Raw genomic sequence first — 72089 nt, 5'->3', positions numbered from 1 at the left:
AGAATTTCTGCCCATAACTAAACCAATTTGTGTATTATTGAAGGGAAAATATATTTCAATATGTCTGCTAATATTTTAGTCAATATCTTGTAGTCAATATTGAGTAAAGAGATAGGGTGATACGAGCCTGTTTGGGATAAATTACTACCCGGTTTTGGAAGAACATTGAGTGTAGCAGAATTAAAATAAGTTGGAATTTTTCTTTTTTCTAATATCAAATTAAATACTTATGTTAGTATAGGTGTAACTCTAGGTGATAATAATTTATAAAATTCTGCAGTGAGACCATCTGGTGCTGGGGCTTTTCCAGAATTCAGCACGAGAGACTTCCAATTCGGAACAGGGGTTAATAGGGATTCACTATGAGAGTCAGAAATTTGTTGTATTGGTAGTCTCTCCCAAAAAAAAGAACTGAAGAACTGCTGGAAATATTAGAAGTCAAGTCAGAGTAGTGGTCAGCATAACATTTATGCATCACTTCTGCTATTTGAGCGTTTGAGGTTGTATTGCTTCCATTTGGCAAACTAAGAGGGTGAACTACCATAGGAGGTCCCCGTCCTAAATTAGTAAGTAATCTTCCCGATTTGTTACCAAATCTATAAAATCAGTAATCTTTATGAAATGAGTAGTTAAATTCTATTTTAAGAAAAAATACCATCAAAATAAGACTTGGCTTCTAAATATTTTGTTTTAGCTGCAGCAGTAGAACATGACTGATAATTTTGGAAAGATCTCTGACGAAGCCCCACAGGGGAGAAACTAGTTGGAGGAACTCTCTACTCTGCTATCTCTGTTACCCCGAGATACTGGAAGGACGTACACGCAGTAACTGGAAGTGCGGCTGTGCGCTCCAAACTGCGTTCCAAACAACAGGGGAGTCTGTGACAACTTCAGCCAGGGAGAAAAACAGCGGCTATTCCGACTCCCCACTACAACTATAAAACGGACCAGTAAAGGCTGGGAAAACGGGACATTGGCGCTACGAATACACCAGAGAGGGTGAGTGCCATATACAGAGTGAAGATTATTACCACCTTTGGGTCACGTATGTAACCATCCTACCCAGCAGTAATATACTGAACAGCTGGCATCCTACCCACATCCATTTTCGGCCATACACAGCTATTGTAAAATAACAGTGTGGCATTTCAAACTGGGAGACTATACTTGGTTACAACTGTGGATCCTAATACAGCCAATGTGACTGGAGGAACAGATCTCTGGACTAGACTGTATGCACTGATTAAGAAGTGCAATATATATTTAGCTTATTGTGTTTTTTGGCCAATTTGCAGCGAGCTTTGTCTCAATTATATGTTGCCTCTCCGCAGGCTATACCTTTGTTGTATGTTTTAAATTGTTGGATATAGTCCTCCGTATCTAGACTATTAGATGTGATTTATTAAGTGTATATTTTAATACCAGATTTTATGTAAAGGCATATCTCGTCTTTTTTTATTGTCTATATACATATTAAATATATTGTACTACACCAAGTGGATTACTTTCTTTCTATTTCTCCTTATTACTTTTCCTTATTACCTTTTTTCCCCATTTTTATTTCCCTATGCCTTGCTTATTTCTTTATAAGTATGCGCCAGTAATACATTCCATTTTGGACTAATTTTGGAAAGTGTCTGTCAGTATTTGTTTAGCCTTTTAAATATTCCTCTGTTTTTTTTTAAAGAAGAAGTATAGGAAATTATATCACCCTGGATGACAGCCTTGGAGGCTTGCCAAAATAATATCGGTTCATCTGTAGCAGTGGGCAAATTATTAATTTTATATTCTTCCCAGGCTGCTTCAACTTTACGTCAGAATTTAAGGGATTGTGCTAACGAGGAAGGAAAACGCCAGGATCTGTATGGGCCTTTTTCTATAATTTTACCTAGATCCAGCCAGAAAAGTGCATGATCAGACATGCAAATCGGTTCCATTTCAACACGTGATACCTTAGAAAGCAATGTGTCAGATAAAAGCATGTAATCAATTGTGGATATAGGGCCTGATTCAGACCCGTACGCTATGCTGCGCTCGCTCACATTGAGCGATTTTTCACAATCTGCGCATGCGTATGAGTTGCAATGCGTGTGCACGAACCAGTCATTGCGATGGGAAAGTGCTCGCCTGTAGCCCGCAGTCGGGCCACTATTTTGAGTGACAGTGCCGTTTGTGGGTGGAAACAGGGGAAGTTGCTTGAAAACAGGGGGGTGGATGTGCGAACGCAGGCGTGCCCGACCGTCAGAACAGCGTTTAATGAGTGTGCATAATTAGCAAAATAGCGTCATTACACACGTGTCTAGGTTGTATTTTAGCCAGAACTGCTCGCAATGTTGTAGTGGGAAAAGGCTACCACAAGCACTGCGAGCAGCTCCGATGGCTCTCGATGTTCCCGATTTAATCCTACAACTGCCGGAGATGACGTGTGTTGCGAGTGGCAAAGGGGCATCTTTATACAGGTGCGAGCGCATAGTGCGGCTGCTCGCTATTACTTAGTGGGCGGCTTGACTCGACGCAGCACATGATTTAAATAGCCGGCCCCTTTTAGCCAGTGAGCGGACGCAAATAGCATCCGGGTCTGAATCAGGCCCATAGTCCCGTGAGCCGCTGACAAGCATGCAAAATCATGTTCAATGGGATGAAATACACGCCACATATCCAATTATTGTAATCTCTTACAATACAGGCACACTCAGTTTAGGAGGTCTACCTCCTCCTACTGATGGAAATTGTTTATCAAGTTGGGATGATGATTAGGTTAAAGTCTCCACATACAATAATTGGCATATTAAGATATGAGCTAAGAGTTGTTATTAATTTTTGGGAAAAGGGCTTAGAATACTGATTTGGAACATAGATGTTACAGAAGAGATATTTCTGACGGTTTATAATCACATTACATAATAGATAGCGACCCTCAGGGTCTGATACAATAGAAGAAGCCTCCACAGAGATATGTTGTTTTGCAAGAAAACTCCTCTTGCCTTGGAGGTGAAAGGGGCTGAGGCAAGTACTTTCCACTTTAACATGTTTAATTTAACCATCTCTGCAAGTATCAAGTGTGTTTCTTGCAGATATGCTATATCCAAGTGTAATTTGTTAAGATACAGTAAAAAAAATTATGTTTCTGTGGGGAATTAGTACCCCCCACATTCCAAGACGCAATCTTCAAATTAGACATAAGAGGTCTAGATATAGGTTTAAAATTCCTACACACATTATAAACCTTGCGAACTGAAATGATTTTTGTAGATCAGGTCGGTGTATACTTCCAAATAGAAAATAAAAAACTAAAAGGGAAAAGGGGTGACATCCCCGAGAAAATAGAAAAAGAAAAGAAAACATATCTAAACAGCAAAAGACATATAATATCAAATAGTAACAGCATCCAATGCTAATTATAATATAGTATTGCGGACTTCCTAGCAAATACTGTAAAAAATCTATAAACAGTGTAATAAGAGCAAGTGATTCCTAACTGCCACCACCTATCAAATACAATATAATATTTTAGAAAACAGGAACCAGTAAGAGCTATAATTCTCTGTATGAATAATACAAAGACAACCTTCATTTTAAGCATCAAACCAAACCATATTCGACGACTGCTACTGATTAAGCAGATAAGATGCCCAAAAAAGGTATTCAGGTCCGAGTGGAATTATGGGAATCAGTACGTTTTTTTCTAATTCTATCAGATAGGCTTCTGCGTCTGCCACCATAATGAAATCTACAAAGTTGGATCCATCATAAATCCTAAAACATGCTGGATAGAGAAGTGCCAATTTTTTGCCATCTTGAATCAAACGAGCACACAGGGGTGAAAACTCCTTCTGAGCTTTAGTAAATTCAGCAGAATAGTCCTGAAAAATTCAAAGTTTATTTCCTTCCCAGATCAGGTTACAATGTTTATGTGAGGCCACCCGCATGACTTCTTTGTGTTGAGACTCACCTTGAAAACTCACCTCTTTAGACAAGATTATTAGATTCCAGAGCCGCCCACATAACCTTCATTCCTGTAGCTTCCCTATCTAATTACATCCCTTCTTACAGTATACACATATTTTTTCTTTCTTTCTTTCTTTCTTTCTTTCTTTCTTTCTTTCTTTCTTTCTATTTTTCTATGCTCCTGTCCCTGGGTCAACTTTCCTGTTGACTGGATCATACAGCCCACCATAACCTCTGCAATCTGACTGGACCAATTTGCAATATGTAGCACCTATCCTCGTGTATCAACACCTATTTCCCTATAGATTGTAAGCTTGCGAGCAGAGCCCTCTTACCTTTATGTCTGTCTGTTACTACCCAGTTTGGTTCTGTTGATGTTATTTTTATTTGTAAAGCGCAACGGAATATGCTGCGCTATACAAGAAATTGTAGGTGGTAAAATTAGCTGAGGTTCATCCCAGCATTTAGATACCTTAAACCATTGTTAGTAGGGTGAGAAGATAACCACACATCCATACAAAGATATTACCAACATGGCTCAATTTATTTATCAGTCTTTTTTCTGTGACAAATATTGCAATTTCTGAGAAATATCACATTGCAACATATAAGGGCACTACATGAGTAGGCCACAGCAGGCAATGGATGCAGAAGTTTTTTGGAATAAGCCGTTTTGTTGTGGGACACTGCAATGTACTGTAGATAGCTATAAGCTAGCATGAGAGATGGTGTCATGTGGGGCAAAAAGACACTTTCTTGTCCTGCCTGCCCCCCTCTTCTTATTTCTACATATCAGGGCTAACTTGAAACAACTAAGTGTTGCGAGGCCAATAACAATAATCACAGATAATATATCCATACGTAGCTCCAGAATAGGAAATAGGCATGAATTATGTTCCTGTCACGAATAGGGGTCTGAGCATCTCATACAGATTGAAACACTAATTAATTTCTGTGTTCAAAACACCTCAGAGATGTTCCCTGTAATAGCCTGATGCCCCTGTCTGCTCACCTGAACAGCCATGAAAATTCACCACTCCCTATTTAATCTAGCCCGTGGATTCAACCGATTGCCTGAACAATGTGTTCCTTCCCGGGATAGTTCTAGGCTCCAGGTCTCACTCCCTGTGTCCTGTCATCGAGACTCCAGTGACTTCTATTTGATACATCGTGGGCTACTTGCTGTTTACCATCTACAGTTATCCAGTGACGCTCTCTGTGAGCCGTTACATGCATTCCACCTGCCGTTGTATATCACCGTCATCTACCAGTGCTGCAGCTTCCATGCTGCATATAGACTTGGCCTTCTGCTGCTCTGTTCCCGGCCAGCATGTGCATCAGTGGCTCATCCCATCTGCTGCTGTGTATCGCCACTTGTATCATCTTCGTGGATCCCGCTCTACATAGGTGCCACTGGCTGCTAATATTGGCACAGTGCATTCAAGTTACCTGTATTCTGATAACTCTGCGCTCTGTGGTTCACTTCAGGTTAAATGGCTATACTATTGAGTTGACCTTGTATTGGTTTTCCTGTCCTGTGTGCTATTGTCTTGGGCTGGTTCTGAGTAGGGTGCAGGTTCCAGTGCTAGGGCTCAGTGTGTATTATACAGTCTGTACACTGTAGTGTCCAGTAAGCTGTATTACCTATCCTGACTCTCAGTACCTGAGTTCCTCACTGGGTTCCAATTCCAGGTCTTGCGTCAGAGCAGTATCAGGGTTTCAGCTTCCTCAAGCTCTACCCTGATTACATAAGTAATGAGTTCTGCAGGTCACATGTGTCCTTGGTCTTGCTGGCCTTCGCAAGTCACTAGGCTAGGGGCCGCCCAGAGGATCTGGACTGTTCACTCCGGCTCCAGTTCTGTATCCATGCATATCCCCAGTCTGTGGTTCCTACATAGTCACTAGTGTGCCTATTCTCCTGTATAAACTCATAAGTCAGAGTATCATCAAGCCTCCATGTTTCCTGTGCACTTCAGTTCTACACAAGGGTCCTGGGCCTTACTGTTACTAAAACCGTGACAGTTCCAAAATAACCCATCAGTATGAACATTTGAAGGTTTGAGGCTGCATTATGGGCTACATAGATGTTTTACTGTATGAAGTAACTCAATAACATGCTTTAATGAGGACCAAGATATTCAGCTGCTGTTCTCGAGCTTTAGAGAATCCAATTTGGCCACCCACGTGTGGACAATTGGAACAATGATCCTGACGTTCTAGGCTCAGGCCAATAGTCAGCACTGGCCTGTGTTTGAGTTTATTTCTAGTTCATCTGGGCAGATATTGTCAATTCTCCACTTTTTACAGTTGTGAACCCATTACACATAGTCTGCTCTCTGTGGCAGTGCTAGGTTTGCAGTTCAAGTAAGAAGCTTGACTTGACACTGTGGTGCTGATGGCGTGGTAAAGAGCTCTTGTACTGTAATTAGCCATGTTGGTTTGTTTATATTTGGAAAGTTGTACATTTAGTTCTACTACACATGTAATCAATGCACATATTGCTGGAATGCCTACTAAGTGCTTGGACAGCTGTTCTATATGACAGATATTAGCAAAGTAGTATCCATTATGTAAAGATGCAGACATACTGTAGCTGGTTCTTTGTAGTATTGTAAATAATTAAACCTGCTGTAAATAATTAGATAAAGATCTCGCACTTTAATCATATTTATAACAGACATAATGGAAATGTAAACATTTAGTTGTTTCCTTATATGTAAATTACTCTTGAACTTGATGGGATTCAACTATGTATACATTACCTTAATTTCCATTATGAGCAATTCATAGACTGCCTTCTACTGGGATCTGTGGGTGAGGCCGGAAGCTATAGCTGCAATAAGCTGGCCACACAATGCATGATATTCGTGCAAACCAGCCGAACAAAGAAAGAGATTTTTAAAAACAAACTGTAAAAGAACCTCATCCAGGGGGTTTATATCTTTTTACCATCTGACGTTACAACAAAACAGTCCACCTAAAGATTGTCATAAGCTCATGTGGGAGGAGAATATGGGAAGAATCCTTGATACCAAATCTCCATTTGTGTTAAGGTCAGCTCATAAGAAATACTATCGCTGGCACCTTGTCCCAAGGAGGCTACATGCTATTTTCCCAAATGGTTCTCTTCCCTGCTGACATATTTGTGTCAATGAGGGCATGCTGTCTCATGTGTGGTGGCAGTGACCAAAAACAGCCCCCCTAAGTAAAGGAGTTCACAGCTAATTTCAAACATCACCTATATTAACTTACCTGTCTCTCCTACTCTCTGCCGCCTCGTGACATCCCAGGTGTCCCTAAACATACACACAATTAATTACCCAGCAAACTGCCAGATTGCACTGTACTGGAAAGCGGAGGCTCAGCTCCCATTCTCTCCATCACTAGCAGACTCTGGCCAGTCTATCACATAGATTACATTTCTAACATCATCCACAACACTCCAAACAATTTCTCTTGCTCCGTGTATCCCTGCCCTGGACACTTTAGGCCACCACTACGCTACAGGATTAAGCAACCTCTGTCACGTGCAACAGAAGAGACTCCGACCTGTTATTGTCCCCTATACCCCTCCATAAAGCCCTTCTACCCTGTCTTACTGACAGGGATACTGACTGTATCATTGAACACTTTTATTTGGTCTAATAGGACTTTGTTGTTTCAGAATCTTGTAACATTATGAACTAATCATCTCAATTATATTTACTTATCTGTGATTTTTCACCCTCACTTGTTTCTTTCTTTCTGTACCATCTTCCTTATGTTTACAAAGCTGAAAACCAATATAAATAATCTTCAGCCAGCATACTTTATAATTATCATTTACTGTATATGTTAATTATAGCTAAAGAACAGACATCATAAAACTACACAGAACGACCGGCAGTAATATCATATATATATAAAAAATGGAACGCACACTGTTAAATCATCAAAGCCAGGTGTAGGGTCAACTATTCTTCATAGCAAAAACCGGTCCCACCATGACATATGGAACCAGACCAGCACACTGTTTTAAACATATTCAATCACCAAAATTTTAATGAAATGTCCAAAAACCACAGGGTACAAAAACAAGCTGCCGTTGGTGCAGGGCACTATGTATTTTACCTCCAACCTAGTATATGGGCATCTAACTCAGCATTGGCCTGACAATGAGCATTTATAGCACTTTATCATACTGATTGTTTACTCATTTCAAAGAAAAACACATAGGTACTGTCAACCATAGATACACGTATATCTGTCCTTTAATGGAACACTGATTCTGTAACGTGCTATATTTGCTATTCTGCAGATTATGTTTTTTTCCAGAACCATTTGCTTCTGTTCCTCCCATGAGCTTACTTTATCAGTGTCAAGAAAGGGATAGAAAAGTGTATTTTCCGCAGATAGATTGGAATGTCTGTACTTTCAAAGGAGCTTATAAAGATCTGCAATAGGAACACCAAAGCATAAATTACACTGTGATGCAATCTCCTCTAAATAGTTTTCCTTCAATTATCATAATTGTACCTTAGAGGAAGCACACTTACATAACGCACTATTGTATCTGTTTCATGACTCTGGGTGACCAAACCCTCTTCGTTTATCCTTACTGAAGTATCTGTACAAATGTCCTAATGATAGTAACAGTGACCTCATTTTAGGAGGCATTTTAGGAGGAGTGTCCATAGTTACTAACATTTAAAAAATATTTACAGGGATACTTTGCTACTAATATGTTGTGTCCACACTGGTTATGTGCTCTGCAGGATCTGGAACACTACAAACTCCATAATGTTATGTTTACTACAGTTGATTATAATGTTTTTTCCCATGTTTAAAATCCTCTTTTTAATCAAATATAAACTGATGGTGAGGGGCGTCGAGTGCGGTGTTGGGGAATACAGGTTACTGGGCCCAGACAATCTGGGGGTCTGGAGGGGGCCTTAGCCAGTATTAAAAGAGAATTGCATTAGAATGCTACATCTTCAGTAGCTGGCATGCAATATGTCTCATTGGCCTTGTCTGTGGCCACAGAGTAAAGCTGGGTACATAGAAGGCCGAACCGCCAATCCATCTAACATTTGGTAAGTGTATACACACTTACCAATCATTTGCCCGATGTGTGATCCTGCTGTCACTCACCACCAGGCCCTGCAGCATGTGTATGGGTGATTGGCAGGTTGCCCATACACACAATTAGATGAAATGGTATCTCTGCAAGATATGTCTTCATCTGCTGTGCTGCACAGCAAATCGGATATGTCTGCGAACGACATTGCTCAGAGACATATCCGCTGTACACACTAGCAGATGCACCATAGATATATCGCCCATTCAATGGAACGGGCGATATAGCTATCAGTGTGTACCCTACTTAAGAGCAAACATGCTGCATCTTTTATACAGAAAATAGAATTTTAATTGTGCAAATGACCAACATTGAATATTTTCAATAGCAACATTTCTCGGGGCAAAATTTTTCCAACCTGGAACTGACTCTAGAAAAGACAGACAGTTGGTAACTGTTAGCATCTACTTGAGATGAGCTTAATTTTAAAAACTGTAATGTGAAATATTCATTCTGTAGTTTGGTGCAGAATTTTGGGTGTCTGTCCAGCAGTTTGGCAATAACGGCCTGATTCAGAGGTGGACACTGCTGCGTCTGTTGCCGGAGACGCGACTGTGATAATATGCCAATGCTAGTATAAGCCTTCCCCTGGTGTAGTAGCCTGCATCTGAATGAGCAAGCACTGAGACACCCACTTTCTACGTCTCTGCATGCTGTAACACCGCCGGTGATCATGGACACGCCACCATTGGGCACCATCACGTGTACCGTAGACACTTGCAGCAGTTCTATGGCAGTTGCAGTTTCTCCGTCTGAACATGACCTCTGTGGCTGTGGCTCTGCATCTGAGAATGCAGACGCTTTCACTGATATACCCCTAGACTGTAATGGTGGAGTTTGGGAACCTCTGCCATAGGGGAATCAGGCTAACAAATAAAAATACACTACAGGAAAAAGACAGTTCTATGCTAATAGCAGCCCACATAGCCAGCTCCCACTTAATATTAATACCCCCAAACCACCAGCGCAACATAACATTAATATCCCCAAGAACCCCAGCAAACTTGCCCATCCAAACCCTTTACCTGCTCTACATTTCTCATGATCTTGGTTTATTTTACTCAGTGCCTACCTAATCATTTATTCTGCCCCCTGTTCCCACCTCTATCCTTCCCCCCTAGTCTCCTCCACTTCTTCCTCCCCTTCTCTCCCCTCCTCTGTCTTTATTCCTCCCCTCTGCTTCCCTCCTTCTCCTCTCCTGTTACTCCACTTTCATTCTTTTCTCCCCCACAATGGTCCTACTACCCCACCACTAAGCTGAGCACCCACCCTCCTCACCCTATCACCAGGGCCAGATTAAGGCCCACATGGGCCTGGAGCTGAACATGTTCAAGGGCCTATACTGAGAAGGGGAAGAGCTGTGATCGGTGCTGTGTGGCTGTGGTCAAAGTCACCTTGGTGTATACACCCCCTAAACTATGACCACAATGTCTCCCTAACTACATAGAAATAGAAAAATTGCATAATTTTTTTTTTAGGGGGAGAACTAGAAAAACTATTTAAATACTTAAAATGTATGGCCAGTTAGGCAGCTGGTATTCATGCTGTGATGTTGATGGGCCTATATTTATGTGGAGGCCTGGAGCTGTAGCTCCATCCGCCCCATTGTTAATCTGGCCCTGCCTATCACTTCACCACACCTTCATCTACAGCACACTTGTCACGGCCAGGGTTTCTCAGCATGATAGTCACCGGGTATTACCTGTGAGGTCGTTATGGCTGGGGGTCTCTGGCAGCGGTGCATTGAGGGGCATTGATTTTGCGTGGTTCTGTGCGGGCACATTGTCACTAGGCCTGGTGAGGTCTGGCGGTGTTTCCGTTCCGTTGGCATGGGCGCCGCCATCTTCTATACGCTCCTAGCCTGAACCATGCCTGCTCCAACCTGCTGGACTTACCCTGCACCCTCCATATACCTTCTTACCTGCCTGAGTACCTGAATATGCTGTTTCCCTGCACCTTGCTTCATTTCACTCCCAGCTGGACTTCACTACCTCTGCCTGCATCAGTTACAGCTCACCAAACCTGCATTCAGTTACAGCTTATCAAGCCTGCATTTAGATACAGCTCATCATACCTGCATTCTGTTTTCAGCTCACCATACTTGTATACTGGACTGTTCCTGCCAGTCACTATCTGGACATTTTCTCATTAACCCCCACTACAGTTATCAAGTGCACTTTAGTGCGATACCTGGACTTTTCATTTGCCATTCCCATGTCTTCTAAGTCACTTATTAAAAACTCCACTTTTTCATTTAAGTCTGCTTCTGTGTCTGCTCCTATCACCACCCCGAGTCCACAACAAATTCAGAGCCTCACAGTTTGCACTGGCCCTATGGATCCGGCCACGGAACAGGAGTCTGGAGTGGATTTATTTTGCTGTATTGCTGGTCGTTTAGAAAACTAGGAAGCTATGCAACATCAAATGGCCCAGTTCCTACAGGAGATGTCTAAACACCACCCCGGGTCCACAACAAATTCAGAACCTCACAACACTAATCTCCCTCCCTTTCCTACAAATGCATCCCACCTCTCTTGCCTATTGATCACTTCCTTCCACTCCTGCCTCCAAGATCTCTCCCGTGCTGCCCCCTACCTCTGCTACTCTCTCCCTCTCTGACTCTCCACCTCTCTACAAATCTTCAAACGGGGTCTCAAGACTCACTACTTAAAAGCCTTCCAGCTCTCATCCTAACCTGCTGCTCACATGCTTCTTCCTGACTGTCTACCCTGTCTGTATCACCCCTGTCTGTCTCCCCCCCCCTATAGAATGTAGGCTTTCACGAGCAGGGCCCTCTTCCCTTATGTGCTTTTCCTTCCCTCACTCAGGGGCTGGCTGGCAACTTTTAGCCTGGGGGGCAAATGCATGTAGGCGGCCCTGGCAGAGGAGTAGCGTGTAGCCAGGGTGCCACCATTGGGCACCATCACGTGTACCGTAGACACTTGCAGCAGTTCTATGGCAGTTGCAGTTTCTCCATCTGAACATGACCTCTGTGGCTGTGGCTCTGCATCTGAGAATGCAGACGCTTTCACTGATATACCCCTAGACTGTAATGGTGGAGTTTGGGAACCTCTGCCATAGGGGAATCAGGCTAACAAAAAAAAATACACTACAGGAAAAAGACAGTTCTATGCTAATAGCAGCCCACATAGCCAGCTCCCACTTAATATTAATACCCCCAAACCACCAGCGCAACATAACATTAATATCCCCAAGAACCCCCGCAAACTTGCCCATCCAAACCCTTTACCTGCTCTACATTTCTCATGATCTTGGTTTATTTTACTCAGTGCCTACCTAATCATTTATCCTGCCCCCTGTTCCCACCTCTATCCTTCCCCCCTAGTCTCCTCCACTTCTTCCTCCCCTTCTCTCCCCTCCTCTGTCTTTATTCCTCCCCTCTGCTTCCCTCCTTCTCCTCTCCTGTTACTCCACTTTCATTCTTTTCTCCCCCACAATGGTCCTACTACCCCACCACTAAGCTGAGCACCCACCCTCCTCACCCTATCACTTCACCACACCTTCATCTACAGCACACTTGTCACGGCCAGGGTTTCTCAGCATGGTAGTCACCGGGTATTACCTGTGAGGTCGTTATGGCTGGGGGTCTCTGGCAGCGGTGCATTGAGGGGCATTGACTTTGCGTGGTTCTGTGCGGGCACATTGTCACTAGGCCTGGTGAGGTCTGGCGGCATTTCCGTTCCGTTGGCATGGGCGCCCCCATCTTCTATACGCTCCTAGCCTGAACCATGCCTGCTCCAACCTGCTGGACTTACCCTGCACCCTCCATATACCTTCTTACCTGCCTGAGTACCTGAATATGCTGTTTCCCTGCACCTTGCTTCATTTCACTCCCAGCTTGACTTCACTACCTCTGCCTGCATCAGTTACAGCTCACCAAACCTGCATTCAGTTACAGCTTATCAAGCCTGCATTCTGTTTTCAGCTCACCATACTTGTATACTGGACTGTACCTGCCAGTCACTATCTGGACATTTTCTCATTAACCCCCACTACAGTTATCAAGTGCACTTTAGTGCGATACCTGGACTTTTCATTTGCCATTCCCATGTCTTCTAAGTCACTTATTAAAAACTCCACTTTTTCATTTAAGTCTGCTTCTGTGTCTGCTCCTATCACCACCCCGGGTCCACAACAAATTCAGAGCCTCACAGTTTGCACTGGCCCCATGGATCCGGCCACGGAACAGGAGTCTGGAGTGGATTTATTTTGCTGTATTGCTGGTCGTTTAGAAAACTAGGAAGCTATGCAACATCAAATGGCCCAGTTCCTACAGGAGATGTCTAAACACCACCCCGGGTCCACAACAAATTCAGAACCTCACAACACTAATCTCCCTCCCTTTCCTACAAATGCATCCCACCTCTCTTGCCTATTGATCACTTCCTTCCACTCCTGCCTCCAAGATCTCTCCCGTGCTGCTCCCTACCTCTCCTACTCTCTCCCTCTCTGACTCTCCACCTCTCTACAAATCTTCAAACGGGGTCTCAAGACTCACTACTTAAAAGCCTTCCAGCTCTCATCCTAACCTGCTGCTCACATGCTTCTTCCTGACTGTCTACCCTGTCTGTATCACCCCTGTCTGTCTCCCCCCCCTATAGAATGTAGGCTCTCACGAGCAGGGCCCTCTTCCCTTATGTGTTTTTCCTTCCCTCACTCAGGGGCTGGCTGGCAACTTTTAGCCTGGGGGGCAAATGCATGCAGGCGGCCCTGGCAAAGGAGTAGCGTGTAGCCAGGGTGCCCGAAAAACGTGCGTGCTACGGCGTCGCCCCCCCCTCAAGTGTTCCAGGGAGGGGGCGGGTTCATATGGGATTAATGTAAGGTAAAAATAAAGATTAGGGGCAGCCCCCTGTCGTAGTTCCCATATGCAGTGCCCCCGTGTGCCACAGGAGAGAACACCCTTATGCAGGCCTCCAGTAGTGCCCCCAGTAGTGATCCCCCCTATGCAGTGCCCCTTGTGCCCCCAGTAGTAAGCCCCTTATATAGTGCCCCCAGTAGTGGTCCCCCCTGTGCAGTGCCCCTTGTGCCCCCAGTAGTAAGCCCCTTATATAGTGCCCCCAATAGTGGTACCCCCTATGCAGTGCCCCTTATATAGTGCCCCCAGTAGCAGTCCACCCCCCATGCAGTGCCCCCAATAGTGGTAACCCTTATGCAATGCCCCTTAAATAGTGGCCCCAGTTGTAGGCTCCCCCCTATGCAGTACCCCCAGTATTGCCCTTTATAAAGAGCCCCCAGCAGTGGTCCCTCGATGCAGTGCCCCCAGTCATAGTCCCCTCCCCCCTATGCAGTGCCCCTAGTAGTAGTCCCCTCCCCCTATGCAGTGCCCCTAGTAGTAGTCCCCTCCCCCCTATGCAGTGCCCCTAGTAGTAGTCCCCTCCCCCTATGCAGTGCCTCTAGTAGTAGTCCCCTCCCCTTGTAGTGCCCCCAGTAGTAGTAGTACCTCCCTTGTAGTGCCCCCAGTAGTAGTAGTCCCCCACCCCCCTTGTAGTGCCCCCAGTAGTAGTAGTCCCCCCCTTGCAGTGCCCCCAGGAGTAGTAGTCCTCCTCTTGTAGTGCCCCCAGTAGTAGTCCCCCCCTTGTAGTGTCCCCAGTAGTAGTAGTCCCCCACCCCCCTTGTAGTGCCCCCAGTAGTAGTAGTCCCCCTTTGTAGTGCCCCCAGTAGTGGTCTCCTCATTGTAGTGCCAGACCCCCCCCAGTAGACACACGTAATATAAAAAACAAAATTAAAAAAATGCTTACCTGAATCCCCGCTCTCGCCACCGCCGCCATCTACTCCTCCGTCTGTCCTCCCGGGCCTGCCCGCTCTGCATTATTGGAGAGACGTCATATGACATCATGACGTCTCTCCCATTGCCCACTGCGGGAGCCGGAATATGGAGCGGCTCCTGCAGTGGGCGCAGCATCAGCTAATGAGAGTCTGACAGACTCTCATTGGCTGCTGTTCAAAACAAACGCACAGCTGCCGGAGCCGGCGGCTGTGTGTTTGTCACTTGTGCAGCGCTGACCGAACTCCGTCCGGTCAGCGATACACACGCGGTGCAGTCTGTGTCACAGTGACATAGACTGCCCGCATGACGCTGCGGCCCGGGGGCACATGGCACCCTGCCTCCCGGCCCAGCCCGCCATTGCCCTCATTCATATGATCATCTACTCAAAACTCTTCACAAGGGCACTTAACACTTGGTAGCTGACGCCCTACTGCTTTTTTGAGTGTTATGATTGCTGCAGCAATGTTTATATACCATGATTTTATTCTGTGTTGTCTTCTACTGTAAGTCCTTGTTTTACGAGTTTGCTCATTTGTTAATGTACTTTGTGAGGTGCTGCGGAACCCTTGTGGCGCCATATAAATAAAGGATATAATAATAATAATAATCATTTTAGAGACTGTAAGATCATTTGGGCAGAGCCACCGTTATCTTCTGTTTCATGTCATTGTATGCAATTTTATAATAATGTCCTCAGTGTTTAGTGCTGCATAATATGTTGGCACTTTATAAATAAAAGATAGCAGTAATGTATTTGTAACCTTGGTAATTAACATATTTTATGTTGCTGACACTGACAGGATGGGATAGTTTTCATTTATTTTCATGGATTTCGCTTCTGCAATCATGAGAATAGGGGAACAAATGTCAATTGGAGCAGTACAAAATGAATTCATTGCATTTATCATTTTGTTTCATGCTGATTAAATAAATGTATCAATTTAATTTATTAGTCTTTTCAGTGCATATTATGCCTGCATTTTATTTTCTCTTGTTATTTCCTGTTCCATAATAGATACATTGCACACTATCATTAAATAGAGTAGAAAAATAAGTAAGTACACAGATAAAATAGAATATTACTGTATAAAGACACTAATCCTACCTGGCTGGACTCCCTGTAGAGCATGTGAATAAACTCATGATACAGATGCAGAAACTAATTGGGATATGCATGAACATGGGCTATTTGAAGACACGGCTGAAAACTCTTCGATAACTGGGATATTTCGGCATGTTAAGGTCTGGTTAAGGTTATATTTTTTATTGTCAAAAATTGCTGCTTAAATCTTCTAAATGGCAGAATTTTCATCACTTTGTAAAACTTGCACTGTATTACACTTGGGCTATCATTTCTAGCTGGATCTAAAACCATTATAATGAGGGCCTGATTCAGTAAGGGTCGCTAATGCTAAAACATACGCATTTGGCCAATTGGTGCGTACTGCACATACGTATGCTTCACAGTGCACCACTGCGACCACTGCGACCATGTAGAGCTACCGCAGAGTGATTGACAGGTAGTGAGCATTTGGGGGTGGTGCTGGGGGGGTAGGAGAAACGCAGGCGTGCCTTACTGTTTGAACGCCGTTCCATGGGTGTGCATAAATTAGACATTGCGATTGCATTCGCAGCCTGAGTACTTACTGCGTGTAACAAAGTTATCAATTTCTAAGTAAGGTCAGGGCTGCTGAAATTCTGCGTGAGGGGCCGATGGTACTTGATGTTACTGATGTTTATGAAGGTTTTCAAAGTATTACGGCTGTGAGATAGCGGTAGTGGGAGGCAGTGGGCGTCTCTATGCTTGTAGTGCGACGGCGTTGCTATTGCAATCATTAGCATATTTTCACAGCAGACCTGCGTGCGATTACGGAGCTGCGATCACAATAGCGATTCTTACTGAATCAGGCCCTGAGTTCGCTGTACTCCAATGGCCTCCATACTTACCAAATCTCCAGCCAATAGAGCACCTTTTGGACAGGGGATTTTTCCTGTGCATCAGGTTAATGGGGCCCATTCATCAAAACTTAATTATCACTTATTATAATTATGGTATGAACTCGCAGTGTGTTCAACTTCAAACAAAGTTTAGGAGGCATTCATCATGCCTCCTGCCCTAAACTATCACTTCCGAAAAACTACTGTTTCTACGAAGTCAGTTTTTCAGAATTGAGAGACTTTTCACTCGCTCCTCCGGTCTTCCTTCAGTTTTCACTGCCTGTCTTCAAGCTGTGCATCACAATCAACCCCGCCGGTGTCTGTGTCCAGCCCAAACCCCCTCATCCTCCAAAGAGCTACAGCTGGCACTGGAGTCTGTGCTCCCCCTTACTGAAACATGCAGCCCTGTGTCAGTCCCCCACCGCTGTTGTGCCCTCTCCTTGCCCCGTCTCACAGGAAGACTGCTCTGGGAGCTGGTAGGGAGCTGGTAGGGAGCTGCTACAGATAAGAGGACACAGCAGCGAGGATCTTTTCAGATCCCTCTGCTTCATTGGGTGCTGTACGCCATCTCAGAATGGCGTACAGTATCACTGTCAAGTTCCGAAAAAAATGCTTTTTTGGAACTTGATGAATTACATAATTTCCACATCCCCATACTAAAGTAGACTAGGGACTGTGGAAATTATCGGGGGACAATTTTAGCAAGAAAATATCAGTGTTATCTCCTGCTACACATGAATGATGAATTACCCTGACACTTAATTTATACAAAAGTAGGTGAAAATCTTAATCTTAAGTGATGATGAATAGACCACAATATGAGCAGCTGCTCACCTGCCGGCTAGAATGAGGACATTTGTTCTCTGCAATACTAGAAAATAATTTGCATCTGTGACTAAAGGGAAAGAAAAGATTAGGCAAATGCAGAAAACCCAGTTTCCACTGGCCTCTTCTGTTTAAGAGGGGCAGTTTAAGAGAGTAGGGGCATGAGTAGACTCCATGCGGCCCCTTCCTTTTTGCGGGGCAGTAGACTGGCATTTTGCACTCACGCCATGTTCCTAGTGACTTCTCTACTGCACATAGCCAAATCTCCAGAAAAATGTCTGCAGCCCCATTTCCTGGTTATTTGGGGTGCTGCTGCAGTGCTGATGAGGGACTTTGGAGAGGTAAGTATTAAACATGGGTGCAGGGTGTGCTGTGTGGGCTTCCCGGACCCAGGGGCCCATGTGCACCGCATACACTGCACATATTATATATACGCCAATGATCTCAGAATAAAATGATTAATGATGGGAGATTTAATCAATACATGGACTGAGAATATTCATGTCTGTTCCAAAATACTAGCATGGCCCATGAAAGTAAGAGACACCTAATGTGTGTAACAATCCCTGGGAAGAGCAGCAATATACCGTATAAGCCTTTTATAAATATACATCAGTGCAGTGTGGTCACAAAAGTCAGTACAATATTGCACAGAGTGATTACAGAAATATAAGTGTATGAAGCTTCAGCGATTGCACATCATAAATTTACTACCTAACAAGTACCACTGATATGCTAATAAAGTGAATTGCATGCATCCTACTCACATTTATTCTAGAATATTTCTACCTGTAGGTTTTAGAGCAGTTGCTGCAAAAAGCTACAAATAAACTATAATAAAAAAAAACGCATGGAGTATTGTTAGCAAATATGGGCAGGTGGGGTCGAGGCCTGGGGCAATATAACGAACAGACATTAACTGATTAATGATGTTATACCCCTTTTCCACTGCCCAAATTATTAGTATTATTATTATCCTTTATTTATATGGCGCCACAAGTGTTCCGCAGCACCTTACGTAGTAGATAAAACTAATAAGTGAACCAGAAACAAGTAACTTACAGTACATTACAGTGCAGGACAAGGACACGATTTATATACATTGCTGCTATAGCGATCAAACACTCACTTAAAGCAGCCGGGAGTTGGCAGCAAATGTTAGGTGCCCTAATGGGGAGTAAAGAGTAGAAGAAAATGTAAAGAGAAGCACATGAGGAAAGAGGTCCCTGCTTGTGAGAGCTTACATTCTAAAGCATTCCAAATAACCCAGGTTATTGCCAGGTCTACCCGGGTCACAGCTTGGTGTAAAAGGGTCCTTAAAAAATAACCCAGGTCGAGTGAAAAAGTCACTGATTGAAGTTTCAGTGAGCAGTCACCACCCACTTTTTATGACCTAATCTTTGTGAGCCTGAAAAAAGGCCACTTCTAATGACATACACAGGTTTTGCAGGGCAGACCCGGGTTCAGTGCAAACAGGGTACAGTGTAAACGGGGTCTGACCCGACTCCTACACTAGTTGGAACAGGGGTCAGATCCAGGTTTTTGGTGGAAAAGGGGTATTAGTGTGTCAGTAGCTACAAACATAAAATGTGTTTCACATTTGTACAGTTGTACTTGAATTTTTTAACACAAAATCAATTTTAATTGTCACAAATGGTCATTGAATTTATGTAACATAATTGCATTTCTTTTTATTTGCTAACAACCACTGTTATTTTATCAGGATAAGTGTCTTTCACAGAAGGGCAATTATGTAATTAACCATACATCTGCAGCAGGGTTTGCATGCTGATATGATGTGTAAGATGCACAACCACTGAACATACAAATCATACTTGCTGCCTTTGTATGCAGGGGTGTTTTAAGAGAGGAGGGGGCTCGTGTCCTGTGGTGCCACAGCGGCCGCGGGTACAGTAGATTCTGGATAAGTGCCAGAATCTAATGTGCATGTGCGGGTCTCTGGGAAAATAACGCCCGTGCAATTTTCTCGGGGACAGCGGTACTGTGTATGTGCAAGTCACCGGGAAAATGGCCGCCACCATTTTCCCAATGATTTTTGCTGCCCTGCAACGCCGGCTGACACTGCAGAGCAGCAAAAACTAGAATGGGTGCAGGGTGTGCAGTGTGGGCCCCCCTGAACCCAGGGGCTCGTGTGCACTGCACACAATGCACCCATTATAGATACGCCCCTGCTTGTATGCAACCCCTCTGTGAGTTCTGAGAGGTGTGGGGGGGCTTCGCATTCATCCTTGTTTACCCATGTAATACTGTTTTGATGGATTTTGGGACAATATCATTTCTAACATTTTTTGTTTCCTAATTTTGGTTATTACATACTTTTTTCTATTTTCAACTCATGAATCAAACAAGAAAATATGTTAATAATTGCATAAACAAGCCCTTTAGGTAACGAAAACAGCCACAGGGATTTGTACAGAGACACCCACTAGCAGCGTCTCAAGTCCGGCTCTTAATTAATTAATAATTATACGCAGCAACATTCGCAAATTGTAGCAGCATCAATGTTTTGAGAAACCCTATGGTCATTCAGAATGTATATAGGAAGTGAGCTGCAAATTCGCAGTTGCAGGTACAGATATGCCACCGAAATGGTCATGACACAACTGTTAGAGCCACAGACCCCTATTACCTCTTACAAACACTCTCTGTCAATTACCAATTACTCTGTGTCCAAGTTCCCACTGCAACCGATGTTGGCAAAGAAACTTGGTACATGCGCAATGCAACTCATACACATGCGCAGTACAAAAATAATTGCTCAACACCACAAATATCAGCAGGCCCATTGAGGGCTCTGATGTGCCCGCAGCCGTTGCAACTCTGTTGCTTTACAGGTGCAGCCAGTGTAGTGGGAGGAGCATGGGAGTGGTTACTTACTCGGTCTCCGCCGGGCCCCTCACAACATCTCAGGCCTAAGTAAGTAGTACCCACTCCCCCTCTCCCCCACCCCCCCTTGGCATCTCTGAATATTGGCATCACGACCACCTATGAATCAGTCCCAGAATCTCTAAAGCACAGGTTCTCAAACTCGGTTCTCAGTACCCCAAACAGTGCATGTTTTCCAGGTCTCCTCACAGAATCACAAGTGTGGAACTTTAATAAAGTATCAGTGAGTAATAAATACACCTGTGCACCTGCTAGGTGACCTGGGGTCCGAGTTTGAGAACCACTGCTCTAAGGAATGTTTGAAGCTTCCTGTTGTATTCATGTCATGAAGCATTCAGGCTGATCTGTGGGCACTGGGTGTATATGCTTGAAAATAAAACTGCTCCAACTTCTTCATACTATGGGCCTGATTCTGTAAGGATTGCAGTTGCTAATACGCAGGCAATCGGACGACTGTTGCTTTCTGCGCATGTGTATGCATCGCAGTGCGCGTGTGCGAACACTCCACTGTTATCGGGAATGCGATTGCAGTGACTACGCAAACCCATCACAGAAAGATTGACAGGAAGTACCATTTAAGGGAGGTGACGGGGGTGGTTGGCAAAAAGCATGCATGCCAGTGCATGTGAATGCAGTGCCAGAGGCGTGTATAAATTAGCCACTGCGATGCCCTACGCAGCCTGAGGTCTCATATCGTGCAAGGAAGGAAGATGGCTTTGCTGTCTTGCTAAACATTACGGATGTGTGTAAGGTGAAGTGGGCATCCTTATGTTATGCTGCGATGGCATAGTGATCGCAATGGATTAGCATACTATCGCAGTTGAACTACATTCGCAATAGTGATCCTTACTGAATCAGGCCCTGTGTCACTACAAAAAGACTTAATTTTACCTCAAATTTCTGTTGGAAGAATGGGTCACTACCCTGTCTCCCAAACTTATCACTTAACATGAATTTTGTGATGGTGAGACACAGCATTTTCTAATGTGGACAATATATTGCAGATTAAGAACAATGGGGGTCATTCAGACCCACTCGCGATTGGCAGTACGCTCGCAAGTGGGTCGATGTTCCCCACTGCGCATGCGCACGACGGAGGGAGCTCCGTTGTGCGCATGCGCGAGACCCGGCGAGCGACGGGCTTCCCATCACTCCGGGTCTCGCACCAAAGGGGGCGTGCTGTCGATGTTGATTGACAGCACGCCCCCTTTCGTGGGCGTGCCGGGGGCGTGCCTGCCAGACGGAGGCGTTCCCATGGGAACGCCTACTGTCTGAAGCCGGCCCCACTGACATCACTAGTGATGTCAGTGGGAGTGATTTTGGCTCTGATAGAGCCAAAATCACTCCAGGGCTTGTGGCTGGGAAACCCGACCGCAGGGTTTCCCTCGCAAGTCCGATGGTCGTATATGCTGTGGGTGGTGAACCCAGGCCTATACAAGCGTCCAGGATGCTCCATTTTAATGGAGGAGGGCCCTGATTCAGAGCGAGCGCTCTGGTCAGAGCGTCCGGCTCTGAATCAGGCCCTATGATTCTTCTACTATTTAAAATAATCACTAACATCTTAAAAAAAAAGGATGTATAAGCACTGTTTAAGCAAGTGTAAGAATATAGCTAGCCTATATAGCATTAGTTTCCCCCCCCCAAAAAAATGCAGCAAGCAAGTTTGATATATTACAGAAATCAGGGATGTGCAGTTAGGGCAGGCAGGGGAGACAGAGCCTCCCCTGTCATTAAAATAATACAAAGACACATATTCTATCATAAGTACCTGCTATATATTATTCTAATCATTTTTGCAGTGTACATTTTTTTGGGAGGCACAGAAAGCGGTGCCTCCTGCTGTAATAGTAAAAGATAGGAAGTGGGGGCAGGGCCAAGCCACAGGCAGTGAAAGCCCATTGAAAAATAACAGCTGATGCTGCACCTATAGAAATGCCTCAGTGACAGGGATGTGCTTTCAACCCACATCAAAGCACGCCCCTGTCACTGAGAAAGATGTGATTGTGCATCAGCGCTGTCACTGACAGTGACTGCATCCGGCTGTCACTGTAAGTGTGGGCGGCAGGGTAAGTAACGGGTACCAGCTGACCAGAACCCCAGAGGGAGGCCATCACCGGAGCACCATTCACCAGCCCTGGACTCAGGTAAGTTTTTATTTTTTTGCAGTGATCAGCTTGTGGTCTGTTTAGATCACATAGCTGATCACTGGGGCCGGCTCTCGGCTCTGCCCTGCTTGTTAGAGCAGAGGAGGAGTTGGGGAACCAGGGGAAAGCCCTAATAATGCCATCTCCAGGTGGTGTTATTATCACAGGGATTCCCCAGGTATTTTTTCACAATATATTTTTAGTAACTTTGGCCAGATCACATTTCCAATTACAATTATGGGAAATGCGATCTGCTTACTATAAATATGTGATAATTAGGGCTTGGAGTAGAATTTTGCGAATTCTTCTCCAATTGCCCTGTAGTAAATTCAGGTGATACTAAAATAATGTGAAAAGGGTGTGAAAACACCCTTTTCACTTTATTTTAATAAAAATAATGTTAATAAATAGGCCCCTATATGTGTGTGTAAATACTGATACTAGCCAGTGCCTCACCAGCCACTGACCTCACCGCACATCAATGACAGAAATGCATATCTTGGTGTAACATGGAGGAACCATGACAAAATGGATTCTGATTTACCACATCATTGTGCACCTATTTCTGCACATTTTCATCTCTTTCTATGAGAATCACATGTTAATATAGTCACTGTTGCATAGGAAACACGATTTTTACTTATAATAGTAGGAGCTGTAGTGAAGGGTCATTTGCAGATAGAGGTTTGAGCTATCCATAATAATGTGTGCAAGTTCAAAAATAAGTTTTCATTTTGTGGGACACCAGATTTTGATGAAGTTAAAGTGGTAGAGTCTGTACATTAATTATTCCTAACCATATTAGCCCTACACTATGGCAAGCCATTAGTTTCTATGGAACATTTTCTTTGTGCCATCTACAGTAGATGCCAGTTACATGAAGTGCATTTATATGCATAAGTAAATCAATGCAAATAATACATTACAATGCTCAATTATGACACAGGAATTAATAACAGCCTCAATGTCCTAATTCTTATCACATTGTAAAAGCCTTCAAAATGTTGTGCAAAAATATCTTTGCGGTGGAACATCAAAAAGGGGGACTAGGGATGTATGTATCTGGGACTTATATCTGCAAATTTTCACATAATACAATGGAGGGAATTCAATTCAATGCGATGATAAATAGCCACGGGAGGGAGCTCCTGAAGCTATTGAATTTACTGTGCTGTTTGGACGGGCTAAAGGATTTCTTCTTGCACCAGCCTGGAGATGCGAGGAGAAATCCACCAAACGTGCTAGGCGTACAGCTGTTTACCAGCTTAGTGCGGCGCTAACAGTGTGGCTGGCACTTTAGTCAGAGAATGCCAGTTCTCACGGCTAAACACTCAGGTTAAGTTGCGAGAACCGTAATTCTCTGACTTAACCAATTTCCGACTAGGCAAACAACGCGGTGTATTGAATCGCTGCGGCAGGGGCTATTCATCATCACATTGAATTGAATTCCTCCCCAATGAAGGAGATGTACTAAACCTTGGTGAGAGATAAAGAGGATGGAGATAAAGTACCAACCAATCAGCTCCTAACTGTCACTTTTCAAACAGCATGTAACATGGCAGTTAGGAGCTGATTGGCTGGTACTTTATCTGTCTCCACTTTATCACTTTCCAAGGCTTAGCACATCTCCCCCAAAATTCTATGCTTCTGTATTTTTTGCTGGGTTATATAAGAGAATACTGTATATAATAGAAATATATTTTCAGTATCAACTCTGATGCTGCTGGCACCAACTTATATGGGAATAAATAGTTGTTACAATTTATCTTTTTTCCCTTGAATGCAGCAATTTAATGTGTATTCTTGAATATTAATCTTTAGTAGTCTGTTTATTTTTTGAAATGGAGGCTGAATGTGCAATTCTTCCAAGCCATCTCTTGCAATATTAAGACTTAAAAAAGCATGCCATATCAATAAAAACAAATCACTGAAATAAAAATAACATTTCTAATTGAAGTAATGACGTTTCATTTAAAAAAAAAAAATCAAAACTGTGTCCCTGAATCACACCCTTGGATCAGTATTGTGGCATTCTGCAGTTGCCATGTACATGCTACACACTGTATATACAGGTTGAGTCTCCCATATTCAAAATGCTTGGGACCAGGGGCATTTTGGATAATGGAATATTACGTATTTTGGAATATTTGCATATCATAATGAAATATCTTGGGAGTGGGACCCGAATATACACACAGAATGCATTTATGTGTTATATACACCTTATACACAAAGTCTACAGGTAATTTAATACAATATTTTCAATAATTTTGAGGCTCAAGCAAAGTTTGTGTACAGAAATTAAATTAATTTATGTTTCATATACACCTAATACACACAACCTGAGGTATTTTATACAATATTTTTAATAATTTGTGCCTTAGGCAAAGTTTGAGTACTTTGAACCATTAAAAATCAAAGGTTTAATTATCTCAGTCATGCCAAAATTATTCCGTATTTCGGAATATTCCGTATTTCAGAATATTTGGATATGGGAGACTCAACCTGTATATTTTTATTTACTAAACCCAAGTGGAGGTAGTGCTATTTTGCTTATATATATCTATATATATCTATATATATATATTTATATATATATATATATATATATATATATATAGTGTATCCGGAAAGTATTCACAGCGCTTCTCTTTTTCCACATTTTGTTATGATACAGCCTTATTCCAAAATGGAATAAATAAATTTTTGTCCTCAAAATTCTACACATACAATACCCCATAATGACAATGTGTAAAAAGTTTTCTTGAGATTTTTGCTAATTTAATTAAAAAAACAACAACCAAGAAATCACACGTACATAAGAATTCACAGCCTTTGCTCAATAGTTTGTTGATGCACCTTTGGCAGCAATTACAGCCTTAAGTCATTTGAATATGATGCCACAAGCTTGGCACACCTATCTTTGGGCAGTTTCGCCCATTCCTCTTTGCAGCACCTCTCAAGCTCCATCAGGTTGGATGGGAAGTGTCGGTGCACAGCCATTTTCAGATCTCTCCAGAGATGTTCAATTGGATTCAAGTCTGGGCTCTGGCTGGGCCACTCAAGGACATTCACAGAGTTGTCCTGAAGCCACTACTTTGATATCTTGGCTGTGTACTTAGGGTCGTTGTCCTGCTGAAAGATGAACCGTCGCCCCAGTCTGAGGTCAAGAGCGCTCTGGAGCAGGTTTTCATCCAGGATGTCTCTGTACATTGCTGCATTCATCTTTATCTCTATCCTGACTAGTCTCCCAGTTCCTGCCGCTGAAAAACATCCCCACAGCATGATTCTGCCACCAGCATGCTTCACTGTAGGGATGGTATTGGCCTGGTGATGAGCGGTGCCTGGTTTCCTCCACATATAACGCCTGGCATTGATGCCAAAGAATTCAATCTTTTTCTCATCAGACCAAAGAATTTTGTTTCTCATGGTCTGAGAGTCCTTCAGGTGCAGTTTGGCTAACTCCAGGTGGGCTGCCATGTGCTTTTTACTAAGGAGTGACTTCCATCTGGCCACTCTACCATACAGGCCTGATTGGTGGATTGCTGCAGAGATGGTTGTCCTTCTGGAAGGTTCTCCTCTCTCCATAGAGGAATGCTGTAGCTCTGACAGAGTGACCATCGGGTTCTTGGTCACCTCCCTGACTAGGGCCCTTTTCCCACAATCGCTCAGTTTAGTTGGCTGGCATTTTGGCCACAATGACTTTTTGTTTTACAAAATTTTGGTGCCAACACTGTAATTGTCTAAAGGTGCCCATACACCTACGCGATTTCTGTCCTATTGTACAATTTTCGACAAGCCGTAGGGTAAATCCTGTAGAAATCGTGCATTTTTTTCCCTGTATACGATCCAATGCACGCTCCCGCAGCTCCTAAATTTGATTGTATGATCTGATGTGCAGCACATCTTCTCCGTATGCTTTTCTTGCCATGTTTTTGAGCAGGCAATGCATCGTGCGTCCGACTGGCCGTGCCCCGTCACTTGAGTGACAAGTTCCTGTTTACGTCCACTGCAGACAGTGCCTGAGTGGAGAGGATCAGCAAAGTGAGCAGCAGACACAATTGTGCAGGTATTGTGTAGTATTTGCAGGCCACTTGTTTCCCATATACAAAGCCCACTGGCCACCAATGTTTAGCATATGCATAGTGGGCATTGGTTTGAGCCCTGCACACACTGACCACCTCTGTTTACCTTTCAATGCCCACCCATTTTTGCCCAGCAATGCCCATCTATTCCCCAGCAATGGCCACCGTCTAGCTATTGTTTACCCAGCAATGCCCACCCATTTTTGCTCAGCAATGCCCATCTATTCCCCAGCAATACCCACTGTCTACCAATTGTTTACCCAGCAATGCCCACCCATTTTTGCCCAGCAATGCCCATCTAGCTATTGTTTACCCAGCAATGCACACCCATTTTTGCCCAGCAATGCCCATCTATTCCCCAGCAATGGCCACCATCTGCAAATTGTTTACCCAGCAATGCCCACCCATTTTTGCCCAGCAATGCCCATCTATTCTCCAGCAATGCCCACCATCTAGCTATTGTTTACCCAGCAATGCACACCCATTTTTGCCCAGCAAAGCCCATCTATTCACCAGCAATGGCCACCATCTACCTATTGTTTACCCAGCAATGCCCACCCATTTTTGCCCAGCAATGCCCATCTATTCCCCAGCAATGCCCACCGTCTACCTATTGTTTACCCAGCAATGCCCACCCATTTTTGCCCAGCAATGCCCATCTATTCCCCAGAAATACCCACCATCTAGCTATTGTTTACCCAATACTTTCCACCTCTGTTTGCCCATTAATGGCCATTGACCACCATCCACCTATGTTTTTGAACCAATGCCCATCGGCCACTCCCCCCTCCCCCCAACATGTTTTATAAATGTAATCATGGAAAGTACATTGTATACTGCATTGGACAATTATATGCATCTGAAATAAATTACACTACAACTTTATTAATAACAAATCAAGAATTTCAACAAAAGTGTTCAATACACCATTTTGGGGGCCTCATTTACACAGTTCAATGGCCAACCCCACTGTTGGGGGTGGCCACAATATAAGTTTACTTGGGGGCCCCATTCACACAGTTCAATGGCCTCCCCCACTGTTGGGGGTGGCCAAAATATAAGTCCACTTGGGGGCCCCATTTTCTCAGTTCAATGGTCACCCCCACTGTTGGGGGTGGCCAGAATCTAAGACCACTTGGGGGCCCCATTTACACAGTTCATATTTATATATTTTTTTTTCCATATTGGAATGTCTCTGGATTGGGAACCAGAATTCATAACTGGATTTATCGAGCTATACAGGCAACATGACTGTCTTTGGTGTACCAAGTCCAAAATGTACAGCAACAGACTGAAGCGTGACCACGCCTTAAAGGAGTTGTCAGAGTATAGTATGCCATATTCTGAAAATGTTAGTGTGGGTGCGCAATAAGATACAGAGTCTGTGGACAACCTTCGGCAAACAGCATAAGAAGGTCGAGGATTCAAAACGTTCTGGAGCCGGGGCTGACAGCATATACAAACCCAAACTTTGGTATTATGACATAATGTTGTTCCTGGTGCAGCAGGATCCCCTGAGATCTTCAGTATAGGTGATGGCTGAGTCAGAGGAGTGCAGCCTGCTGGAAGAGGATTTTGTGGCATCTGCAGATACATCAACGGTAAGTTCCAAATTTATCATGTCATATTCTCTTGCCACAGCACTGCACCATCCCCATTAAAATAGACCATATATTCCTCTCTGACCTTTTTGGCCAGAGAAGTCCCGGGTTCCCTAACTGCAGGTGGTACGACTGAGGGGAACGGAGCAACCTCTTCCGGATTTTCGGGGTCTTCAATTGCAGGTATTCCCAATAACCTTTGCTGGGTGGCTTTCTTGCGCAGCAAGTTGTGCAGGATACAGCAAGCCGTGACCACCCAGTCAATGTTCTCGACCTTTACAATTATTGGGGTATGCAAAATCCGGAATCGGTTGCTCAAGATCCCAAAGGCGTTCTCCACAATACGCCTTGCACGAGATAGGCGGTAATTGAACACCCGCTTTTCATGAGTCAAGGCCCTCTGAGGGAATGGCTTCATGACATGTTCATGAAGGGCAAAAGCCTCGTCAGCCACGAAAACGAAATTCAGCCCATGTTTAGTAGCCTCTCTGGACAGCAAATGAAGGGTGTTAGTGGTGAGCCTCTCGTAGAATGCCGTCTTCTGAAAGGAGCCATCGTCGGAAGAACGCCCGTTCTACCCCACATCTACAAACAGGAACTCGTAGTTTGCGTTAACCACAGCCATCAGAACAACACTGAATTAGCCCTTATAGTTATAATAGTAGGACCCAGTGTTGGCAGGTGGGATAATCCTAATATGTTTGCCGTGGATAGCTCCTCCACAGTTTGGAAACTGCCAACGGCTCTCAAACTCATCCCCAATGGCTATCCACTCTTCTGTGCTTGTAGGGAACTGTGCAAAAAATAGAAAACTTCATGAAAAAATTTAATCATAACAAATGTTATCTATTTACAGACTTCAGAGATCGCCAGCAACCAGGACCTATACAGTGGAGAAGAGAGTGTTGCGACTCCAAACCCCACCCCACCAATTTCTAAAAAACAAAAGAATACAAAAATAAATAAACTGAAGACAAACTACTTAGCCAGGCCAGAGAGGCCTTATTGAAACCACCGGATGAATATGACAACTTTGCGGCCTATGTCAGTGCAGCGGTGCGAGGAATGGTCCAGGACCAAAGAATACAATTTGAAAGACTGACGTTTGACCTAATATTTAAAGCAAGGCAATGTCTACTGACATCGGAGACTAACATTATTATCCCGCCAGTAGTTCCAACCCCACCTACACCCAACACGGCAACTTACTATTAATCCCAAACATACCCTCATTCAACTACAAACTATCCACACTACCCTCCTGATACCCCACCCACCTCCACCTTCCAAACTCAGCCCCACCCACCTACTCCTATCAACCTCATCCACCACCCACCTACACCTACCAACCTCTTCCCCCACCCACCTCCACCTACCATCAGACTCCTTTCAAACAACTGGGCCCCCTCCCACCTCCACCTACCATGCTGCTCCCCCCAGACACCTCATCCTACGAAAATGTAACCCCATCCGACGTGTCTTACCAAACAACTTCTACACCCTCACCACCCAATTTTTTCACAGTATTACGTGAAGTAAATGAGGAGAATGTTGATTTTACACATTTTTTGGTATTAATGACATTTCATACTCCCTGGTAAGTATGGTGTTGAATGCAGCATGGTGTTTGTATTCCAGACTCTCAGGTGGCTAGGAACACATGCTGGAAGTGCATGTCAGTGGGGCCGGGCCCACTGATTTTGCACTTTCAACATGTGTTTGCACCCCTGATATCTGGGCCGCAAACACCAAAGCTCATTCCGCACCATACTTAACAGGGATTGGGTAACTTGGTGATACTTTTAAAATTTTAGCCATCTTTATATCTAAATATATATAATTTTGACATAATTATTTAAGTTTCACTTAAGTATTATTTTTTTATCTAATTTTCACATAACTAGCAAACTACAGAAACTTGAAATAAAACATATTTCTGGTTTGACAAAAAATAAAGTGTGGTGTGTGTTATCTTACCTAACAATAACGGAACTGCAGCACCTTCACAATAGCCTTGCACGTCTCCGCGATAATGCATCCCAAAGCTTGAGCCGAGATAACGGGTCCCAAACTTTAGGTCCTCAAAGGAGCATCCCGTAGCCAGGTACCTCAGCGTAGCCACGAGCCTCTCCTTTGCTGTGATGGCCATCCGAAATTTGGTGTCCTGCTTCCAGATATAGGGGGTCACCAGACGCAGAAATTCCTGATAGGTGGTGTCATCCATCCACAGGAAGTTGCGGTAGTGGTCCGGATTGTTCTCCCTCATCTCCATCAGCAGGGGCATATAGGATTGACTCTCCCTCTCCAGCAGCCAATCCTTGGTCCAGCAGGACCTCATCCTCCTCCTATGCTGGGCCCTCTCCCTCTCCTCTCTCAGCTTGACCACAGCATAGGACAGCAGTGCTCTATAACGGCAGGAATCCATCACCACAAAAAAGCAGAAAACAGACCGACCACAGTAAATAGAGCAAGAAGCACTTTGTAAAGCTAGGCAATACAAGGCAATGCACAGTAGCTAGCAATGTGGAGCGTTCAGCAGGGTAAAAATCAAGCCTCACTAATCACAGAGCAAACAGGAGTGCACAGAGCTGAAGAGGCAGGCTGTTTTTATACCCCCAGTGAGGCTCAGCCCTCTATTTAAATTTGGGACCAATCTATCGCATGATCGCATGTTTTTGGTGAGGCACACGATCAACCGTTTACACGATCCGTCGTATAGTGACATGTGTTTTTTGTACGACTGATCTAATGAAAATCGTGTGTAAAAAAAAAAACAAATTTGTGTGGTCACGACGGCCGGATAATCGTAGGGAAATCATATAATGCATCTGATCTTATGCTGGTCGTGTAGGTGTATGGCCAGCATAATTTCTGACTGTCTAAATTTTGAATACATTCAATACTTTCAATTTGAACTTTATGTGTTATTACTTGCACATCTACTAGCATCTTTAGAGTTGATTGTAACCTTCAATGCTTTAAATGCAGCAACAGCACAAAAATGGACAAGCAGCCATAACATTACTGTAATGCAAAGAAATGCAAGTAAAAACAACAATGGGTATGATTAAGTTAGAAACAATATGTCAGATCTGTTTATATCATACCTGTTTACTCTATGGGGTATAATTACTAAAGTGCGGGTTTTTAGAAGTGAATTTGATGCCCATAGCAACCAATCAGATTCCAGCTATCTTCTAGAAGGTGCTAGATAAATGATAAGTAGAATCTGAGTGGTTGCTAAGGGTAACAGCTCCACTTCTAAACACCTGCACTTTAGTAAATAACCCATATGTATCTGGCCCCCAGGAGATCCTGGGAAAGGAAGTTGGCAGGGGCAAAAACAATCTTTCTAGAGGGGGGTTTCTAAATGCTTGATTTAGAGTGAGTGTGGCCACCCATTAAGTGCCAGCTATCTTCTGCCTTACACAAAGTGAAGTATAAGTAGTACTTCAGACATATATAGGACCAATGATTACAGTAAGCCTTTAGATGTAGTAGTAGGGTCAGCACACATGAGCTGAATGTCTGTTTTTTTTCCAGATGTGGGCACCATTCCACAATCTAATGCTGGGTACAAACTGGCTGATATATTGGCCGATCAATTGATCAGCCAATATATCGTGTGTGCGTCGGCCAGTATGTACCAGCGATTTGTCTGTGAACAACGTCTGCATATATATATGCTCATCGTTCTGTGTGTACAGGAGGCTTGGGGGGAGGGAGTGTGACGACGCCGGCAGCCAGTTGACATTTGATGGTTGTTCAGTGTGTATGAACAGCCATTGACTGCAGATCAGTTGATCTGCAGATATGTATGTCAGTTAGGTGTGTACCCCTCTTAAATCCCATGCTCTGCGAAGCATTGGAGCAATTCCGGAAGTCTGGAGGAGAGGTAGAAGAACCTTGACATATATACATATTGGTGTTGATAGTGTATGTTATACAGTATTAATAATGAATGATATTGATGGGTTATAGTAGTGTAACCCTAATAGTGCATGTTTTCCAGACCTCCTATTGGTGCACAGGTGTATTCATTATTTGCTGACACATTTTAAAGATTCACATGTGGTGCTAATTATTTGTGATACTGAAGAGATCTGTAAAATATGCAGCTCTAGTAAAATTATAAATATACTATCTTGCGGGCCGCCGCGATAGGGAGCGTGGCCTCATGTCCTTGAGATCACGCTCCCTGATCTGTGCAGTTTAGAGGGTGTGACTGCATGTCACACCCCTGTTGACATCACACTAGTGGCTTCCCAGTGTGTCCGGGAGCTGCTGGGCAATCCTCAGTCTCTCCTGACACTGGGGTATGTGTAATGGATGATGCTCACAGGCGTAAAATGATAGGTATAATCTGATTGGCTGCTGTTTGCAACTTCTCTACTATTTAGTAGGTTTTAACATCTCCTACCAAGTGTAGTATCTCTCTCATATCCCAGCAGGAGTGGTAGATCTTCTAATGTGTAGACTGAACACCTTGATTGAAAGCCAGGAGATACAGTATCTTGCCAGAATACTCAGGTGAATGCCCCCCTTCTTACTCGTAGACCAGAGGTGCCTTCACATGTACATGGTGGTCTTGGTACCATTTGCACTTATTGGTAAACAAGTAAACTTATTGGGACACTTTTATGTCTACTTGCTGGCCAAGAAATTTTGTTATAGAGTCGGCATAAGGCTGGGAGTCTTAGGCACCAATTCAAGGCCTTTGCTCCTGGATACTACATCTGAAGAGTCATGACATCACATGTGCTGGGGTGGAGGAACATAAGTGCCCTGGTACAGCACTGACAGGACAAAAGTACGTCATATGGAGTTTTCATCTCCCTCCATTATAAATTGCAAAATGTACCATGTCTAGAGTTCCATTAATATAGTAAAAATATATAAAGTTGTGAAACAATGATCTATCAGTTATTAGACTGAAAGGTTTCATTTAATAAATAACCCTCTTTCTCCCTAAACTAAGCCCCAAGGTCAGTTAATAGCCCCCAAACCAACCGAGCATTAATGCCATGTCTAATGTTTCTTTTTGTTTCCAATTTCAAAAATAAGTAAAGTGGTGTATGTCATGGTCCTGCGAGCCGACCCTCCAGATACACCAATCTGAGAATCACTGCCGTGACTTTTACAGGTTACCTCAGCATGTATGGTTCACTAAACCTGGTAACTGCCACCAGCAGAAGAATATAATGCTAAAGCATAAGGTGAATTTCTGCTCCTACCTGAGCCATATGAGGTCTTGGGTCATAAAAACACAGATCCAGAACTACAAATAAAGTTTAATTCAAGAATATCTTCAAAGCTTATGTACAAAAAGATACAAAGAATATAATAATGTTAAAGAGAATCACACATTTACTTACAATTTCCAGAAAATAAAAGAAAATAACAAATGGAGAAACAAACCACTCGGATCATGTTGGATTAAATGGTTCTGGGATGAGGCCTTCCCAATGACGAATTAGGGATCATCTGTATCCTTCGATAGCCTCCTGCAGAATGAATGGGTTGAGTCGCATATTTATGCCTGCTTTTTTAGGTACCCCCTCCCTGGGGATGCCTTTAATCCTTTTCAGCTCAGAGTGGATTGTTCAGCTGGCTGTAGCTCAGGGTTTCATGGCCACATGAGCAGAGGTCATTTAATTAACTACTCAGCTCTCTTTGAACTTTGGGAAGCAGGCTGGGGTCCATAAACGTGCCCAGCAACTAAGTGAAGAAATTCACACCTCCTGAGTCCGAGTATCTCCCTGTTTAAACAACTATTTTTTTATCACTGTTCCCAAACCGAACACAGGGCTCTTAATGGCTGTTTTATCAAGGGTCTGGCCAACTGTCCTATAATTTCCACAGACATATTTCTTTTATGCTCTGTACAGCGAGACAGGTTTATGGCTGACTCAGGAAGACAGACCTTCCTATAACCTCTCTTGCCCAGCTTCAAAAGGCTTGTCATCTTTCCATCACCAAGGATGCTACATACAAATGTACCATGGAAAATTACATGTTTTTACCAACACAATATCATGTGCAGTAATGCCCATGCTGATGTGAAATGAGCTTTACCGCTACAGTGTACAAGATTGCTTCTTGAATGTTTTATAAAATATTGTTCATACTTCTCTGGTACAATAAAGAGATTTGAGAAGAAAAAAAATGTCTGTTCTGTTTCACCAATATAAACAGTTCCATACTACCAATTGTTAGAAAGCAGTGCACTCCTGCACTGTCTCATCTCAGTGCATACATGCTGAGCATTAGGACCCAGATTCTGCGGGAGGTCCGACCTCCAACCTGATGTGCTACTGCACATGTGACTGCAGACATCTTTACTGTGTACTGTGTAGAGTGACATGGTGGGAGACAGAAGTCTGCTGCTTAGCTCCTACGATATATAAAGCTGTTTTAGCATTCCTGCACTGCTACCTGTTTGCAGCATACACTCACTGGCTGGTGAGCAGTATGGAACCCTGCTCCACTCCTGCAATAGAACTAATGTAACAGTGAGTATGGCTGTGCCTGCTATATCTATCAATAAACCAACACCACTGGTTAGTGATAGATATAGGTGAGCTCAGGGAGGACAGAAACCTCCCTTTGAGCAGAAGGGCATAAGCTGTTCATAGTTTGTCATCCCCAGATGTGTGCCTACATAACCCTGCAGTATCAACACCTGCACACACATCATTCCAACACCAATCACATATAGAAATAAACCAACAATTCTGAATTGAATGCAAGCAAACCAATAGATGCTGACTAACCTCTGAAAATATTTACTTACAGGGAGATTAGCACATATAGATTCTCATTAAGGTAGGGCTATTTAGAGGGAGAACGGACCAGAACAATGTTCTCTCTGCCCTGCATCTCCCTTTGGTCCGGCCTTCCCTGCCCTGTGCCCTTCCCCCCCCCCCACCCATTAAGTTCCAGCCATCCCGGCACCATCTAGCCAACCCTGAGGTTCCAATAAGTCCAGTCCTACCTGTCCTGTGCTTCATCTTAGTATAGCCCTCCCTGCCGTGTGCCCTCCCCCAGGTCCAGCCTTCCCTGCGCCACCCCCTCCCACCATGTCTAGCCATCCCTGTGCCCCAATAGGTCCAGCCTTCCCTGTTCTGCAATTCCCCTTAGTCTAACCCTCCTTGACTTGTGGCCCCAGGTCCAGCCCTCCCTGACCTGCATCCCCCCTTGGACCAACCTTCCCTGCTCTGTGCCCCCCATTAAGATCAAGCCTTCCCTGCCCTGTGCTACCCCCCACCCCACCATCTAGCCAACCCTGTTTTCCCAGTATACAGGGCCCTCCCTGTCCTGCTCTTCCTCTTAGTATAGCCCTCCCTTCCCTGTGCTTCCTTCCTCCCCAGGTCCAGCCCTCTCTGCCCTGTAAACCCTTGGTCCAGCCCTCCCTGCCCTGCTTTCCCCAGGTCCATTCTTGGTCCCTAGGGGATGCAGAACAGGGAGGTCTTCCCTGTCCTGTCACCTTCAAGTTGCATCCCTCCCATATCCAGACCCCAACCTTTACATTCAACACTAAGGGGTAAATTCAATTAACTCGATCTCGCCCCTATGAGGCTGCAAACAAAACTCCATGAGTTTGGAGGTACCATAAGTGTGCAATATACTTACACCTTAAGGGGGCTTTCAGGTAATTGAATTGACCCTTAAATGATTCCCATATTATTCATGTAGCAGCTGTGCATTTTCTATTGACTTACATAAGGAGTATAGTATAACCTAGGTTTCCGTTTCTGTTTCCATGTTTGAATCTGTGAAAATGAGCTGTGCTGTGACCCTAACGCAGAAAAGAAAATGATGTTGTGACTGGAACGCGTGGCTCTGAGGAAATGTTTTGCATGTAGCTTGGATGAGCAGAAAACACTCTATTACTGACTCATAGCAGAGCGGACAGTAGTTGGATATGAGGAACGACAAGCTTGGCTTAAACCCCTTTAACACTGAAAATGAAAATCCCAGGTAATTCACTTTTGCCCAGTAATTTACTAAACAACCCGGGATTTTTCCCAGTGTGAAAGGGTCATCCCGGGAATAAATTCCCGGATCTCCGTCCTGGTTTTTTGCAGGGTCGTAGACCTGGGAATTAAGGCCCTCATTCAGAGGCGGTCGCAAGAAGCGACCGCTCTCTCTGAATGAGGGCGGCCACTTCCTTTTTTTTAGTGCGGCCTCCTGGTCGCTAGCTAAGCTGTGGGTTACCACCCACAGCTTAGCGTCCGACCAGGTTGATGGTCGCGATGGTGAACACTATCGCGACCATCGGGGCTTGCGACGAGACCCTAAGGTTGGGTCTTGGCAAGCGCAAGCCCCAAGGAGCTTTCTGCTCTGATCGAGCAGGAAGCTCCCCACTGACATCACTGATGATGTCAGTGCTGCCCACAAAACGGCAGGCGTTCCTTAAGGAACGCCTCCGTTTGTGAAACCACCCCCCTGCCCCACCTACAAAATGGGGCGAGTTGTCGATCAACATCGACAGCCACCCCTTTTGTAGAGAGCTCTGGAGCGAGAGACCTTCTATCTCTTTCCGGGGCTTGCGCACGCGCAGTGCGGCCGCTGCGCGTGCGCAGGTCTAACCATCGACCCGGTTGCTGGGATCCTGGGATGACCCTTCACACTGGGAAAACACAAGGGTTGTTCTGCAAATTACCGGGTAAAAGTGAATTACCCGGGATTTTCATTTTCCTGTGTGAAAGGGGTATCAGACAGAAAATGGCAAAAAACCTGGCATGCAAACTGCTGGGTAAAAGCCAGGTTTTTTGCCATTTTCTGTCTTAAAGTGGTATAAATATGTCTTCAACACAATAACACATGCAGACAGACCAGAAGGTCAAAAAAGTACATTCAGTCCTTTTGGAGAAAATGACTATCATTATTAATATAATAAATAAATAGAAATAGTGGTACATAATACAGTATCAATTATTATGTGTCGTCTATTAAATGTTTTAAGGGGTGAATTCCATTAGGCTTTGACTTAGTCGTGGCTGCTAGTAAGTAATGCTGCACTTACGGTACCACCGGACCTGCAGATTTTTATTCACAAAACTCTGCGAGTGCGGGGCAAGATCAGGCCATGAAGTGGGGTGTGGTGGTGAGTATAGCTGCCATTGCCCACGTTCCTGTATGCTATTGCAATGGCAACTTGCCCCCTTGCGTCTAATTGAATTGATTCCTTTGTATTTACTTCAGGTTTTTTTACATATAAGAAAAACACACACAGAATTCTCTAAGGGGTAAATTTACTAAGATTCCATTTGGTCCTGATTTTTCCACTTTTTCAACTGGGATAGGATCGATCTTTAAAAAATTGGCAATTTACCAAGCTCCCAGTTTTGACAGGATCGTTTTGATTGATGGTGTATTTGGTCAATCCTGTCCGCTTTGAAGTCCTGATTTAAACGGACGAATTTCTCTCCCAAACAAGCAGGCTGCACATATCAGTGAAATATGTGCAGACTGTTTTTTTTATTTTTAGGGTTAATTTTCTTTATTTTTTAAATTACGTGAGATCCCCCCCCCCCAAAAGACTAACCAGCCCTGGATTTGGCAGCCTGTACTGGTACCTAAAATTGCGGGGAACAAAACGTGTAGGGTTCCACCGTAAATTATGTACAAGCACCAGGCTGAAAGGCCAGTCCTGGTTTTACTTATAGGGGGGAAAAAATTGCGTAGAGGCCCCCTTATAATTAAAACCAGCACTGGACCCTTTCTAGCTGGGGGGGCTGATGCCACAGCCAGGGGAGACCTTTCACCGGGCCCCCCAGCCGCAGCATCAGTCCTGACCGCTAGTCAGCCCAGGCCAGGGACCAATATAGGGGTCACCCTCTCCAGGGCACCCCTGGCCTAGGCTGATAGCCCGGGGCTATCCCCGCCACCCTAGGGTGGTGGTTGACGGGTTGATAGTGTATGTAATGTGTAAAAAATAAAATTAACAACATTGTCTTTACAGTGGAACTACAGGTCCCAGCAAGCCTCCCCATATGCTGGTACTTGTAGAACTACAAGTACCAGCATGGGCGGAATTAAGGGCCCACTGGCACCTGTAAAGAAATGTGTAAATAAAAACACAACACACGCACCGTGAAAGTACAGTTTTATTACATCCATACACATACTCACCTACATTACCAGGAGTGGTCCCCTTGTCCAAAGTAGGCATTCAAGGTCTTCAGAAAACAAAAAAATTAAAATTGCGATCCACGCAACAGATACCAACCAGGATGGTTGATATCTCCCGAATGAAACGCTGTGACGCAGTTTCTGCCTTTATAGAGCCGTATCTGAGCGTTCATTAGCTGAGGTGAGCCCGCGCCTCTCTCAGCCAATGAGCGGCTACTCCATTGGAGTCAATGATGGGAACCGCAGAATGAACTTTAGTAACCTGCTGCTCCCACCATTGACTTCAATGGAGGAGCCGTTCATTGGCTAAGAGAGGCAGGGGTTCACCTCTCTTAGCCAATGAACGCTCAGATTCGGCTCTATAAAGGCAGACGCCGCATCTGAGCATTTCATTCAGGAGATATCAACCATGCTGGTTGGTCAGTACTGATGCTGCGGCTGGGGGGCCCAGTGAAAGGGCTCCCCTAGCTATGGCATCAGCCCCCCGCTTGAAATGGTCCTGTGCTGGTTTAATTATAGGGCGATCCCCACGCAATTTTTTTCCCCTCTATAATTAAAACCAGGACTAGCCCTGCAGCCTGGTGCTGGTACCTAATTTACGGTGGAACCCTACAAGTTTTGTTCCCCACAATTTTAGGTACCAGGACTGGATGGGAAGTCCAGGGCTGGTTAGCCTTTTGGGAGGGAACCTCACGTCATTTTTTGCCATTCACAAACATACACAAATCACACTGATTTGTGTATGTTCGATGGCAACTCGCAGCTCAGGAGGTGGTGCATTTAAAACTTCTATTGAGTCCCCGATTTGAGTGTAAAATGGGTGACTTTAGCAAAACGAATAATGGTAAATTCCCAATTTGTATTAAAAGAGTGAAAAGTACTTCCGATTTGAGCTGATGGTGATATAATTTCCATTTGTTCAAAACGACTGAATTTGCGGCATTAAACCACCTGATTTCAACATGAAAAAATGAAGAAATCACCTGAATTTAAGGATAGTAAATTCCCAATTTGAAAAAAAGTAATATTATCACCCGAAAATGCAAAACGGGACCAACACGAATCTTAAGGTGCTTACACACTTGGCGATGTGCTCACGATCCGACATCGTGTACGATTTCCCTTGAACTCTCCCAAGCAGCTCCCCGGCAGTCCTGTTCACGATTTGGTGTAAAAAGTGTCCTATGTGACAAACGATCTATTCTGCATCCTTAACTTTTTCCAGTGCATTGTGTCCCAGATTGGCAAATCTGCCCTACAGCATGGCAGATCTGAAGATGCGATGTACGACCTGAGGGACGCGCATCGGCATCGTGATCGTGAGTGGACACTCATGATTTGGGCATTTTTTACATGATTCATCACGATGCATCGGAATCGGCCAAATCATGTAAAATATCGCCAAGCGTGTAGGCACCTTTAGTAAATTTACCCCTAACTCTGACTAATACAGAATACAGAGCTGCTGCTGCTGCGCTGCTTCCGCTGCTGGCCACATAATAGTGCAGCTGAGCTCCGAACGGCCCGCGGAGGCACACAGGAGCGTGAGTAGTACTTCGTCCGACGTGCCCGCGGATCAGTATTAAATAGTTCCTCTTAGGGTGCTCAGATCCTTGCGCGGGCCGGCACAGGAGGAGGAGGCGGCGCCATTTTGTGCTGCTGTGTTCTCGGAGCCTGCAACGGAAGAGAGGGAAGAGGCTTCTTGGGAGACGCCGAGAGCGCAGCAGCTTGCTCCGTCACATTTGGGCTGCTGCCTTTTCCTTCTTTGTCTTGTTGTCACACTTGAGTCCGTGTCGCATTTAGAAGTTCGAGGCCATCATGGCAGATGTCGACAAACTGAATATTGACAGCATCATCCAGCGGCTGCTAGAAGGTGAGGCGGCCCGGGAAGGCCCGGTGCTGAGCTGCTGATTAGATACAGGCCGCCTGGCCCATGGGTTAGGGGGTATGATGTCCTGTTGTTACCAATCTCTATCAGGGTTATTATGTTGGTTTCTAACTTTCTACACGTTTCCTGAGCGCTTTTGCTGTGTGGAGCGATCTAAGGGATTCCAGCTGTAGTAGAACTAGAGGTCCCAGCATGCCCTGACAGCTGAAGGCCGTGCATGCTGTCACTTAGTTACACAGTGGCGGGGAGTTACCGGCTACTGAAGATTCATTAAAAAGTTTTTTAGTTACTGGTGGAAGATTGGAGCAGTTACACCCCATGTGCTGCACTTCCATGTACCAGGGGGTCAATATGTTATCTGCCCCGGCCCATTAGAAAGGGTCAATATCCATATTACAGTGGCTTCTTCTGTGATGCTTATCGCACAGATCTTACATGATACTTGCAGTATGTTTATGCAATATTTTATAGCAAGTACAAGAGACCTGTCACACTACGCTGTTAGTCACTGACCGGGGAGCTTTGCATTTAGCCTGTTATACACAGATCATTCCCTTGTCCCCTGGCTGGTGGGAATTCTAGGTCTAGCACCACAAAATGTCTTGGAAAGTGCTATAAAAAAAATCTTTCACATGCCAGGTTTTTGTATTTTTATATTATAGAGGGGGATGGAGAGCTTTTGACTTTCACGAAGGTGTGGCTTCTGCAAATGAAGTGGGCAACAGAGTGGATGTTTTACTCTTTACAATATTAAATGGTGCCAAAAATATTTTTTTGTAAGAAATGAGCCAGTGCAAATATAATGTAATATAAGAGGCAATGAAATGCTGTAGAGACCCACTTTGTATTTGGTTGTGATGTAATGGCTTTTTTTCTGTTGCTAAATCTTTTTAAAGGTCTAATTTTTCACACTGAAATTGCTAATCTGACTCATGTAGGCAGTGTCTAAAGAAGTATGTGTGTAATCTTGTGGTACAGTACTTGGTAATTATAAGGTGGCCTACAGTTTGGCATAGACACTGCCCACCTGTCATTTCTGGGAGGACTTGAATGTTATTTTGCTAGTGCTGCTTAACTGAATGGCACCCCCCGCCCATACTGCCTTAGTACCGGTACTGGCTAGTTGGCTCACTGCTGAGAGTCTGATTTTGGGAGTCCCATTGTAGGTGTGCTACTGCTCTCCATTTCTCTCCAACAGTAGTGTAGAACTGTTGAATTGACATAGGGGTCCGGTGATGGTGACTGAAGTGGGTAGATGGCTGTTTTTGGTATTTAGATCCGCCAACATGCATGTTCCAGGATATCAGCATTTCTATTGCGCCCCCCTTTATTAAAGGTGCCAGTGTAGTTTTCAGTCTTTTATATTTAAATACTTATTATAGAATACATTAATATATGTAACACATATTGGGCTGAGTTGGCAAATATGCCTAATGGGATAATGCTTTTACAGGTAGTAGGTGGTAGTTTTAAGTAAGAAAAAAGTTGTACAAAGATCTGTACATCTGCACTGATGGCTAAAAATATAGAACGCTTTCTGGGTCAGTTATGTTCATTTCTGGTGACCGCTTGGTGTGTGGTTTTGCAACAATAGGTCAACTCATGACCTTGGTTGCCAAGCATATATGCTTATCTCTGTATCTGTCCAACATGGACACTTGGCCAAATTGGTGATCATCTAAACTTAATACATATGCTAACTGTTTTCTGTCTTGTCTACACACTCTAGTAATGTGTATATAGCCCTTACCTGCACTCAAGTGCCTGCTGTATTCAGGTGGGCTTAGTGTAGTGAGTTCTGCCTATGGTCAGCCCCCTCTGTCAGCTTTGTACAGTTTTTTAGCTACTTGGTTAAAACTGATGTTTGAAACTGCTGGCTGTAGACATTAAGATGCTCCCACCTCCACCGCCTTTCTCTAGTGCTATATTTAATCTTGAGTATGTACAAAAAAATGCTTATACTATGTAGTTTATGAAAATAAACTTTTAGGCTTCTATTTGGCAACGTTAAGCCATCCCCAAGTTGGTTGAGTATGAAATGGAATCTTGTAATAAAACTGAGATGATGATGCATATAATCTATCACAATGCAAGCTGTTATCTGCTGTTAGCAATTTTGGCGAACAAATGCTCTCTGCTGTTTTTCGCAGTAGGTTTAACTGCTGGAAGCCTAAAACGCACCAGTCAGAAGGGTTCCATGCATTAGTGCAGAAGAGGAATTTCCTCCCTTCCTTGTAGTAGCAATGGCCAATTGTCAGGCACATATATGAAAGTACTCTTTGCCCAACTATTTCTTCCTTTGGCAATAATAATCTCATGAAACTCTAAAAGCTGGACAGAGGAATCTATCATTATCTGACATGTTGTTAAATGCATCTGGAATGTGACCTCTTTGGCCTGTGTGCTTAGTAATTTTCTGACATCACAAACGAACCTGATCTTCCCAATATTTGTCTCGTTAAACTGAACTCAATTACTTGTAGTTTGCAATATATTTAAAAAAAACTAAACCCCGAACTTACTTGCATAATTTCAGTTAAATTAAAAACTAATTTGTTTAATGCTAGCTTTGTCTCACAAAATACTGTTTGCACACAGTGACCATAATTTTGGAAATGGAGGTGATCCATTAATGATTGTAAACCTATTCCGCACTTCTGTCCACCTTCTGCAGTTAGCCAGTGTTTGGGCGGTATTCAATTGTTTTCGTGGCCCGGACCTCCCGTCTAAAGTGACGGGAGATCACGGGCCGCTATTCAGTTGTTCTTGTTTTTCGCACTGATCGCACCAAAAGTGGTTGGGTTTAGCCGCGTAACTCTGCTTTCCCCGACCAAAGTGCTGGGCATGATTGTGAAAAATGGCGTTTGGGTGCCCAAACATGTCACTTTTCGCCCATTTCAGTTTGCACCCCCCTGGGGCTGTGAGCTAAAATGGAGCGCTGGCAGCTGATTGCGCCCAACAGGAGCAACAATTGAATAGCTCCGTCGGGCGCCAAGGGGGCTGAAAACAATTGAATTCCGCCCTTTGAATACAATCACTCCTTTAGAGTGTAAGCCCTCTCGAGCAGAGCCACCCTGGCTTCCCAGCCTGGTGTACATCAACTGTACTCTGATTTATCCTTAATGTTTATGCATTTTTTTTTTTTTTTTACTGTATTCTGCCTCTTATGTCAAATTCTGTCTATACTCAACGCAGCAATGTAGCTCCTGGGATGAGTGCCCGTAACTATTCAATTGCCCTCATCGTGTCCTGTACTTAAGTCGGGAGATTCAGTTTATTGCAACTGACTGTGGTTTGGTCTCGCTAAACGGCATTTTCCATTAAAATCACTGTGCGATACTGTTGCTGCACGCAATGCTGCCCAAAGGCGCTAGTTAAGTCAGATTTGTGCTCAGAAGGCTGTGAGCAGAACTCCTCTAGAACTCATCCTCTAGTCGCAGGATTACAGCACAGCCAACTAAATTACTCCGGGAGCTACATTGCTGTCCTGGGAATTGAATTGCCCCTTAGGGGGCGATTCAGTTGTGTTTAGGGGATATCAATTTAGCAGGAGTGTTTGAGCACAAATTGCTAACTGAAATATTGCACATGCCACAACAAAGTTTCCTGAAATTCTCCCACACCTCTTACATTTCAACTGTAAATGGCCATTCCAGGGCAAAATTGTGGTGTTTCTACAATATGCCACCAGGGACAATTGTAAATGGCCATTCCAGGGCAATATCGTGCGTTATTTCTACAATATGCCACCAGGGACAAGTGAATATTAGGTGGTAAATGTAGCAGTCTCCATCGGTGAATGGATGCCGGGCACACCACCAAGGGTGATGAAAAGGGGATGCAACTTAGACACCCCCCTTTTCCTTGGCAACGGCCCCTTTTCAGGCATTCGCTCCTCCGGCACGTGCGGATGTGCCCTTTCTCTAGGTCTGGGACCCTGCCCGGTGCCGGACTGAAGCTGGCCACCCATCTAAAGATTATCTGTCCAACCAGCCAACTAGTTGATTTGGTTGGAGTGAAAATCTGGTAACGTATGGGAGTAACTGATCAGCAATTTGCTCCTAAATGCCAGAAAACAGATGAAAATGGATGTTCAGACAAGTTTTGTTAAATGTTTGATCTAAACAATTTGTTCAAACAGTTTTTGTCCATTTTCTGGCATTTGGGAGCAAATTGCTGATTGTCATTTACTTTCATACCTTACCAGATTTTCATTCCAACCAATCAACTAGTTGGCTGGTTGGACAGATTTTTAGATGTGTGGCCAGCTTTAGAGTAAACACTAGATCGTAAACAGTATTGTTTCCTTTTTTCAGTGTGTTCAGGCAAATTTACAAAATGTTGGAAAACTTAACTAACCTGCAGTTTCCCACATCACTTACCCCATTTTTGAGCATTTGAGACCTGCACCTGAAAACTCATGTCAGTATTGTCCATATTGTATTGAGCTATTTAAATGCCTGATTATTCATTGTCGGAGGAGTACCAGAGGTTCTGCACGGTCATGACATTTTTAAATTAAAACAAAACAAAAAAAAAAAATCTCTTTTCCCACACTCTGGTTTGCGAGGGTGAAATGATTTTGCTTTGAAACTTGTTTGAGTTTGGAATCTAGTTGTAAGGTTGTGCGGAGATTACTTTTACCTGCAAAATCGCCTCTCCAACCTATATTCTCTGAACATAAAAGATTAATAAGAGACCAGGAATACCCAGTAGTTTATTGATGGTGTTGGATATGATGGGGGGGAGGGGGTGCTTGTGTTATGTTTTCCCAAAGTTTTGACTGTCCTAGTAAAAGATTGTAATGTGCACTTTGGAAAATAGAAATATACATTTTCAAAGGTGACTGTCTTAAAAAAAAAAAATTGTCCCATCTTTGGACAGAATCCACAATTGTCGTGAAATGGCAAACTTAACTTGAATTATATGTTCTCAGTATCATGATGGCTTTGTCACCATGGTCAAAATGAAGTCTTATTGTAGTGCATTGTTTTAATTATAGTATTTTTGCTGTCCAGAACTTTCGCATGTATGCCTCAACTCCCAGATGGGTCTTCACTGCTGTTAACGCTGACTAAGTTGTTGGGAGTAAGGGGGGGTGGACACATGCTGCAATTGCAGTGTGTATGGTGACCCGCATCTAGTTCTTATTGAAAGTGGAGCCGACTTGCTTTGGCAGGTTACTGCTAACTTAACTGTGTAGTAGGGTAGATTTCTGGTGATTGTAGTATTTCCTTGATCATGAAATAAGCGGTATGGTCTGACTATAATCACTACTGCAACTGGCTGATGTGCACAGTGAGCGGCCGATCGCATGCAATGGAATTCCTCCTTAAACCACCCTTTAAGTCCTGAGGGGGACAAATAAGCCGTACATGAAACTAGCACAATGGGCTACCCCTCCTGTATACCTTTTGACATGTTCAAAATAAAGGCAATAATCTCAATGTTGTGTGACAGCCTTCACAAGATCTTAATGAACGTGAAGTACTCAGAAAATGATCTCCACCCCAAAAGGATGGAGAGAAAATAGTGATATAATTGACAGACAGAAATAAGACAGTGTTAATACAACAGCTAGCAAATAGTCCCATGCAATGCATATGTAATAAAATTACAATCCACTCTGAAGCAACTACATCGACACAAAGGAATGGTAGGATATAGAGCACTGTATACCTTAACCAAGGACGAGGTATACAGGGAGACTGACACAAACCCTCCTGAGACCAACGGCTACAGGGCGCACTGAGCATGGACCGTGAGCGTCTCATACACGTGGAGGGTAAGCGGAGCAACCTAGACACGTGAAACCCTTCGTAGTGGCTGGGTTGGGGAAGGAGCTGTCGGGGGAGCACCTACCTCCCCTAGGCTGCGTTAACCAGCTGGGTACGCTGGCCTCAGAAGCGTATGCTGCTGATCCCTGGCGTCAGACGATAAGGCCCAGGTGGTGTAGTTAGGATGTGGACAATCCTGGGAACGGCTGCTTCTGGTGTGTCTCTGACACTAGAAGCAAGGACAGCAGCGCGTGATTCCCTTAAGTGGGTACCTGACACCTCTGTACATCTGGTTGCAGTCCAGGTCACAGCATTGCGGCTGAGCCGCGACCCGACGAAATCACCAGCCCAGTTACTTGTGTTGCGGCCCGGCGGAGGTAGATTAAGTCACAGTATGTGTGTCTTAATTCAGATGCTTGATACTGCCAACCCAAAAAACATAACCTAAAAGAAAAGCTTAGGACTGCCAAGAGCAGTCACCTGTTACAAAGGTGCGTCTTGATCCTGATAGATTATATGCATCATCACCTATGGACCCAGAAAATAAATAACTTTGTATTCTATTGTGGTGGTTGGTGGTTAGTTTTTTAATCCATTTCTGAATCACTGACTTCAGTCATACAGTGGAAAAATACTAAAAGCATGAATACTTTCCACGTGTACAGTTTATTTAGCGTATGCATACTTATACTTTAGTTCTAATTCTGCATGGATTAATTTGAGGTTGGCTTCTTTAACTTATTCACAATTTAGGGGGGTATCCAGTTAGCCGCGGTAAATGACCGCGGCTAATTACTTCGCCCGGGGCTATCAAATTAGCCCCGAAGCCGGCACTTATCAGGGATTGTTTCGCCTGCCTCAGGCAGGTGAAATCAAATACTTGATGAGGTGTTTTTCTTCCGATCACGGCAGAGAAAATACATAGTATCTGCGAGAAAGTTGCAGACCTATGTATTTTTGTTAAAAAAAACAGCATTTTTGGGTGTAATAAACGGGGTTTAATAGCACAATAAAATCTGCGAAAAATACCCAAACATCTGTGAAAGCACCCTTTTTTATTTTTATGGCGAGAAATTTTTCGGAGCTAATTGGATACCTCCCTTAGTAGCCAACCAAATATGTTAGGTGATATTGTATTTGAAAAAAAAATGTTTTTAGGCAGTTATGGTCATGATACAGCAAAGTCTTAATCTACCTCTGTGTATTGCACTACTCGCTGCAGAGTCGTTTTCTTTAGTTGCTTTGGTAGATTTCACTTGCCCAAATTAGAGTTCGACATGAAATTGTATTCTCTATCTTTTTGAATGCATGCATTAAATCTCAGCAAAGATGAATAGTATAAGAACTTCAGAATTAACTTAGAGCTCATTTGGGGGAATTTGGTTTTGCAGGAAGTGCCACTGGGAATTGCAGTGTGCCTGACTGCACACCTATCAGGCTGTTACAGTAGTGCCAACATTGCATGAGGGGGAATGGGAACACTGATGCAGGCAGGATGTAATGGAACAGCACATCGTGCCGAAGTCCATAATTTAATCCCCCAAATTCAGACGAGCATTTTCTCATCACTGCAGTGTAAAAGCCGGTACAGACAAACAGAAAATTACAGTTTAGCCCTTTTGTTGTTTTGTTATTGCATGCGCTATAGGGACACTGAGGGGCCTATTCAGTTACGAAAAATGTTCAGGTGCGTACAAATCTTCCCAGTTATGGTGCTATCATATTGCTACTTTTTCTGTATGCTGTTTGGGACTGCACATCACGGTCATACAATTTGATTGAACCTCCTTTATCAATTCCAGTTCTTGCTGCATCTTATGAGTTGTGTTCTTGTTTTGGTTTAGAAATATTGTGTTGCGTCCTTTTCCTCCAAAGCTCACTGAATGCCATTTAAAAATTCAAGCAAAGTAAAAAATATTGATGTGCTTTTTGTCACTCCATTACAGCTTGCTAAGTGTCATGGCAACTTTTCACATGACATGAGGTGAACAGAGACTCTGCAAAACTGTTTTCCAAGGGGGAAATTCAATTGTATGAAATGTTTAGCTCTGTGACCTGAGTGCCTAGAGCTATTCATATGGATGCACTGTAAACTAGTGACTAGAGGATTTCTGCTCGCACCTTCCTGAGGTGGAAGCAGATATCTGACTTAACTAGTGCCAGGACGTTAGTTGTGTGCTTCTGCGTCTGCCAACTGAATCAGTATGATTTCAAAGCCCGGAAGTGAAGTTCCCGACAGGTGAGTATTTATTGTCTATTTACTAACCTACTGTCCCCCAGTGCGGTTAGTTGACTAGCATCGGGAACTCCTTCCTGGAGCTATTCAACATCGCTCTGAATTGAATCACTCCCATAGATCCTTCAAAACACATGGATGTTTGAAAGGAAAAAAAAGAAAGTTCATGATCTGTCTGCAGTGTTGCATTTATAGAACTAGGACTTTGCATAATATTGTGTTAATGCAGAATTACAGATCTATCCAATTTTGTTGCTGATCTAATTATTCAGTAATAGAAAATGCCTTAATGAGATTGAGTCTTGAGTAAGTAGACCAGGATGTTGGCTGTGCGTTACTCTTCTTGTGACCCACACATTTCAAGCCAACATTTCCATTGGCACTTCTAGGCTGTAAATAGTGGGTAATCCTGTCTTTGTCCCTGGAGCTCTTATACTTAACTAAATGTGTCAACCATACACTAACACTGCGTTAGATTGCCATGCTATTAAGGAAGTGCTTCTCTAACACAAGACAGAAGGGCAGCTTTGCAGAAATGTACTCTGAATTCTTATACAGCAGGGCCAGTGATGTCATGTCAACCAAAACTACCTGATTCGGATACTGTAAGGTTAATGTCTTATAGATGTTGATGCAGTGTCAGATGTCTGTAATGGAGTGGGTAGGTAATTTTCATATTTTTTTTTTCTGCCAGATATGCATTGCATTGCCATGTAATGGCATACCGGACTAAAGCAGGGTACAACACCTTTACGATCACTTGGCTGAACATGTAAATGCTTCAAAAGTAACGGGTGCACAAAACAATTGAATATTCTCATCACTTTAAATGGGAGATAGGGGGGAATTTGTTTTTTTTCGCACCCAAAGTATTATGAATACAATTTACCTCTTCCTTCCAAGATTATTTAATGCCAGAAAAGTTCTGCAATAATTACCTTCTCAACTTTGCATTTTGGGCAGACTTCTGTGTTCTCACTTTTATTTTTAACCCAGGTGCAAAGGTTAATTGTTCCTCCAAGAAAGCTGCGGGTTCTCAAGGACATTTACTAACTGCAGTCCTGTTGGGTAATGCTGGTCTTTAATGACCATGTTTCAACTGGAGGTAACAGTGTACATTAACCAGCAGATGTCTTTTTCCAGAGCAAGAGTGTAGGAAACAGAATATTCTATCATAGGGGGCATTTCAGTTCAGCGGGAGTTGAACAGTGCCGGAAAGTTTGTACCGGAGCTATTCAATTCAGCACGCTCTTGGGTCGATTAAATAATTTATTCTCATCTTCCTGAGAGTGTGAGGAGAAATCCGACAAAAGTGCAGGTCACGGGGCTTTTCCAGCTTAGCGCAGCACTAACAGCCTATTTGTTTTTTTTTTCATAGGAAGCTACATTAGTGTTATGCGAGTAAATTGTGTGTAGTAAGTCAGTTACATCTAGTTTTCCATCTTCCTGAATCTGTTGCACAGTAAGGCAATATCTTACTTTGGGGAGCACCATGTCTTGCGAGTTTAAGTTCCCGGGATGAGTGCCCGCAGTTATTCAATTGCCCGTGCTGAAACACTTGTGACTAGAAGATTTCTGCTTGCACCTCAGAAATCGATGCTAACTAGTGCTTTGGGGCTAGTCTTGCTGTGTAAACCCCACTTAAGTGCCAGGTGGTGATGCTGATGCCGGACGACTTAAGTCGGACAATGCAGTTTACCACGACTAAGCCCCTAGTATTAGTCGCAGTAAACTGCATCTCCTGATTTAAGACTGCATCTTAAGTGGGTTTACACAGCTTGGGCAATTGAAGAGCTCCGTGCACTAGGGTGGGTTGAAAAGTGGGTAAAAACAGAATTTTTCCGCATCGATTGCTAGGGTCGAAAAAACTTGTGGGACCACTCGAGAAGATGATTTCCGTTTAGTTTAGCAAAATCGGATAAGATCTTAGTCTGCCAACAGGCGCCTAAAGATTTCGTATTTACACCCTATAGGCATGCCCAGAGAACACCGCTGCAAAGCACTCTGGCAGTTCTTTTTTTGTACTGTTTAAGTAGCAGTATACAATAATTTTGACTCGTAATACACGCCTTGTTCACCGTATAGTGTCATATAGTAAGTGCGCTCAACATGGGAGTATCATCTATAATGCAGTAGAAGGGTATCTGTTGCCCTATGCCTGCAGCTCTGAGCTTGTTGCGAACACGTACATGCAACAACCCAGGACACACCACTATGGAAAGTAGGCCCTCATTTTTAGGAGTGTCGAGCAACGCTCGATATTTCTCGTAGTTAGTCTATGGTTTGCAGGGTGACGGTAGGTAATGATTCTTTAGTCCATACAGCTAGAATTCTGTTAGCAACAGCCCTAGCGACCTCTGCATGCAGTTGACTGGTTACGACATGTATCTAACAGAATGTCATGTCGAATGACATGGAATTGAAGAACTACTTTTTCGTAAGTCTGAAGAACCGTACCATCAAACTCCTGAGGGGGTCCTGAAAATAGAACAGTTAGTAGGTGGGGGAGGAGTTTTCTTTCTAGTGGAATCAGCCGGAGCCTTATACGAATCCATCCTAGTAATGGAAATTATTCGATGGGGTTCAGATGATTGACTTTCTTTAATTCCTCAGAGCTGCCCTGGCTCCTTCCTGGCTGCTGTGCGTTTGCATCAGGGGTATCTATTCGTTGAAGGCTGTCTCTGGGAATCAGTCCACCTCAGTGATACCTCTCATCTCTAGGCTGCTACTAGGCAACCAGACACATTGGCTCACTGATAGTGATAACCAATCAGAGCTATCAATCAGAGCACAGCCAGCCCCTCTCCCCTGCACTGCCTTAGTTTCTACTAGCACAGCCACAGCATGATGGGCAGGGAAGACGCAGGCAATTGGCAAGCCTTCCTTCACACCGAGTCACTCAGTGACTGCTGCTAGAGATAGAGGTATACTGTGTTGTCCAGCCTATCACCACTGCCAGAGTGCTTTGCGGGCATGCCTATAGGGCGTAATCTTTAGGCGCCAGTTGGCCGGCTGAGAGATTATCCGATTTTGAAAAACTTAAACCGCAATCTTCTCAAGTGGTCCTACAGGTTTTTGTTTTTTTGACCCTCGCAATTGATGCAGAAACCTTTTTTTTTTTTTTTTCAACCCTCACGTGCACTCATCCCTGGATCTTAACAAACTCTTATTCAATTGGTTTCCCCCCATTCGTGTTGAAATATGAATAGTCTTTTCTCTGCCTATGTAAATGAGGGCATATATTGCTTTTCTTCAAATTGTATGGAGGTGTTCTAATTATCAGCTAGTTGCTCCTGCCATCTTCCCATTTGGCTGGTCAGATGCACTGTTGTGTAGTGTGTGGCCAGCTTTAGTCCCCTGGGATGATTCCTAATTTAAGCAGGCAAGAAGTTATATGCCGAGAGCAAAAGGTGACTACACTCTTGACTTGTACCTCAATCTAAAGGGAAAAAGATCAGTTGCAATGTTGTATCTTAATCTGATTTATATAGGGGCCTATCCACTAGGCGACCTGAAAGACTGAACTACTAGCGTTCAGACCTTCATTTCGCCGAGGTGCGGTACCCGCACTGAACGACGTTCACTGAACGTCATTCAGTGCAGGAGTCCAATCTCCTATCTCTGAACATGCCGAACCTGACGAGTGTCGTCAGGTTGACTGGCATGTTCAGTAGATGGTCAGCAAAGGCCCAGCGTGCACGCGCATCGCTGGTCCTTGCCAGCTATCAATTACCCGACTTTGTGAACAATGTGACCAAAACCTCCTGGTTTTGGTCGGATCGTTCTAAAAGTTGTGTAATGGATAGGCCCCTTAAAGCACACTTATTGGGGATTCTGACAGACTGATAATATTTGCGCTGCTTTTACCTGATCAAATGTGTAAGTGGAATCTTGGGTAACAAATGGTTTTCTAAAGCCAAATGATTGGTAAAGGATCTTTCTCTATACATGTAGCAACAACAGACTTTCTGAACAGGCTTTTCCCTTCCACTTTCTCTGGTATAGCATATTGTAGCATTGGAAAGAATTTTTTTTTTTTTTTTTTTTTTACAAAACTCTGTTCCAACTCTATTTTTTATGTCTTACCTTGTAAGAAATTAATTTTTAACTTTGCCTGTACAGTAATCTTTCTCCTGTAATAACGTTGCAATGAACATAAAGGGCGGAATTCAATTCTTTATAGCCGCTATCGCGCCCGACGGAGCTATTCAATTCTTGCTCCTGTCGGGCACGATGAGCTGCCAGCGCTACAGTTCAGCTCGCAGCCCTTGGGGGATGAGAGCTGAAATATGCGAAAAGTGACACGTTTGGGCGCCCAAACATCTCTTTTTGCGATCGCGCCCAGCACTTTGGTCGGGTTTAGCTGCTTTACGCGGCTAAACCTGACCTCTATGGGCGTGATCAGCGCGAACATCTTGGACAATTGTATAGCGGCCCGCGATCTCCTGTCACTTTAGACGGGAGATGCGGGCCGCGAATACAATTGAATTCCGCCCAAAGACTCTTATCTGCAGTAGTGCTCCATTGTGGAGGTAGCGGAAGGATGTTGACACTATTTTGGAAGCTGGGCCTGTTCATTTCTACAGCTTGCTGAGTATCTTAATGGACTTCTTGTGCCCTTTTGTCCAGCAGGGTGAATTGCTCTGTTTTCCTCCAGAGCTCCTGTTCAGGATATAATACAGTGTTGCCCATGTGCTTACATGCCTCCTATGCACTTGTAGCCACTGTCTATTTTGATAAAACACTTTCTTAAGCCTATTCTGTACTTTTAGTTGGAGGCAGTTAAGAGTGCAAGTATTTCAACCACATCCTCGTATGTTAAAAAGCTTTATTGGCTGTCTTCTTGGTTGCTTTGTATATACCCAATTTACTGATGGTAATTTTCTGCTGTAAGGGGAAAAATAATCCAGTTACTAATGACATCCATGTAATAATGGTAAGAATTCCTGGATCATTTTGATTCAATGAGGCAATAAATTAATGTAAGAAGAAAAATTGTGTGCGCTATACTTACCACTATTTGTGGCTGCATACATGTAGCTGATATAAGTGGGGATTCAGTTGTAAGTGATGTGCAACAGAGCGTGGCCACAATGCTCAGCTGCACACCTATTATCCATATTCAGTTCTGCCAACATAGCAAGTATTACTATGCACCTCTTTTGGGTGCAAGGAGAAACTTGTGATGGGGATCTAGGTAAGGGATTTAATTTGGCGCAATGGCCGGAATGTGCTCTACCGGATTGGCCTAAAATGTAAGCATGTCAAAGTTTAATTCAAGATTAGAGGTTAGTGTGATACAGGTTGAGTCTGCCATATCCAAATATTCTGAGATATGGAATTTTTTTTTTTGCATGACTGAGCCATCATAGATGAAGGTTTCAATATCTCAGTGTACACAAACTGTTTAAGGCACAATTAAAAATATTCCTTCAGGCTTTGGGCAGAATTCGATTGTTTCCAGCCCCCTGTCGCACCTGACAGAGCTATTCAATTGTTGCTCCTGTTGAGCGCGATCAACTGCAGGTACACAATTTCAGCCCGCAGGGTGAGAACTGAAATGGGTGAAAAGTGACCTGTTTGGGCGGCCAAACGGCACTTTTCAAGGTCACGCCCAGCACTTTGGTCGGAGGTAGCGTTTTACCCGGCTAAACCCAACCTCTATGGGCATGATTGGCTTAATGATCGCCATCAATTGAATAGCGCCCTGCAAACTCCTGTCGCTTTATGGGAGATCGGGCGCGCTAAAACAATTGAATTCCACCCATTGTATGAAGTGTAAATAATACAAATTAATTTCACATTTGTAAACAAGCTTTAAGGCACAGTTATTGAAAATATTGTATAGAATTACCTGCAGGCTGCGTATAAGGTGTATATGAAACATAAATGCATTCTGTGTTTTACATTTGGGTCCCATTTCCAAGATATTTCATTATGGTATGCAAATATACCAAAATATGGAATATTCTGATATCCAAAATACCACTGGTCCCAAGCATTTTGGATATGGGACACTGAACCTGTATCACTGTTCAGACCCAAAGGGCGGAATTCAATTGTTTCCAGCCCCCATCGTGCCCGACGGAGCTATTCAATTGTTGCTTCTGTCATGCACGATCAGCTGTAAGCGCTCCATTTCAGCTCGCAGCACCAGGGGGGTGAGAGCTGAAATGTGCGAAAAGTGACCTGTTTGGGCGCCCAAACATCACTTTTTGCGGTCGCACCCAGCACTTTGGTCAGGGGTAGCTGCTTTACAGGGCTAAACCCGACCACTTTGGGAGCGATTAGCACGAAAAATGGCAGCAATTGAATAGCGGCCCGCGATCTGTCACTTTAGACGGGAGATCAGGACCGCGTAAACAATTGAATTCCGCCCAATATTGGGGAAAATGGCTATTCTATCTGGGATAAGCCTGGCTTCTGAGAACATTCCAATTGGAGGGTAATCCATAACTGGGTAATTAGTTGAGAATGTATTAGTTACATAGTTTAGAGGTGGTCAGAAAAGCTAGGTACTTCAGTAATCTACTTCTGAGGTGACTTGCCGTGTTTCCACCTGTCTTGGTTTGAGTGGCCTGATCACTTCCAGTTTCATTATGGCCTGTTAGTGCAGTGAGAGGACAACCACACACAAGCATGTATCTGTTTGCTGACTGCGATTTATGCCATGCCTCATTCTATCGCTTTCTGCAGAATTATTCTGGAATTGCACTTTCTAGATTATTGGGAAAGTAAGGAAATATTGGTTGTACTATTGCAGAGTGCAACCAGCGTTAATCTCTCCACCTCAAATTAACAACTTTGGGAACTGTTTGGTCATGTCAGAAATTATTAAAACTGTTTAAGCATAGTGTACTAAAATTTACATTGTTTCTTTATTCTATACTGTAACTAATACTGGAAACGCTCCACTCTTGGCCATGTTCTCTGCTGCATTTAAGGTACAAAATATATCAATTTCCTGTGGCCTAAAAGTGGTGCCGTAGGCTTTGAAGTGACAACCCATACATGCTAAATGGTTGTAATCTTTTTTTTTTTTTTTTTTTTTTTTAATTGTCATTGATTCCATTTGTCAACTGGTAGTACACATACTTGTGTAATGGCTATTTTTCTAATTTCACACTTAAGTAACTTTAAATTTGCATACCAAGCCTTTCATTACACTGAATCATGAATATTCTACATTATTGATCTGCTCTTCGTATACTTTTAAAGCCTCATTTTAAAATATTGTATTCTTGTTTTCATACACTAACTATTGAGGGTTTCCCCCCCCCCCCCCCACATACTGGGCAGCTTTATTTTGGCACTGCAGTTTAGAGTTGAGTAAGATATATGCCCATCTCTAATAATGGTGAGTACACACTGGGTGATAACGTGGACGACTTAACGATATCATTCAGTCGTCCACTTTATCGTCCATTTTTAAGCCCAAAAAGATCGACGACGCGTGTTCCCGCGGGTCGTTCGTCGTTCGTCGTCATCGTTCATCGGGCTGACATGCAGGCCATGTCTGGGAATTGGGGAGAGCCCGGCGCTGAACGATATCGTTGATATCGTTCAGCGGGCTGTGCTCAATGTCATGAACGACATTGAGCACACCCTACCGGGGACACACTAGACGATATCGCTCAGGGAGCATATCGTCTAGTGTGTATGCCCCTTTAGGGATCGAGTCAATTCAGCGCAATGCAAAATAGCCCTAAGAGGGAGCTCCCGGAGCAATTCAATTCTGCTCGCTGTTTGGTATGACAGTTGCCAGTTAAGTCGGATAATGCCGGTTCTCGTGACTTAACACGGGTGTTTAGTCGCGAGAACTGACATTCTTAGGACTGAAGTGCCGGCAGCGAGGCTATTTTCGCCGCACTATGCCAAAAAACAGCCTCGCGTCCGTCACTTTGGTCCGACTAAAGGATTTTTTCTCGCACCCTGAGGGTGCGAGGAGAAATCTGACAACAGTGAGCTGAATTGAATTGCTCAGGGAGCTCCCTCGCAGAGCTATTCTGCATCACGTTGGATTTAATCGAGCCCTAAATCTGTACACATTCTAAATTCCACCTGAAATTTAACATTGCACTTTCTATTTGTAAATATTCGGGGGCGGTTCAAATGTTAGAGCGGGCTCGCGACGGAGCAGTACAAATGACCAGGACTTTAGACAAGTTTAGCTGCTATACACAGCCAAACAGTGTCTAATTAGACGTGACAAGCGTGATAATTAATGGACGCCCAAAAACAATTGAATTGTTGCGTTGTGCACCCATTACGGCGCCCAAAACAATGGAGTCACCCCCTGTATGTTTTTGGTGCACCTGTTTTGGTGGTAATTAAATACAAATATTTATTTTTGCACCAGAACATATTTTACTGAATTGTTTTTTATTGCTTCTAGTAAGAGGATCAAAGCCTGGAAAAAATGTCCAGCTTCAAGAGAACGAGATTAGAGGGTTGTGCCTGAAGTCTCGAGAAATCTTCCTCAGTCAACCAATTTTACTTGAACTTGAAGCTCCTCTCAAAATTTGCGGTAAGTACAGGAATTTGTCTAGGTAACCATCTCATGAAATGTAATTTATTTATTTATTTTTTATTTTTTTTTGAATGAAGTGGATAAGGATTCGCATATATCTCTGCATGAACGTAGGGTTCTGACAGTCAATTTAAATAGTAAACCATTATTAATCAGTGTTTTGCTATAAAAAAAAGTGCTTTTGTGTTTTTCTATATATATATATATATATATATATATATATATAGTGATTTTAATTGTTGCTCTCACTGTAACTGTTCTAATGAGGCTTGTTTTAGTCTCTATGCCAGGGTAAACGTCAGCTGGCTACAAATGCTACTTATTTAATGTGCGTCATAGGGCTCTATTCATTTCAGTGCGATGCTGAATATCCCCGAGAGGGGGCTCCTGGAGCTATTCAATTCACTGCGCTGTTTGGTCCGACAGTTGCCAGTTAAGTTGGAGAATGCCGGTTCTCGCAACTTAACATATGGGTGTTTAGTCACGACTAATGTGTCAGCCGCGTGGTTTTTATCGCCACGCTAAACAGGAAAACTGACGCACAGCTGGCACTTTTGTCAGATTTCTCCTCGCACCCTCAGCCTTGAATTGAATCAATCTGAGAGCTCCCTCCCGGGGCTATTCAGCATTGTGCTGCATTGAATCTAACCCATTAAATTTCACCTTGTTGACCTGCTTTAACTATTTTTATAGTGATATGTCCTAGCCATCATAATGCCGCTGCATGTGTCACAGAGCTCTTCATAATAATGTGTAGTAGATAATGTGTGTAATACACACACACACACACACACACACGCCCTTTCCCCTTTGCCCCTCTAGTAAGTACTAACAGAACTATCAGTACATGCTTGTCTGCACAGACCACAAGTGACTGCCTCCGAGTTGTAATAAATCCCTTTCTTTCCAGGTGACATTCATGGACAATACTATGACCTGCTCCGACTCTTTGAATATGGTGGTTTCCCCCCAGAAAGCAACTATCTATTTCTTGGGGACTATGTGGATCGAGGGAAGCAATCTTTAGAAACCATTTGTCTCCTTTTGGCATACAAAATAAAATACCCAGAGAATTTCTTCCTCCTCCGAGGCAATCATGAGTGTGCCAGCATCAACAGAATCTATGGCTTTTATGATGAATGTAAGTGCTGTATGTTTAGTAAACTGTTAGAAGTTGTGTATGTGGGGGGGGAGGGAGTGTATGAAGGGGAGATATGTGAAAATAATGGTAATTGCACACAGAGGGCCTGATTCAGACCCGCTCGCGATGTCAGTGGGAGTGATTTTGGCTCTGATAGAGCCAAAATCACTCCATGGCTTGCGGTCACCGAGACCCTACCGCAGGGTCTCGTCGCAAGCCCGATGGTCTTGACCATCGTGACCATCATCATGGAAGCTCGCATAAGCTGTGGGTGGTAACACACAGCTATGCGAGCGTCCAAGAGGCCGCTCCAAGTTTAGGTAGGAGGGCCCTGATTCAGAGCGTCCGGCTCTGAATCAGGCCCTGAGGCTGCAGTTTCCACTTCCCTACATGTAGTAATGCGGGGAAGCGCGCAGTAGAGCGCCCCTATCTTGTAGGTAGTGCGCTGATATGCTGGGCAATGTATGAATGGTCAGTGGAACTGACTGTTCCGACAGCTGCAGTTATCTATTTCAACAGCCGCAGCTGTCGTTGCCTTAAGCAGGGATAGCGCTGTCCCTGGCTGCCGGGCTCCTGGCTGCACTTGTGGTGATCTTGTGATGTCTAACGCATGCCCATTGGAGTCGACCACGAGGTGACACCGCGCATCAGCACTAGGCTAATGCGCTGAGGGCTCTGGTGGGGATCCCCACTCTGGCAGATGAGATGTTGCATCTCGTCGGTACTGCTTCCTGCTTTGCCTCGGTAAAATGTGTTATAATACATCTCCCCCATAATTTCTAATCATAAAACTTATAATACAGGAAGCTCATGTAGTTTCAACCGGTCCTTTTGCGAACGGGCATAATGTCTTTTGTTTGTGTATATATAATGCTGTTGTATGAAGGTTTTACAGGATTATCTAATGGTAATTTGTAGATTTGGCAGGAAAACTATAACCCCAACAAGTTTCCTCTCTGGAGAGCGGATAACAAATTGGAGTTTAAGATGTGCCCAACTCTTGTACAGGTGATGCCCCATAAATTCTGTAATGCCTTATCCAGAGATGTAATTTGTTTTCATAATATAATAGGGATGGACATCGGAGGCCCGGCATCAAATTATTGCCGGGCTTCTGACATCAAATCCAGTGATGCGATAACTAGGCATCACATCGCAAGTATTAGGTAGTATAACCATGTCGATTGTTATACTTGTGACCAAAAAGGGCAAAACCTCTGAAAGTGATTGGAGCCTTGCGACACCTCTGTCCATATTACTGTGGTGGAGTAACCAGCACTCTCAAGGTGCCCACACACATACTGATATACTTATGATCCGACGATGTGTCGATTTCCCTTGAAACTCTCCCCGGCAGCTCAGCACACGATATGCTGTCCAATCTTCATCCGATCTCCTGCAGCCAGACTTTTTTTATAGTGCATTGTGTCCTAGATTGTCAGATCTGCCGTACAGCACAGCAGATCTGACGATGCGATGTGCGACCTGCGGGGGCGCGCATCGTGATCGTGAGTGGGGACTTGCGATTTGGGCATTTTTTACCCGATCTGTTCCGATGTGTTTGAATCGGCCAAATCGGGGAATAAATCGCTGTGTGTGGGCAGCTTTAGATGCTGGGATGCCCCAGGCTCCCACTACACTGAGAATAGATACTGTGCATATGTTCTCCAGCTGCTCTTCAGTGGTGTGTGCTCCTTCCCCACAGCCAGCCATTAGATGGGCATCAAAGCTGCGTCCGATGTCTGGCAACCATTGAATTCCCAGTATTCGTTGGAAATTACTACTTCGGAGACATCGATGGTTGCTAACATCAGCTTCCGATGTCTTCCCTATAATATAATATATGCAAGTAAATTAAATATCTGCAATTCTTTAAACAATAACTGGTGGTGAGAGCCTTGTACTGCTCCTATGTAAAGCAGTGCAGAATTGCTTTGTTCAGAGAAATTAGTTAACTTAAACCAGATGAAGTAACAATTCTTATATTTTCTATAGGTAAAAGAAGGTATAACATTAAGTTATGGAAAACTTTTACAGACTGCTTCAACTGCCTGCCTATAGCTGCCATTGTAGATGAGAAGATTTTCTGCTGCCATGGAGGCAAGTGGTGTTCCCCCATCAGCTTGTATTGTATTTCTTTCTATCTTGGATTATCTAAATAGATCATTAGTAGTTGTCTGAAAATCTTTACTTTTAAGATGTGATCACATTTAAAGCTAATAAAAGACCTGGTTTGGATGTAATATTTACATGGATGTCCCCAGGGATTAAAAAAAAAAACAGGTTAAGGGTACCAAGAATTGGGCGGTGTTTCCCTTTTAACACTGATTTGTCCACATTTGACATGAGGTGCTGAGGGTTATTTGCAGAAGAGTCTATAGAGCATAACAAATCATTGCATTTTAGGGACGTAATCTCCCTGAGCACACAGCACCACCTACCTGCACTGTGAGGCACAAACACTGACGCACAGTACAATGATAAGCACGCTTTATAATGGGGGAAATTCCTTTTCATTTCTCAGTGATTTGTGATCAGCGTTCAGATGATTTAAGATATCTGCATGTTTTCAGTGCAACATTTTTAACTAGAGCTTACAAACATGTAGAATGTAAAGAAGTATATCATTAATATCCTCATCAGAAGGTCATGTGCAGTGCACTCTGTAAAATGTCTTAGAGGGCTCATTTTGGTACCTATACCATTAGTGTAGTGTACTTCAAGGTGGTCACCTATTTTCTCAGGAAGGTGCCTCCACATATTAGTCATTGTTCCAAGAAGGTGGACATGATGGTGTGGAAAAAGCCCTGCACCTAGATTTGGGATGCTGGTGACCAGCTGAGATCCCTGGTCTCCCTTCTCTAACATTGCATAGAATTGTCCCCCTCATACCACTATGCCTTACACTGACAAATATGTCAAACACTTGATCCTCTCCCACTGTTCCCTGCACTGATGATGTGGTCTTATTCATGCATGTAAGTGTTACAGGGTGCCCTCACATTTAGAAACTGAACAGTGGCTCTTTGTACAGGTTTATCGCCAGACCTTCAATCAATGGAACAAATCAGGAGAATCATGCGTCCTACTGATGTACCAGACCAGGGTCTTTTATGTGACTTGCTTTGGTCTGACCCTGATAAGGATGTTTTAGGTTGGGGTGAAAATGACAGAGGGGTATCCTTCACTTTTGGTGCAGAAGTTGTGGCAAAGTTCCTTCATAAACACGACTTGGATCTCATCTGTCGAGCTCATCAGGTATATTCCACCTGTCCATTTCTGTGCGTTAATAACCTACTTGTAGGAAATGTTGTAGCAAACTAGTAATGTGCAACAGACCAACCTTAAGTTTTTGTATCTCTGTATTGAGTGGGAATCTGCACACTTCAACATCTGTGGTAAGCAAATATCCTGGTTTTTCTCCTGACCTACTGGCAATGCAAAGAGCTTAAACTTTCCATTGTTTTGATAATGTCCTTGTACCAGTATATTAAAGTTATGATGTTCCTGCAACTAAAGTTGTATCTAACCTGCTGTCCTGGTTGAGTTGCTGGTGTCTGATGCAGTTCATATCTATGTGTCTGCTTAGTGTACAATATCAAATTTAGCAGCAAATCAGAAATTATTTAGTCCTCTGCGTCATTTGTTATGAAAAATAGAAATCACACCTAAGAGAACAATTACACATGGGGATGATGAAGTTGGTGCAGATGTGAGAACGTGGATAGAGCGAGTCCTACTGTGCCACTTTTAACATGCATATGGTGAAAACTTTGCACTTGTGCTGTAAATATTTAACTCTTGATGTAATGTACAAGTTATATATGACACTGTATAACTGCTATGAATGTATAACATGTCCTGCTGACTGACCTACATAAACTGTAACCATTTCATATTTTGGTTGACTGATAACAAACGTTCTAATATTGCACCTGCCTCCCATAGACGACATCTAGCTGTGCTTTGAGGTAAATATTGTTTATGAACAATTCTCACTATGTTTTCATATATTTCCTGTAGGTAGTTGAAGATGGTTATGAATTTTTTGCCAAGCGACAATTGGTGACTCTTTTCTCTGCTCCAAACTACTGTGGAGAGTTTGACAATGCTGGAGCAATGATGAGTGTAGATGAAACGTTAATGTGCTCCTTTCAGGTATATTAACTAAGTGATATAGCCTGTTTTTCCAAGCATAAGTATTTGACTAAGTTACCACCCTTTTAGAAAAGGGTATTTTACTTTTAATATAATCTGAGTACTTGTACAGTGTAACTGACTTCTCTTCTACCTTTCTCAACATATTGTTGGCTTAAATGAATGATTTATGGCTTCGTATTTCTTAATTACTGCAAATTATGCTTTTGAACTCCCCATATGCCTCCCCGCATAACATTTGTTCACCCCACATGCCCTACACATACTATGGGAAGTCACTCATATTTTCAGTACAGGTAATGCTCATAAATACATTGCCTTGATCTCACATAGCCAACAGGTACAATGCTGGGGGCAGAGGAGGGTGAGGGCAGGCAACAGTTGGGAAAGTGCTGGGGGCTGTGGCAGGAAGGGGGTGGGTAAGGGCATGTTTGGTTAGGAAGGGGGGGTAAGGTTAGCAGCTGGGGCAGTACTTGGGGGCAAGGAGTGGGTTAGGGTAGATGACAACTGCGGTGCTATTGGAGGCAAGTGGCGATTAGAGGCAGGCAGTATTGGGGGTATTGCTGAGTGTACGGAGAGGGTAAGGGTAGATAGTAGCTGGGGCAAGGAGGGGGTTAGGGCAGACTACTGGAGGTAGGGAGCAGGTAAGGGTAGATAGCAGTTTTGGTAGCACTGGGTGCAAGGAGGGGGTCAGGGGCAGGCACTACTGGGCGCAGTAGTTGCCTCCTTCCTCCAGGGAGCACTCAGCAAAGCAGTCTCATCCGAGCTGCAGCCTCAGTGCCTGGGCTAGAAGGTAGCTGGAGCTCTACAGTGTGCACCTCCCCGGCTTCCTGTGTGCAGAGAGCTGGCTAAAGGAATTGGAGATGGTGCGCAGGCTGCTGGAGGAGCCTGGCACCCACAACATGCTGGGGCAACAACACTGCTTCAGCCATCAGTGTCTAAGGGTGGCTGAGGAAGCAGAGAGCTGGATTCAAATAGTTGAGCGACACGCAGGGAGGGAGACACTGCAGGCAACATGGCGATTGGCTGTGGGGCAGGCGCACACAGCCAGACCTGTGGGGACCGCTTATTTCCTAAGTGAGTTCTAGGCAGTCTATTCAGGGTAAAAGACACGCTATAGAACTTAGTTTCGATCACTGCCTGTAATAAGGCGATGTCAAATTTAAATTGATGATGTGAAGCAGCCAGTAATCCATAATAGTTTTGGGTGAGCTGCTTACCACCAGCATTTTCTACTGTTCCTAAAGCGCTAGATGCTGTAAAGTTTTATATTTCAAGTAGAATTTGAATAATTACTATTTTCCAGTAATTTTATATTTGTGTTCTCAGATTCTAAAACCTGCCGAGAAAAAGAAGCCCAATGCAAGCAGACCTGTAACACCTCCACGAGGCATGATCACAAAGCAGGCAAAAAAATGAGCCACTCTTAGTGGGTTTAGACTTGTATTATAGTATATAATCACTTTTTTTATTTTAAATTGTGTAACATGTACTGGTCCGCTCCATCCATCTTGCTGTTAGTGGCTCAAATTTTTTTTTCCTTAATTGTGTTTGCTACATTGCTCACTTTTTTTTTTTGTCTGCTCCTTTCTTTTCATTCTGAAACCACATAATGTTTGTTTGCTCCTAAAAGGTTTCCTTTATGCCGGTGATATTGTACACTCCAGATCTCTCCCTATTTTTCATGTAGCCTTGTACAATTCACATGAACTGTAAATGCTGGTTTCATACTTTAGTACTTAAGAGGACACTCGTTGGCTGGTGAGACTAGGCACGTCACTGCTATATTCTGCATATTGTTTATACAAACCACTGTGAACATTATCATTTTTTTTAAACTTGTTTTAAAGGGATTTTCTTTTAATGTCATGTCCACACTTGTATAGCCATTATCAATATTAGAAAGATCTCCTTTGACTTTGCCAGCATCACTGGTTTGATGTATATTTAATTAAAGCACATTTTTTTTTTTTTTTCCCGTACTGTATTCTTTAACTGAAATTAAAGCCATCATTTTAACTGTTGTGTTCTATTTCCTGACACTTGTATCTGTTCCGGTGTATTGCTCATGTCTTCCACAGCAATGAAGTTGGATTTGCATCTGTGGTATTTGCATGGTAGCAGAAAAATAGTGCAAGAATGGTTAAGACATACCAATGCACTTTTCACATTGGCATTACATAAGACTGACTGGTTTTTTAATATGGCCTCAAAGGCATTATTACAACTCATTAAAATATCAGAATTAGGACATGCCAAAGTTGTCACTTGATGTTTACCAGCCTTTTTTATTTCTTAATAAAGAACTTTGAGTCACATGAGTATATTTGTTCACTTTTTGTTACTGAAATATGAAGGGTTTTAAGTTCCCATGCTGTTATCTCACCAACCATTTGTATGGGCTTATCATCTAGGTATTGGATCCTGGTAGTCAGGATGCTGACTGTCAGAATACTGACAGCGGCATCCCAACAGTCAGAATCTCCACAGAATTTGGTAAGTAACCCTCCCCTCCCTGTACCTGGAGCCAGGATTCTGACCACCGGCATCCTGACAGTCGGGATGCCAACTACATCCTGACTATACACTGTGGCAACATCTATTTTAGGCTGCTATGGTACCAATTATGACATTGTAGCAATAACTAGTATTCATACAATTCAGCCCACAAAGACCACAGAAATTAAACAGCTGGAAAAGTCTGGTTTGTCCATCCTGCAAACAAACTTAGTGTGTGAAATAGCCCTATGGCAGGTAGTCGAAGTTTCGGTCATCTGTGACCATTTTCAAGACCAACTTAATGGACTCCGGGCCTGATTCAGACCCGATCGCTAGATGCGCTCACACGCAGCCAAAGTATGCAAATAATGCGATGATCCGGAAAGGCATTAGCACGCCCACTATGTCTTGGCATGCAATCGCAGTGTGTATTTAGAAGCCCACCAGCCTATCTTAAGACACCCACTTTCCCTTAGCAATACACGTCATCTCCAGGAAGTGTTTGCAACAATCGGTAACATCAGACCCATACGCAGCACTTGTGGCTGACCATACCCTACCGCATGCACTGCGAGTGCTTCAGTGTTAATTCAGCCATGTGACGTGTAACATGACGCTGCGTCTTAATTATGCATGCCTCTGAAACTGCGTTAAGATGCTCACGCCTGCGTTCGCACCACCACTCAGTTTCCATTGACCAACCCGTTACCACCCAGAAATGTCTCATCCTGTCACTCAATCTAGCTAGGCGTCTTTGTACAAGGGGCGATCGCTTTGTGATGACATGGACTGGTTCGTGCACATGCTTAGCGTCTTATACAGATTGCAAACATCGGCAGGCTACGTGCGAACACAGCCTAGCAAACTGGTCTGAATCAGGCACTCTGTTTGAATTGCACTGATGTGCTACGGATGTTTACTGGAACTGGTCTCAGTGGACATGCTGCTTTGGGTGGTAAATACTTTTTTTTTTTTTTTTTTGTACTTTACAAGGAGAGTGCTCTATGTATTCTTATATGGTTGCAATCACATTCCTAGAATAGGGTTTGATATCTATATAGAGGTTGATAGATACACTCCTGCATTGATAGGCAGCACTCCCGTTTCAGACTCTTTAATGCTGCATCTTTCATCAGGATCATTTTGATATGTATCCTGATGGAAGACGCAGTGTTAGAGTCTGAAACGTTGATAAAGCAAACTTGCATGTGAATAAGCTTTAAATCTGTGGAGTGCCGCCCATCAATGCAGAAGTGTTTGAAAATGAGTCCCCAGTGGAAATCAAACCGGGACATCACTCCAGGGGAAGTAGAGCAGGAGATTGTCTAGAATGGATTTCTTCCACAACAGACTGGGGACGCTGTGGGACAACACTTGTCGCAGGGGATACTCCTTCCAACTTGGTGATTTGGTGAGCACTGCATGTATAGAACATGCAAATAACTAACTTGCTTTCTGAATGAAAAAAAAAAAATTGCTACCCTTTATGGTTAGATTTTAAAATAAAAAATTGCTTGGCACATGTTGAACTGTGGTGTTGAATTGATATCCGAAGCACATTTTCTGTTACTTAGATGCCAATGATACTCCAGCTGTTCTAAAAAAAAAAAAAAAAAAAATAGAAGCCATCCATATATGTGGCTTATTTCTAGGAAATATTTATTTATTTTTTTGGTGTTCCCAATTATAGGATTTATGCAAATATAGCTATTCAACAAATGCTTTGTATAGTTACACACCAAAACTTCAGTAAATGGTGCATTCTACTGGCTATTCCTCCAGATTTTATACACTTTGGTGTTTCTAGTCCAATGTAGAAGGTAGTTTACTGGTATAGAATCTTTTTGTATTTAAAAAGGCATGGGTTTACAAAGATGGGTGGGTCTTGATGTCATTGTGACATCCCTGTCCAACAGAATTTTCGTGGTTGTGCAGATCTTCTGGGCATACAGGGTGGATAGGTAGCATGTAACTGGTCTAAATTCAGTATTTATATATGGGGTGATTTTACAAATGCTGTATTGTGTTTGTTTTTTTTCAGAACAGTGTGTGGCTCTTGAGCACAGCTGTTCTAACAGATAACTACATTCCAAATGCATATTTTATTTAAATTAAACCCAATATACTTTTTTTTTTTTTTAAGCAAAACCCATAAGATACTTAACATTCGGTGGCACCCCTTGTAATTAATAAAATAACTAGCTTGATGGATATCTAAGGGTCTGTGTCAATACAGCATTCTGTTGTAAGTGGTCCCATTCTCTACTCCATGGCAGCATTTACAATGGGTTAGTTCCTTTCAAAGCTACGTACAGACCAATGTTTAGGTCAGTTAGTAGTCTGGAATTTTTTTCCATAAGTATTTACCATTGGTCCTGGTGATGCATCAGGCAAAGGACAGGTTCCCTAACATAAGTAAACCAGGCTTCTACTTCTGGGAGTGGACCAGCTTGTTGATCTCAAATAAGAATCTAAAATGAAAGACTAGTGCTTTGCTTATGTGCGCACACCACATTATAGGGGAAGCACTAAACAGGCTAAAAACAGTTGAACTGAGCGGTCACTCATTCATACTGACTTTCTCCATGCATATGTGTGGTGTAAATAGGGACAAGAAGCCTGATTCAAAACAGCTAAAAGACAATGGCTCAAGGTAACCCCACAGAGGGGAATTCGGTTCCCGACAGGTGAGAGTGAAAATTTGCAATGTTTGCACTACCATAATAACCCAATATTGTGCGCAGCCGCAGCACATCGTGCCAAATGTAATACGCCCCCCCCCATATCATCCTAAATTAGGGGTGTTATTAATGTACTGAATAGCTGTAGATTTGGATTAGTGACCAGTGTAGTAAACTACCCTTGTAGAACCTATTGGAAAGCAGATTAACAAATCGCGACTAAACAGTCTGTAACTTGTGATGGAAGATCTGCTCAAAATGGATTGTTGTAACATCTGTAATTCTCTTACAAGATAAATCTGTTTCCAGGACAATTTAAATAGATTTCAACTTCAGGGTCCATAGGGTATCCACAGGATACCTTGGGGTATAGGTGTGACGTCAGTCGCTGGGCACCATAGAGTTAAGCTTTTCAGCCTCCCAGGATGCACTAGGGTCCACCTCCTATACCCCGCCCCCGAGCCAAGGCACCTCAGTTTAGTTTGGTGCCCGGCCGGAGTCGGGTGCACCTGTCGGAGTGGGGGCTAGAAGAGCCCCTGAAGCTTTCTTCAGTGCAGCTGTGGCTGCACCTCTGGATGTACAGCATGGACATCCATGCTGTCTTCCCTACACCCCCGCCGGTACCAGAACGCCGGTACCGATCCGGGGATGCTGGTGAGCATCTGGGGTCACAGCTAGCGGTGACCCCAGATGTTCCGGACCATGGCAGGATCCAAGGGGGACAAAGGTAAGCAGCGGGGTCCCGCGGTGGGTCCCCGCTGGTCACATGGTCCTAAGTCCCCAGGCAGTGGGCTCCCTGGGGACTGGCTGCAGCGTGGAGCCAGGCGACCAACCTGTGCTTTCCACTACCCCCTGGGACAGCGGATCGCAGCAGAGCAGTAGCGCTGCGGCGTCCCAGGGGTTAAATGCATGCCAGGGGAGCGCGCCTTCCCTGTCTCACAGCCGGCGCCTCCCCCGCTGCACACAGCCCTCTCTGCACGCTGACGACTGGTCCTGTGGCAGCGCTCCTCCCCCAGGCCAGCCTCCTCTCTGCTCCTCGGCGGCCATCTCCAGAACGCATGGTGAACGCTGCTGGAAGCCTGGAAGGAAGCATTGTGGTCTGGGTCCCCCCGCATACCTCTCCTCCGCTGTGGTCAGGTCTGTGTATGCAGCGCTGTGTCTTACCAGGCCCTGTGTCTGTGTAGTTGAGTTATCAGCGCTGTTAGTGCAGGAATTGATTTTCTTTGCATTGTATGTGACTGTGCTAGCGCTGCTGCCTGTAACTTTTCTCTAAACTGTCAGCTTTATTACTGTCCCTGTTCTTTCTGCTAAGCCCTTGTGGTGCGGTGCTGCAGGGTGGTCTCTCGCCTATTTGATATATAATTGGTGAGAGAGGTCACATACGTGGTGCCATCATGTCCGAAAGTGATTTTCCCCTCCGGCTACAGTGTACTACGTGTAAAGTACCGTTAGCGGAGGGGGATGGTAGCGCGGAGGGCCTTTGCCAGCAGTGTTTGTCCATGGCGCGGCCTCTTACGGTTACAGCACCGGTACAGGAGCCGCCCTGGGCTTGTTTCGCTCAGGCGCTTACAGCCTTAGTGGGCCAGTTAGCGCCGCAGCACGCGTTTACACCGATGGGTTTATCCCAGCAGTCAGTGGTGTCGTCACCCATGCAGGGTTTCCCACGACAATTGGTGGTACCCCACAGTCTCCCTATTTCCCCGCTCCCGGTTTCTCAGGAGCCAGCGTGGGTTAACTCCCTGACGAGTTCTGTACAGCACTTGTCGGATGTGTTGCAAGGGGAGTCTGTGATGCGGCCGCATAAACGGCCGGTGGCGTCTCTGTCGGCTCCTTATGAGGATGACGAGGGGACGTCTGATGATGGGGAGATTCTGGATCCTTACCATCAGGAACCTCTCCATACTAAGGATGCTGATGCTAAGTCCAAAGTATATATTCCTGGACTTATTCGGGCGGTCCGCACAGCCTTGGTGATTGAGGATGAAGTTCCCCCAGCGGCTAAATCTAAGTATGCCTTTTTCAAAGATGTGAAGGGCGATGCCACAGTCTTTCCTCTTTCGGGTCAGTTGGTGGACCATTTAGAGGAGGCGTGGAAACAGCCTGGCAAAAGATACCAGCCGCAGAGACGCCTGGCGGTGGCTTATCCGTTCGCGGATAACTATTTTGCTAAGTGGGAATCCCCTCCACAGGTGGATTCTCACGTGACCCGTCTTGTCCGTAGTGCCACATTGCCGATGCCATCTATGTCCTCCCTTAAGGATGCTATGGACCGCAAGGTGGAGATCTGCCTGAAGTCCGCTTATTCCCTTGGGGGGGCAGCATGGCCAGCTATGGCCATTTGCTGGGTTGCCAGAGCGATGGAGTGCTGGGCGGATTCATTAGAGGCTTCTTTTGATTCCGACTGTCCGGCCGAACAGGCGGAGTTGATTGGTAATCTCCGTGATTCGGCCACTTATATCAACGAGGCGGCCCTAGACATTAGTACTCTGGTGTCTAGAATTTCTTCAGCAGCGGTGGCTGCTCGTCGCACCTTGTGGCTGCGATCCTGGAAGGCGGACGCAGATTCCAAAAAGGGTCTGGAGGCGTTGCCGTTTACCGGAGAAGTTCTCTTCGGTCCGGATCTGGATAAGATTGTGGCCACGCTGGCGGCAGCCAAATCGGCTTGTCGGCCGCTGCTCCTTCTGGTTCTGGACCATCGTCCTTTCGGTCATCTAGGGCCCAGGGCAGGCCCAAACCACAGTCGTTCCCTCGACAGGCTGGCCCTAAGAAATCGGCCAAGCCCCGGAAGCAGGCATGGAGTACCAGACGTCCGGCTCCCAAGCCAGATGACAAGCCTGCGGCCTGACGGTCCGGGCCTCCCTTTGGGGGATCCCAGGGTGGGAGGCCGCCTGCTGCAGTTCGCCCAGTGTTGGTCGGCCACTACGACAGACACTTGGGTTCTGGAGTTGGTTTCCCACGGATACGCCCTCTCCTTCCGGCACAGACCCCCGGCTCGATTCTTCACGGGTCTACCATCAGACCGGAACAAGGCTACGGAGCTGCGGAAGGTATTGCACACTATGCTCCAGGCTGGAGTTATGGTGCCTGTTCCATTCTCCCAGAGGGGCCAGGGTTTCTATTCAAATCTATTTTTGGTACGGAAACCCAATGGATCGTATCGTCCGATTCTCAACCTCAAAGCACTCAAGTCTTTGCGGGTTTCGGATGGAGACCCTACGGTCCATCATTCTGGCGCTGGAACCTGGGGACTACATGGTGTCCTTGGACATACAGGACGCTTACCTGCATGTCCCTATTCTTGTGCGCCATCAACAGTTCCTCAGGTTTGCAATCCGCAGCGACCACTTCCAGTTTCGGGCGTTACCTTTTGGCCTGGCGACAGCACCACGTGTTTTCACCAAGGTGATGGCGGTCATGGCGGCTTCTCTGCGGCTGCAGGGAGTCCGCATATTGCCGTACTTGGACGACCTGTTATTGGTGGCAGGAACTCCAGAGCTCCTGTTACGCCACTTGGACCTGACCATTGCACTGCTGCAACGGCACGGCTGGCTAATCAACTGGCAGAAGTCCACTCTAATCCCGTCTTGGAGGATTCTGCATCTTGGAGCCTTATTGGACTCGGGTCAGCAAAGGATCTTCTTGACGGAGGACAAGATCTCTGCCTTACAGTCAAGGGTGCGCAGTTGTCTGCACAGCCGCCGGGTGTCCCTACACTCGGCGATGAGGTTACTGGGCTCCATGGTGTCGGTGTTCGACATGGTGGAATACGCCCAGTTTCACTCCAGACCTCTGCAGCACCTGATCCTGTCCAAGTGGAACGGGCTGCCTCAGTCTCTGAAGTCCCAGACGATTGTGATCACCCCGGAGGTTCGCCTGTCCCTTGCGTGGTGGTTACAGACGACCCACCTCAACAAGGGCCGTCCGTTCTGGGTTCCAAATTGGGTCCTGTTGACAACGGATGCCAGTCTTCGGGGCTGGGGAGCAGTTTCGGGTCCACACTTGTTCCAGGGCAGGTGGACGCCGACAGAAGCGGAGCTTCCAATAAATATCTTGGAACTCAGTGCGGTCTTCAATGCTCTCCAGCAGGCACATCGGTTTCTCCAGGGTCACCCGGTGCAGGTCCAGTCAGACAACGCTACCACCGTAGCCTACATAAACAGGCAAGGAAGACCTCGCAGTCGGGCGGCTCTCGTAGAGGTCTCTCGGGTCCTGGTTTGGGCGGAGCGCAATCTTCCGGGATGAAGACCGCTGATATGGCGGGAGTGCTAAATTGGGAGGTGGACTTTCTAAGTCGCCAGGACATTCATCCGGGGGAATGGTCCCTGCACCCGGATGTTTTTCAACCACTGGTCGACAGGTGGGGTCTTCCAGAGATCGACCTCATGGCGTACGGGTCTCGCACAAGAGACGAAGGGGCGTCTCTGGTGGATGCTTTGTCCGTCCGGTGGACGTTCCGGTTCGCCTACCTGTTCCCTCCGGTCTCCCTTCTTCCACGGGTAATCCGGAAATTCAAACAGGAAGGACGGACGCTCCTGTTGATAGCTCCCGTGTGGCCCAGACGGCACTGGTTCTCAGACCTTCAGGGTTTGTCCGTGGACAGTCCTCTGCGGTTGCCGCTACGACCGGACCTTCTGTCACAGGGTCCTTGTCTTCACCCGGACCTGACTCTGCTGTCTTTGACGGCGTGGCT

General features: G+C 44.3%; 1 protein-coding gene across 1 annotated transcript; it reads left to right on the top strand.

The window, feature by feature from the left end:
* Positions 1-40082: 40082 nt before the first annotated feature.
* Positions 40083-64535, top strand: PPP1CC (protein phosphatase 1 catalytic subunit gamma). The gene is made up of 7 exons (XM_088449214.1): positions 40083-40362; positions 56786-56917; positions 57831-58061; positions 60057-60161; positions 61096-61319; positions 62085-62219; positions 63549-64535. The coding sequence occupies exons 1-7, from the start codon at positions 40308-40310 to the stop codon at positions 63636-63638; spliced, it is 972 nt and encodes a 323-aa protein (XP_088305340.1). The 5' UTR covers positions 40083-40307; the 3' UTR covers positions 63639-64535.
* The last annotated feature ends 7554 nt before the right edge of the window (positions 64536-72089 follow it).

This window comes from Taudactylus pleione, unplaced genomic scaffold, assembly GCF_031769625.1.
Source record: "Taudactylus pleione unplaced genomic scaffold, aTauple2 ptg000479l, whole genome shotgun sequence".
NCBI classification, from domain to species: Eukaryota; Metazoa; Chordata; class Amphibia; order Anura; family Myobatrachidae; genus Taudactylus; species Taudactylus pleione.
Note: the sequence above shows the minus strand (reverse complement) of the source record. Positions and strands in the feature narration are given on the sequence as shown.

Excerpts from the sequence above, each read along its gene's own strand:
- PPP1CC (XM_088449214.1), top strand. The coding sequence starts at position 40,308 with ATGGCAGATGTCGACAAACTGAATATTGACAGCATCATCCAGCGGCTG. Across the intron at positions 40,363-56,785 it reads CATCCAGCGGCTGCTAGAAG|TAAGAGGATCAAAGCCTGGA; the intron begins GTGAGGCGGCCC and ends TATTGCTTCTAG. Across the intron at positions 62,220-63,548 it reads CGTTAATGTGCTCCTTTCAG|ATTCTAAAACCTGCCGAGAA; the intron begins GTATATTAACTA and ends TTGTGTTCTCAG.